Source organism: Eulemur rufifrons, chromosome 6, assembly GCF_041146395.1.
Source record: "Eulemur rufifrons isolate Redbay chromosome 6, OSU_ERuf_1, whole genome shotgun sequence".
NCBI lineage: Eukaryota > Metazoa > Chordata > Mammalia > Primates > Lemuridae > Eulemur > Eulemur rufifrons.
In genome coordinates, this window is record NC_090988.1 from 91,695,451 (window position 1) to 91,752,118 (window position 56,668).

The following is a 56,668-nucleotide window of genomic DNA, read 5'->3' on the forward strand; positions in this document are numbered from 1 at the left end:
AAAAAGACATTCTATGATAAAGACATCTGTACTCAAATATTTACAGCAGCACAATTCACAATTGCAAAGATGTGAAAACAACCCAAGTGCCATCAATACATGAGCGGATTAATAAAATGTGGTATATGTATACCATGGAGTACTACTCAATTACCAAAAACAATGGTGATCTAGCACCTCTTATATTATCCTGGATAGAGATTGAGCCCATCCTTCAAAGTGAGGTATCACAAGGAGGAAAAAACATGTACTTGCCATCAAACTGGTACTAACTGACCAACACTAAGGTGCTCACATGGTAGTAATACTCACTGGGTGCTGGTCAGGTGGGGGTATGGGGGAGTAAACCCACAGATAATGGAAGTGGAATGCACTGTATGGGGGAGGGACACATTTGCAGCCCTGGCTGGGGTGGGGCAAAAGCATTACATGTAACCAAAATATTTATAGCCCCATAATATCCTGGATAAAAAAAGAAAAAAGAAAAAAAGAACTGCTTTTACATATCTTTTGGTATTGAAAAAAAGACAAATGCCCAATGTTTAAGTTTACCACTTACATGATTTTCAATAATCATGTACATTCATTTTTATCTTTTTTATTTGTTAAAGACTGAAAAATTCTATTTGTCAGTATATGTATAAAATTTTGTTTTGCTTATTATTTATTTATTTATTTATTTTTATTTTTTTTTTTTTGAGACAGAGTCTCACTCTGTTGCCCAGGCTAGAGTGAGTGCCGTGGCGTCAGCCTAGCTCACAGCAACCTCAAACTCCTGAGCTCAAGCAATCCTACTGCCTCAGCCTCCCGAGTAGCTGGGACTACAGGCATGCGCCACCATGCCCGGCTAATTTTTTCTATATATATTTTTAGCTGTCCATATAATTTCTTTCTATTTTTGGTAGAGGTGGGGTCTCGCTCTTGCTCAGGCTGGTCTCGAACTCCTGAGCTCAAACGATCCGCCCACCTCGGCCTCCCAGAGTGCTAGGATTACAGGCGTGAGCCACCGCGCCCGGCCACTTATTATTTATTTGATTTGCTAAGTACTAAGCATCCTTTCATCAATTCAATACTTGTTCATATTTTTATCCTTCTTTTCTTTTTTATTTTCTGCATTGTTTCCTTTACCATTATTCTATGCTCACTGTTAGTCATGTAGTTTTAACTATGTCCCCTCCTATTACCTTAACTTTATCTCTGTTCTATTGGTATGTGCCTTTTTGTCATTTTTCCAAAGAATGACCCTAAATGTTATATTTTCTGATTCCTTTTATCTCATGAATCTATTTTTTTCTCTCAAAAATCAAGCATCATTTGGCTGATATAGAAATCTACCTACTTGATGCTAAATATTCTTTAAGACATTTAGTAGCAATAAGAAAGGGAGAAACAAAAATAGCTTCTTTGCTATGTAGTTTTATATTTTCTAAATAAATATATTATTTCTTGTGATCTACCTAGTACATTCTCAATGTAGTAAATATAAACTATAAATAAAAATATGATGAAATAAAACAGAAATCTTGTGAAATCCTACCACTATAAGGAAGCAAATGTTTTCTTCTAATTCACATCTGCCTGGGCACCATTAATATACAAACCACCTACTACTGACATGCACATGCAAAATGTTATATAAAACTCTCAAGTACTACTCTTCTTGGTTTTATAAAAATAGTGTTATGTTTTACAAATAGATTTACATTTACATTCTTTCTTACATGTTAGGAAAATAGGAATTACATCAGTGCAGCTGCTCTAAAACATTTTGTGAACTAGCCATGCAGTATTATCTGGTGTAGATGTACTTCAGTGTTTTTCATATATTCTGAGAGTGCCTTCCCTTTTGCTTCCAATTTTGTTTTGCATTATTAAAGAAACACTTTATAAATATTTTTGAAAAAACATATGCCTTTAATAATTATTGGGGAAATATTATTGCTACAAAATGCTGAATTGCTTGTAAAGTAATATATATGTAATTATTTTATTTATTTTTTTTAAAAAGGAAAAAAAAGTCAAATACTGCCCAAAATGGATGCAATAATTTAAGGGAGGGCGGAATGATATACCAGCCTGGGCCTGGTGGAATACAGAATGCTTTGCAGATGACTCAAATGAAAGAACATTAATAAGAGGACTATTTAAACAGTGTATTATTTTCCGAGGTCTATCTTAACAAATTACCCCAAATTGGGTGGCTTAATACAACAGAAAATTACTCTCTCACCAGTTCTATTGCCCGGTGTCCAAAATCACCGTGTTGGCAGGACCTCACTCCCTCCAAAGGCTCTAAGGAAGAATCATTCTTTGCTTGTTTTTGCTTTTGGTGACTCTTGACCTACCTCAGCTTGTGGATGAATCACTTCAGTTCCTGTGTTCACCTTCACATGACATTCTTCTCTATTTCTGTCTGTTTTCTAAATTTTTTCTGACTCTTTGTGTCTTATAAGAGACAAATACTTGTCATTGGATTTAGTAGGTATACTAAAACATGGTGATCTCATTTCAAAATACTTAACTTAACTATAGCTACAAAGACCTGTTTTTCTACATTAGGTTACATTTGCAGTTTCTGGATGGAGATATACTTTGAGAAGCCAATATTCAAACCACTGCACATGGGTAAGGACACTTTATGGTGAAAATTCAGAAGCTTCCAATACTAAATAGATATGACTAAAGCTACAAATGGGAGGAAATGATGTGAACAGTGAGATCAGGGACAATAGAGTAAACACGCTCAGGATTGTTAGTTTTAAAAGGACATAGACAGAGACAACAGAAAGAAGTGGGCAGAAATACAAAAAAAACTCCCAATCCTAGTTTCCACCATTTTAGCTATTTCTCTTTTTTCTCATTGGTTAAATCTAACCATAGAGTCAGAGAAAGGCATGAAATATATCAGAGGGAATGAGATGGTTAAAGAAAATTTATCTCAAAATATGTAATCCCTGGTTACATGACACAGTCAGTTATCTTTCATTGCATTACTCAGGTAGTCCCTTGAATCAATAGCTACCCATTGATTCTCAAAATGAGATCTTTGCAATTGAGTTAATTTGCACTCTGATCCACAGAAGCCTTTAACTTTATGAAATAAAGTTACTCTATGAAACAAAGGCGCCTTTGACAAAAATGTGAGGTTGTTATCATAATTTTAATTATATTATTTAAGAACAAGGAACAAAACTGACAATGTTTTTCTGTTGTAGCTACATGATAAACCTATAAACAAATTATTTCTGTAATTTCAAGTCTTTGCCTCATGTTAATAACTTACCTAGTAGTTTTCTCAGTGCCACCATGATATCTTTGTTCCTGAGAATGTATAATGGGATTAAAACAGTATAGAAAAGAGAAATAAGTTTCACAATTCTTTCAATATGATTTGTTTTGGGTTGTAAATAAGTGATAACAGAATAACATGGTTTAAAAAATAGTAGAGGCTATTAAATAACATGTTAGCACGTTAAAAGCTCTTCAAATAGCATATTGTAAATCTGTTTAAATTTGACTTCATCATTATACAGTTCAGATATGAGCTGTGGCCTCTTTCTATGTGCTTTCTCATTGCCCAGGAGTGTAACCTGGGCTTTTTGACATAGTGGTAGAAAGTTTTCCATTGTTAGACAAGATAGTCCTAATGCCCAAGGACTATTCATGCTTGTTAATGTCCTACTGTAAAGCTAATCACATGGTGAAACCAAAGGTCAATAAGGGAGAGAACAACAAAAAAAGATGTGAACACAAGAAACAATGATTGAGGTTATTACCACATAGGTGTAGCATGGTCTTTTTAATTAGTGCGTACTTGTCTATTGAACGTATGTACCATATTTATTAAAATAATTTTCAGTATGAACATTAATTTATGCCTTTTTCTTAGACAAATAGTGCTGCAATAAACACATTACACAATTATTTGTATTAGTCATCTTCATACATACTCTCATGCATTTAGGTTTTTATTTCTACTAGATAATTATTTAGCAATGACTATGGAGTATCTAAGAAGGCTTGTTTCTTCAGAAAGACTTCAACAAAGGAATGGAAAATGGCATGATTTCAACGATGAGATATATCTTTTTTAGTTACATGTCTCAATTTACAGTTTATAGTGAGAGGGAAGATTGATTTTTAAAATATAGCATTGCTAAATAAATTAATATAGCTGTCATAACTCTAAGGACACAAAGGTCCATTAAAAGAAAATTAAATCAAATAAATCTTCATAAAAATTAAATAGGACAAACAATAAATTCTGTTAACTTCAATTGCCACACAAAGCTAACAGTCTGGGAAGAACTTTCCTCAGGGCCTCTGTTACATCTTTGTTCCGCAGACTGTATATTAAAGGGTTACACATTGGAGTCAAAATGGTGTAGAAAAGAGAGAGCAGTTTGTCCGTTCCCTCATACTGATTGGATTTGGGTTTCAAATAGGTGATAGTGGCTGATCCATAGAATAAAACTACAACTATGAGGTGGGATGAACAAGTGGAAAAGGCTTTGGTCCGCCCTGTTTTTGATGGCAACTTCAGGATGGTTGAGATAATTCTGCTATAGGACCCAAGGATCAACACAAAGGGAACAGGGACAAATAGTATACCAAATATATAGACCAACATCTCATTCACAAAGGTGTCTCCACAGGCCAGCTTGAGCACTGGGGGAATGTCACAGAAGAAGTGGTTGACTTGGTTCGATCCACAAAAAGGCAGAGAGAAAATTTGGTATGTCTGCCCTATGGCCACTGGAATTCCACTGATCCAGCAACCAGCTACCAACTGGATACAAACTTTGTGGTTCATGATTAAAGGATAATGCAGAGGGTTACAAATGGCCACATAGCGATCATATGCCATCACGGCCAGAAGGTAACACTCTATGGCTCCCAGCGTGAGGAAAAGAAACATCTGTGCAGCACAGGCAAAAAAAGAAATAGTTCCTTTCAGGGTCCAAAGATCCATGAGCATTCTAGGAAGAGTGACAGTCACATAACAGATTTCTAGAAAAGAAAAATTGCTGAGAAAAAAATACATGGAGGTCTGAAGAGTAGAATCGACTCTTATTATTAGAATTATGATGCCATTCCCCAGTAGAATAATGACATAGATGAGTAAGAATAGACCAAAAAGAAACCGGTGAAATTTGGGAATATCAGAAAAACCCAGGAGAATAAATTCTATTATTGTAGTGAGATTTGTTTCTGTAATTTTCAGTTTGCTTTCTGTCTGTGGATTTAGATTTCTTGGCTGCATTTTTGTCTTCAATAATTGGATTGAGACATGGGTTTAGATCTTTAAAATTTCTCTGTTTCTTTCTGACATTTGTGTTCTGTGATTCTGGGAGATTTGATGTAAAACCAAAAACAATGAACTCATCTGCAGAAAAAAAAAATCGATTCAATTAAATGCTTGAACAATTGATTTATAATGTTAGATTTTCATTCTAAATTGTACAAATAAGATCCATATAGCTACACATTTTTATTCAAGTTACAGTATCAGAAGGGATACTGCAGGTGAGCTTTTTCTTTCAATCTAATTTGTTTAACCCAAGGATTTGCTCAAACAACCTCTCTTTTTAGAAAGACTCTCCACTCTTTCCAAATATTGTTCTTTCTTTAAATCTCACATATTTCCTTGAGATCTTGCTTATTTCATTTTTCTTCCTCTTTGTGCAAAGTATTTGAATCCCTCACACCATTATACTCAAATAGGAATTGGTTTTCCTATTCATTTGTCATTGAGGGAATAAGGTTTTGTATTTTTATTTTCTATTCTCATGTGATTGTCTTATTTGTTTAAGTGAATGTGTAAGCAATTGAGGCTAGGACCCTGTTTTTACAAATTTCCCTATCATCTCTTATATGGTAATAATTACATTTAATAATTATTAATTCAAACCTCAAGATACATAATCAATTTAGTTCAACAAATTTTTATTATCTATTCCGAATTGTATTCATATTCATCTCTTTGCTAGAATCCAAGCTTCCTTGCTTATTTAAAAACTCCCTAAACCACATATAAGCCTCTTTTCCTATGTTTCTTCCATGATAAAAGCTGGGCTTTCATTAAAACCAACATTTTATTTTTCTGACCACAGTCTGAGGCATCTGAGAAATATACGCTCAAGAAAAATACATATGTCTTTGGTCTCATTTAAAATAGAGAACACAGGTTGGGTGTGGTGGCTCAGGCTTGTAATACTAGCACCTGGGAGGCCGAGGCAGGAGGATTGCTTGAGCTCAGGAGTTCTAGACCAGCCTGAGCAAGAGGGAAACCCCATATCTACTAAAAAAAAAAAAAAAAAAAAATAGAAAAAGTAGCCAGGCATTGTGGTGCAAGTCTGTAGTCTCAGCTACTCAGGAGGCTGAGGCAGGAGGATCGCTTGAGCCCAGGAGTTGGAGGTTGCAGTGAGCTATGATGATGCCACTGCACTCTATCTGGGGTGACAGAGTGATAATCTGTTTAAAAAAAAAAAAGTAGTGAACACAAAAAGAAAACAAGCAATTAATTTTGCTTAAAGATACTGTCAGTCTTCCTTAGTATGCATGTCCTTTTTGTTCTACCACATTTTACCACATTAGATTAGCATTACCTCTTCTCAAAGATCTACCTTAACCATTCCACACCATCTGCCATCCCTATTAACTGATTACATCATCTTACTTTTAATTAAGGAGTCAGAAAAAGTCCACACAAATTTCAATATCTTCTCATTAACTAATTTTCTGTCTACATTTACCTAAATAAGCTTTATTTTGTTTGTCTTCCTGGTTCATCTGGATGAAGGCCACTGATGCTTCTTCCAAAGGAGTCTAACCTAGTCATTCTACAACAATCCATCCCTTTCCAGCAAAACATGCAGAGTGATTTATCCCTTCCTCTCACAGCTGCGTGAATTCTATCAGCCTGTCCTGACTTCTGATGTACTTGCAAAAATGCTTTGTGGAGGGGAAATGGAGCCACGTTAAGAAAGGGATTAATTTATAGCATTTACCTACTTCTGAGACCAGATTTCAAGTTCTCCAGACCTTGCTAAACCCAACTGGCTGAAGCACACCACTCACTGTTCCCAAACCTTGAAAATATGTTTAGTCTTCTTATCTACACTCCTAACCCCTTGGTTAAATTTGCCTTCTTATTTCCAGGATTGTTCTACTAGCCTAGCCCATCTACAATTCATTCTGTGCACACATATACCCCAAAAAACTAAGTTGAACTTTTAAAAGATATAAATCTTATCATTTTAATTCTCCCAAGTTTATTTTAATGACCATGTTAGTACCATTGAATTATATTACTGCCAGTGGATGAATTGTTTCTTAATTTTTTTTATTTTTTTTAAATAAATAGTTTTATCCCTATTTTTTATTACAAGCAAAGAAATTGAAACTCAAGATGTTCACAAAATTTCCTCAAGTTTTCACATATTCTGGATTTCAACTCTATACCATTGCTCTTTCCATATCCCTTGGTTTAACAAGAAAACAATTAACTTTCAAACTTAAAACACTTGTGTTTTAAGATAGGCAATACTGTTATGTATCCTACTAGTTCTTTGGACGAAATAGATATTACAATTCTGTAAGATCTCAACTACCATCTATTAAGTTGACTACATGCCATGTACTATGCTCTTACTATATTTTATATTAAGATCTTTTCCTTTAACTCTAAAAATAGAACATTATCTAATTAAACAGTTTATTATTTTAAAGTCGTATATTAATATTTGAGCATTTTCTATTGTTTTTAAGCTTGGAGTATTTTCTTCTTCCTGTTTCATGTTCACATTGTCTCTTTTAAAAAGCCATGCTTTATCTATTGTAAATTTTATCAAGCACTTTTTCCTACTTAGTAAGTAAAGGTCTCAAATAGAGTCATGCCATGAAAGAAATACCAAGCTGAGAAACAAGATCCTTGAACTACAAGTTGGTATATGTTATTTTACATGTCCAAGATAATTCAATTTACCTACATGTATCATACCTCAGCACCCTTGTCTTTAATTAGGAAAAAAATATATTGATACATAAGACTGTGAATGAAGTACAAATGCTTAATAATTTTTCTAATAGAAAGAGATTCTCTAATAAAAGGAGATTCTTTCCATGGAAATGCTTTTATTCAGAATGGGCAAAATTTCCTTTATAATCAGCATGGCAAATATATGTAATTAATTCATACATAATACATCATTCTTAGCTTTTAGTTTTATTAAGAGCATATGTCTTAAAATGAATGATATTAATGCTATCATAATTATAAACATTAGACAAATTTGTTAGGGATTTATATGTTTCAAATGCTTGAAACACATTAATTAATTTAACTTTTTAATCAGAAAGTCAAAAATCTATAGTGTTGCTTTAAATAGTGATTTCATTTTCAAAACTAGATATAACCATTATTTTAGAAGATTGATATTATTTATTGAATCTTGACAATTGTTCTACATTGAAATAGTATAGCAAATATTAATAATTTATATTTACCATTTTCAGTTCTGCTGAAGTCACTTCTTTCTCATTGATCAAGTTTGTGTGTATTTTAAATATTTAAATTGTGAAAGATCCATACCATTTTTCAACACAACCTCTATTTACTTTTGATACAGCAAGTGTTCTTATTGAGGAAATAGTCACTTCGTCCCAATGGGAATATGTCTTCTCCCTCCTCAGAACTAAATCACACGTTAAATGCTCCTCTTTGCAATTACTGCAATTATTTTGTTGTGTTTTTCCAAACAATTCTCCCTGACAGACCAGACTTTCCTGCAGTCTCTCTATGGAATATAATCTTATACCCTATTACTTTCCCAAATCTAGGAAATACACATGGATGTCCTAGAAAATACACTCTTAATTGTCCAATATTACTTGCAGGAAAATATTGAAATTCCTTATCTATTGATTTCTTACCTGTCTAATTTTATTTTCAATAATTCCTCTTCATAGAACTTTTCAGCAGGTTGTGCCTCTTGTTAACATCATCTGAATATAATTTGCATGTTTTCTCATCTTTAAGGCATACCAGTTTGTTTTGTAAAAGTAGGCATTTGTGGTTGTGGGGTAACTGCTATGAAGACAAAGATAATTCTATCTTACAGAAACTAAGCATATTTTATTCAAATTATTATGTTCTCTCTAACAAGATGTGAGGCCATGGTTACATAAATTGCTTTTGTACAGTTTGAGTCAAGTTGTAAGTGTACCCATCACCCAAATAGTGTACATTGTACCCCTTAGGTGTAAATTTACCCATCCTCTCCTGCCCCCTCCCACCTGCTTGATTTCCAATGAGTTTTATTTCCATATGTACACATAAGTGTTGTTTGATTAGTTTCAATTTAATGGTGAGTACATGTGGTGTTTGTTTTTCCATTCCTGTGATATTTCACTTAGAAGAATGATCTCCAGTTCCATCCAGGTTCACTGTTTTTTTATGGCTGAGTAGTACGCCATGGTATACATATAGCACATTTTATTAATCCATTCGCATATTGATGGACACTTGGGTTGTATCCACATCTTTACTATTGTGAATTGTTCTGCTAAAAACATTCGGGTGCAGATGTCTTTCAGCACACATAAATCCATAAATGTGATTCACCACATAAACACAAGCAAAAACAAAAACCATATGATTATCTCAATATGCACAAAAAAAGCATTAGACATAATTTAGCACCCTTTGAGTTTATGATAAGAACTCTTAACACAACAGGCATAGATGGAACATACTTAAAATTATAAAAGCCATATATGACAAATCTACAACCAACATCGTGCTAAATAGGAAAAATTGAAAGCATTCCAACTTAGGACTAGAACTAGACAAGGTTACCCACTGTTACCACTTTTATTCAACATAGTGCTGGAAGTTCTTGCCAGAGCAATCGGGAAAGAGAAGGAAATCAAGGGTATAGAAATGGGGAAAAAGGAGGTCAAACTATTGCTCTTTTCTGGCAATATGATCTTATATCTAGAAAACACCAAAGACTCTGCAGAGACTCCTTGAAGTGATAAATAAATTGAGCAACTCTCAGGTTACAAAATCAATGTACACAAATCAATAACACTTCCATACATCAACAGTCAAGCAGACAATCAAATCAAAGACTCAGTACTTTTCATAATATTTTGTTAAGTTTTTATTCGATGTGTGTAGCCTTAGAGTTTGAAATTTGAAAATTGGCCTAACTCCTCAGGAAATTAAGTCGCTAGCACTATCTGGATTGGTTATGGCTACATTTATATCCCTCATGTTTCTTACTTATATAAAGACCCAAGAGCCAATGCAATGAATTTATGTTCTTAAAGTTTGATTGTTAGTCTTGTTCCATGAGCACACACTGGTTATATTGATCCCAGCTATGATGGGAATTTTCAGTTGTCTTGGTCAAATGTGGCCTCTATACAAATTCCAATTCCTAGAATCATAGATATCTGAGGATCATATAGCCATTCCATCCAAACTCTAATCTGATAGAGAATGTACTGTCAAAATGTAATCTGAATCTAAATGATAACTTTTTCAACTTAAGCTAGACATACCTTTTTCATTAGAACTTACATCAGTCTTAGATATGTGTTATGAAGTCTTAGATTTCACATATTTCTATTCTTCATTCTTAGACTTCTCATATGGTCAGTTTTTTTCTAGAATACCCTCCTGAATCTAATATTTATAAAGTGCAAACTCGGAAAATTTATTTAATTAATCTGGGCCATCTGTAATATGAATCATATTAATGCAAATATTTAATTAAATAAAACTGTATAGTGATTAAATATAATAGTTGTGAAGTGCCTGGAAACACAGCAGGCACTTAATAAGTAGAAACCATTATAAATAGGATTCAGTTGACATTTGTTTGCCAGAAAAAGTTAAATACAACTGACTCCTTAACAACACAGATTTGAACTGTTCAGGTCCACTTGTACATGGACCTCTGCTTTTCCAGAGACAGGAACACCAAACCTTCTCTTCCTCCTCCTCCTCAGCCTACTCAGTGTGATGATGACTAGGGTGAAGACTTTTACAATGATCCACTTCCACTTAATGAATAGTGAATATATGTTCCTTATGATTATCTTAATATCACTGTATTTTTCTAGCTTACTTTACTGTGAGAATACAGTATATAATACATATAACATACAAAATATGTGTTAGTTGACTGTTTATGTTATAGCTAAGGCTTCCGGTCAATAGTAGGCTTTTAGTATTTAAGTTTTCAGGGAGTCCAAAGTTATACTTGAGTTTTCAACTATGCGGGAAGTCAGTACACCTAAGCCCTGTTTTTCAAGGGTCAACTGTATTATTTTTTAACAAAACTGATTATAATATTCCCTATGTATTAGTTTACACTATTGCTTAATTTTAATATCACCACAAATTTTTACCACTATGTTCTTATGACATGTGTTTATTGGTTTGATTGCATTTGACCTGTCAGTGACTTATTTGTTCTTATTTATCCTTTTTTTAAAAAACAAAAATAGCCCAGAATTTTACCTTGCATTTATCATCTTTTATATTTTCCATTCTATCCTCCAATTATCATTCTACTCAATATCCCTAAAAATTACTTTTATGTTCAGCTAATGTAATAACAAAAATGTTGAACCTAAAATTTATTCTAGTGTCCTAATCAGCTAAATTACCCTGAACATTAAAAAAAAAAACAATCCACTGTATGAAAATACACACATGTACATGTGTGCACAAATACACATACACCTAAATTCTATGTAGCAATTGCTTCTACATCTCTGGGTCGCATTGAAACGTGTATATATTTCATAACTGCTACCAACAGCAATGTATTTATAGAAGCATATAACCATCAACAAAAGGAATTTAGAGCTCTTTAAAAATAATATATAATACGTACATATAATTAAGTTATATAAATTATAATAATAAACACTACTGGAGTCTAAGGGAGTTAATTTGTAACAGTTTGGTTTTTCCTTATAGAGACTCACATAGGCAAGGACATCATGTAGACAAGAGCATCTGTGATGAGTTTTCTCTAAAACTGAGAAAAGACCAAACACATGAATTGTTACAGTTTGGAAAGATTGCTGGGGCCTTACTTTCCCCAGGCCTATCTTTAGCTGTTTTAATGAAACCTGGTGTTCACAAAATCACTGGGGATTCTATCCTCCAAAGGTCTTAAACCAAATATAAACACAACAGTCAGAGAATTAAGGGTAAAGCACCAAGGCTTTCTCTCAATACCAGGTACGTGTCATGTTTATGTGTTCTAACTAGGGAATCATAAATGCCTTTTCCAGTTTTCAAAAAGAGCAATTCTCAATACATGCTGTGAATGTAAGGTGGAGAAAAATCATCTGCCTCAAATCCATTCCAATTATTGAGATAAGTGAAATTGAATTAGGCCATTACCAAAGTCAGCTGGCTTTTTTGAAATTATTTGTGATTTGTTTCATATTGCGTTTGATACCTGTATTTAAAGCTTAGTGTCATTGATGTATATAAGTTACAAAAGAAAATTTATTTAAAGAAATTCTTTGAAATCTAAGACTGATTATTATAAACTGTTGAATTTTGTTAAATATGACAACAAATAGCAACAATTTTTTGTTCCTGTTACCAGAGCTAATATTTAAACTCAGACATTAATTTATTGTAGTATAACTGATTATACAGAAAGAGAAAAACATAATATGTTTATTAAATACAAATTAAAGAAACAAATATGAAATCAGTGAAATAAGAAGAAACTCATAGTCAAAGTAACAAATTTGTTTTTTTAAAAAAGAAAATCAATCAAGGCAAAGCTAACTAAACAGTATTAAACCAAAAAAGACAAACAACCAGAAAATTAATTTAGTCAAAAATTCATTTGTCAAGTGTGTGAACAGATGCTCTCTATTTTCTTTGTTTTACTTTGTATAGGAAACAAACATTTGAAGAATACCTATGGTATGCCAGGCAATTTTCACATATTTTCTTACTTAATTCTCACAATTACCACTTGAGGAAAGTTTATAGATTAAACTAATAGTTGGGCATGAGATCACATGCTACTCTGGTAAAAAGTGACTAGTCATTCCTTTTAACTTCTTGTAGTTTCAGTAAAATGGACATAATCAAAGCTATCTTACAGTGTTGTTTGCACTATGTGAATTGTTATTGAATGGCTTACTTTACATCACACTGGTAGCAAGGGGTAGAAATCTGAACCCATATCTTTGTCACTATTTATTCAATATTAGGGAAATATTATTCCCAAAAAATTTTAAATTCTTGATCATGGACTATCATATTCATTAATGTTCAGTGAAAATAGATTCATTTGTCAAATCAATATGAAAAAAGCTCTGTATTTCATTCTCTTATTCAAAACTCCCAAATCACGGTAGCATATTACGTAGTCCCAAAAGTTCTACAATAAAGAAAGTTATCTTTAAATATTATTTAACCAAGTGTTTCTTAGACATAGTAGATATCAGAACCTTAATTTTCATGTATGTGGGGTTAAACGATAAAGTGTCAAAGAAAATTAATTTAATCAGCTAACTTTTCCTGTATAAAAAGCCAGATTCGTATGTGATCTAATGTGCAGGAAGCATATGCATTGTCCCTGAAATTCAATTTGAGACTTTGACCGCAAAGATTAAAACATGTTGAAAAAGTTTTCTGATTCAACAATAATAAAAAAAGCCAAAACTTTATGAAAATACCTGATGCAGACAAGTCCAAGCCACTGGATAATGAATGCTATAGGAAATCAGAGAATGAAATGATGGATATTGTCTGGATTTGCAAAAAACGACAAGTGAGCTTTTAAAAATAAACAATTTTATTATGATAGAAAATTTTATTTTTTTCATTCTATATTCCAGACACCCATGATTCTCATTTTCTTTTTTTTTTTTAGATAATCTATAAGTTTTGTCAGATAATATTATATATATGCACATGTATACACACATACACAAAACACACATATTTTCTTTGTTTTATTATTTAATATATGTGTCATGTGTATTAGCTGTTTAAATATCACAGAGAATAATTTTGCTAGATGTCCCAAAAGTTTACCTGTTAAATACTGAGGGTTTGTTTGGTTGGTTGGTTTGTTCTTTGTTAATTTCTTCCTTAAAAGATGAGGTCTTTGCTTTGTATACTGGAGTCTGGAATACATTGTTACCCAAGGTCCATCTCCTGCACTCTCTCTGTTAAACAAACATTTCTTTTAAGGCTCTCCAAGAGCATTCTAATTTCTCCATGGGTTTGTATGTGGTACACAATGTCAATTTTTATCCTTTGATGAGATCCTACTAAAGTTCTGTATCAGGCTAACTTTTCATATTTGGGAAATTTGAGTTTACTGTGGATAATTATTATTTAAAATTAAAACCATACAGTTTTCCAAAGATGTTAGTAGATTGAATTTGTCTATTCAAGCCTGTATGTTCTGGTTATTTTCTTTTTCCTCTTGCTCCCTACAGATCCCTCGTAAGAGAGCCACATAAATGGCTGATGGAAATGTCAGTGTGATAACTGAATTCATCCTCCTGGGGCTGACTGGGAGCCCTGAACTGAACGTTGTCCTTTTTGCACTGTTTCTATTGATCTATATCATTACTGTGGTGGGCAACGTTTGGATTGTCATAGTAATTCTGGCCAGTACTCAGCTCCATTCTCCCATGTACTTTTTCCTTAGCCAGTTGGCCTTCTTGGATTTCTGCTATTCTTCAGTCTTGATTCCTAAAATGTTGGTGAACTACATAGCAGGACAGAAAGTCATTTCCTATCACGGGTGCCTCCTTCAGTATTCCTTTGTCAGCATGTTCCTGACGACTGAATGCTTCCTCCTGGCTGCAATGGCATGCGATCGGTATCTTGCCATTTGTTGCCCACTTCGCTACAAAGGTCTCATGACCCCCAGGTTCTGCATCTACCTGGTGACTGCTTCCTACTTGCTAGGTTGTACCAACTCCCTCACCCACCTGAGTAGCTTACTCAGTCTGTCTTTCTGCGGGCCCAATGTCATTAACCATTATTTCTGTGATATTCCATTGCTCTTCCAACTCTCCTGCTCTGACACCCAACACAGTGAGGTTTTATTTACTGTGCTCTCTGGAATGACATCAGTGACTACCTTTTTGATAGTAGTTACTTCCTACGTGGGAATCCTTCTCACTGTCCTGAAGATACACTCTACCAAGGGCAGACACAAGGCTTTATCTACATGTGCCTCCCACCTAACGGTAGTGACTCTCTTCTACGGAACAGTGATATTTACTTATCTAGGAACCAGTTCTAGCTACCCACAGAAAAGAGGCAAAATCCTTTCTGTGTTTTATACACTTTTGCTGCCCATACTAAATCTTCTGATATACAGCGCGAGAAACAGAGAAGCCAAAGAAGCCATGAAAAAAATTATTAAGAGAAAAATACTTGCTCAGTGAACATAAATTTTCAGACAGACACATTTAAGGAATATTTATTGATGCTGAAAGCAGGTACATTGTTAAATATAGGTGGGACCTTTGAGATGGGGTAGGAAGGTATTTTCAAAGCAGCATATGTGCAAAGATACATTCATTATTGGCTTCAGAAACACATGCAGCACACACACACACACAAACATGCACACAAGGAAGACTTTTCTTTTACTCTTTTAGATTTACTGGTTGAGAGAACATGACTTAAACTGATGAAAGATTTATTAACAGAAAAGACCACTCTCATAGCGAATGGAAGAAGCCACGTTTGCTCATTTTTCTTGCCAGCAGAATTTCACAAAACCCCAGACTCAGTGACTGAGCACAGCCCTTGGGAAGAATGCCCTGAAGACGATAGGAAGGAAAGAGCACAGGCTAAATTTTTAGAAAAGATAATTTCAATGATCCTAGTTCTTGCCTCTTCCTGTACATAACGCCCAACAGGATTAGTGATTATGCCTGAGTGATCTATTACCAGATAGACGCCCTGCACCCAAACCTTGATGATATTTTGCTCCAGTGTAACTTCTGAGCACATTTGATGTAACTCTGAGCACATGCAGAGCTGCCATCATCTGTATGTAAACGGTGAACTGAAATACGACTTTGGAGCAGTCTGACAGGTATCCCTCTGAAAGACTCTCCAGGGTTGCAATCCTCAGTAAGATGCTGAATAAAACGTACTTTAATTCTTTAAAAGCCTGATTTTTCTTTAGTTGGTTGACAAGACAAAATTTGTTCGCACACATGGGGGAACACAAAAGAACTGGCTCACTCAGTAGCTGGAAACAGGGGCTTGTATACCTAATTTGACAGGTGAAAGGGAGGGAAGAGAAAAGACACCTAAGGGAAAGAAAAAAATAAGATTTTAAGAGAACAAATAGGAGATAAGAAAGTTTGTGATAGTGTTTGTGTTATGCAGCTGCCAGTGCTCTCTTTCTTGTTCCTGGCAGGAAAACATCCCTCTGGAGGGGATTTATGACACTTTCATTCTCAGATCTTTCTGCCTTTAGTCAAATAAGTGAAGCTCTGAAAAGGCTTCCTTCTACATTTGTTGAATCTGAAATGTCTTCAATTAAAAGCAATTTTTATGCCACTTTGGTATAATTTGGATCCTTTTAATCCCCAAATTATGATTTTGGAATCTAACTTCCTATGTAAAAAAAATCAATATCCATTTTCTAAGGATTGGTAAGTTATAAAATGTGATCTTCAGTTATGGTAAAGAATATAGAAGAACCAGTAGGTATACAATCACACAGATGTACAACACGGACATACGCACAGAGACACACCTCAAGGAGCATTGGTTACAGAGAGTGAACTGAATCTTCCTTCCTCTTAGCAACTCCCCAAGTGCTGAGCCATTTTACAGATGAGGAACAAAGCATCCATGGAGTTAAAAGCTTACTAAAGATCAGACAACATTAAAGTTTGAGAGCTAGAATTCAAATACACACATATACTTGTACACAGGTCCCTTCCCCATTTCACATTAACAAAATACAAGTATTTTGTATGCCATCTTTGTATAGAACTGTGAAAATTTGAAAGTTATAATTATAATAAAAAAACTTGGAGATTTAAAAGTATTGAAAATATGTTTGATATATGCTTAAGGTAGAAATATAAGCACATACACAATAGTAACATAACGTTGTCCATATCCTGGTTTTTAAAGCCATCATCCCATAAAAGATAGCAAAAATCCTGGAGGAAGTAGTTAATTCTAGTGCTGAGTCCAGAAAAATGCAAGATGAACCTGGAGTATTTTGTACTGCCAGAGTGTAAAAAGTGGGGAAAAAAAAAAAAAAGACAGAGATACGTCCAAAGAACAAAAGACACAGGAGCCAATTTAATGATGGTCAATTAGCAAAGCTAGAAAAATTTGAGCAAGAAAATAAATGATGGTGATATGGAATAGTAACAGAAGAAATAAATTAATTATCAGAGTGCACATTAATATAAATAAATAACTGAATAAACAAATATATATAGGAGAAATAACTTCTCATTACAGAATTATCCCAATTAATCTATGTTGAAAGAATAAGGGAAATAGAAATTTTCCTCCAAACACCACAGTAATAATTGCTACGGGCAACAAACATATTGATGGATGGCAAAATGTAGTGATGAAATATTTACATGATCAAAATTATCTCCCCCATATAAATATTTATTAAGTGCATAGAAAAGAATCATCATCACTTTACAGTGAAGAAATCTGGTAGACACTACTTTAAGTGATCAAGTTTAATATTAGTAGTAATATCACTTATCAATATCATATGCCCTATAATAAAATGAAAAAGACATATATATCACCTCTCTGGAACTCTTTCCAATAATGCATAACCTCAATTTAATCAGTAAAAAACACTAGGCAAACCTCAATTGAGGGACATTCTATGAAATATTTGACATGTACTCTTGAAAAGTATCACAGTCATGAATGAAAAGGAAAACAATATAGAGCAACCACAGATCGCAGGAGCCTGAAGGGACATGACACAAACTGCAATGTGGTATTTTGGATTGGAACCTGGAACATAAAATAAGGACTTTAGTGGAAGAGCCAGGTAAATTTAATCAAGTCTGTAGTTTAGTTAATATTATTGTATCAATATATAGTTTTTAGTGTTGATAATTGGACTGTGATTATCCAAGATGTTAACATTAGTAAAGCTGGGTGAAGAATATAGAGAAAATATCTAAATAAAAAGTTAAAAGTTGTTGATTGTCAGAAATCAAATTGAGCATATAGGCAAATACGAATTCAATTGATCAAGCAGTTATTAAATGTGTTTTTGTTGGATAATATGGTCAACCATATCCCCTATATCAACTATATATGGATGACCACTATACCTATTAGCTTACCAAATGCCAGAACATTAAATAGCTGAGACAAAATTCTAGTCTTAAGAGAATCAATTAACCCTAAGTAGTGTGAAAGTGGAGGTGATATTGTTTTCATCTTTGTAGCACATCTCAAAGCACAGTGACTGTCATCTAATAGCTGTTTAATTAATATGTGGTGAATTAAGTAAAAGAATATATTAAAATGTGATATTTCAGCTCTACAACCCAATAATTTCAAAATTTTATTTTCTCAAGATGCACACTAAGGAGGAAAAAATATTATAGTAGTCTCCCTTATCCTCAGGGTATTATATTTCAAGACCTGCATTGAATGCCTAAAACCTCAGATAGTACTGAACCCTATATATATATTTTTCTATACATATACACCTATAACAAAGATTTATTTATAAATTAGATACAGCAAAAGATGAACTACAATAACTATTAATAATAAAATAGAACAATTATAACAATACTCAGAATGGCACACAATTTAAAACTTATGAATTGTTTATTTCTGGAATTCTTCATTTAATATTTTAAGATTCTGGTTGATGAAGGATAACAGAAACTTCAGAAAGTGAAACTACAGATAAGGGAGGGGCCACTGTGTGTCATTTCTTTAATCCTAATATTTGATAATGTTAATCATCAGTAAGTGATATGGCACATCTATAACAGATTTTATTCCATTTTAAAAACCTCTTGTGTCAGAGGTAGAATTAAATATGGTTTCTATTTCTAGAAAAAAATGTACTTTTTTTTCTTTTACTCATGTAGAATCTGTCTTGTTTCATCATTGTAATACTAGGGAGAGATTTGTTTAAGGATATGAAATTACAGCTAGATAGGTGGAATGAGTTCTAATGGTCTATACTGTTGTAGGGTGATTATAGGTAACGATAATATATTATATAGTTTCAAACAGCTAGAAGGAGGATAGTGAATGATCCCAACATAGAAAAATTATAAATTTTTGAGATGATGGATATGCTAGTTACCCTGATCTGATCACTATACATTATATGTATTGAAACATCACTATGTACCCATGAAAATGCACAATAATTGTCAATTAAAAATAAAGTTTAAAAGTCCCTTCTAAAAATAAGCAACAGAATGTAAAAATCACAGTAGAGAAGGAACTTAATTAGATAAGTCTGTGATAGCCTTCTAAGCTAGTATTTGTTAAAGTATAGTCTATAGAACATAGCACATTTTCAAAATTTACTTTTATGGACTGATAGACCAGAATCTGTAAAATGGTGTGGCTTATGAAACTGCTTTAAAACAAATAAACAAGCAAAGAAACAGAGAATAATAATGTGAATCAATTTTGAGAAATACTATATTGATCTATCAGCTGAACATTAAAGGAAGAGAATAAGCTTGATTTTTACTTCAGGTTTCGTGTTCATTTTCCTAGACGGCGCTCATATTCTCAGCCAATTGTTTTATGTATATACCGGCACAATTAAAAATCACTGAAAACCTGCAATAAAAATAAACATATCCATGATTTGTTGATATGGGTGGGAACATAACTATAGTTCAAAATACTTAGAATGCCACGGAGCCATACTTTAAGGTTTCGTGTTCTGAGGCTCAACATTTCCCCCATCTGAAACTTACTAGAAGCTTCAAAAATTAAGAATTGATCTAGTGGCTGTGGAGGGGAGAATTGAGTTAATAGATGAGTGGGAAGGGATTTGCAAAGGAAAAGAAAAATATAGGTTAGAATGATAATGAATAAACAGAAAAGAACAAATCTGAAGACATTGAATAAATTTAAGCAAAATGAACAATCTAAGCACATAATAACAAATGAAACTCTTTCATTGACTCACCATTTATTAATTTTTTTTAAGTAAATCATACATTTCAGATACTTTTTTATTCCCTGGAGATACAATTCTGCATTCAAACACACACAGTACTTGTATTTATGAAAATCGTAGTGTCAGCATACTGTTAGATCTAGATAGTAATCAAATATTCACAACAACAAAATAATAAATAAAAACTGCTAAGTGATGAGAAAGAGGCCCCACGGAGATAGAATAACACAAAAAATTCTTTTTGAGGGAAAGATAATTGAGGTGAGATATTTATAGTGAAGTTTTATTAAATTGAGAGTTAAAGATACCATTCTTCTATATTGACCTATACAAATAACAAATCCTGGAAGACTGCTCATTCCCACCATTTGGTTTCTGCTAGATGAGGATCAAAAGGGGGCACTGGGATTTTTATGCATGTCAACTGGATATCAATTATTGATAAATTTGTTGATATTTGTTGAATTTTTGATACATTTGTCAAATATATTATTAATCAGATATTTCTAGGCATAAATGAGATCTTCCTCATTTCTTGTGCTTGCTTCTTCCTCTCCCAAACCGTGATTATTTTTGTTAACTTGAAAAAGCAACAAAATTGATAAACCAGAGGACATTCTTGACCACAAGAGTTTCCTAACTATTTTCAAACACAAATTTGAATGGCTGAAGCCTAAAAAATGATCCTGAAATGCTGAAAAAAGTTTGATTTTTAAAAGAGGTGAATACTTAGAAACATTTAGATTATTCAGTTGGTCCAGAAAGTTCTCCTTAAAACATCACAAAACAAAAAGCATAGCTTAAAGTACTGTAGCTTTGAATAGCATGATTTTCTATAAAACAAAATTTTGTCTACCATGTAGTCAATGCTGTCTCTCTGAATAATCGTTTGCCTTTGTTAGAGAAATTTTAAACATAGATTCTGCTCTCCAGCATTTACTTGTTCCAATACAGATGGATGAGTTCTCTTTGCATACTTGATTAGAAGATATTACAATGTGAGGTACTGAAAAATATTGTTTTGGATATCAAACTCACACTTATGAATTAACTCTTAAAAGAAACATTGTTTTTGTTACTATATTTTCATGCAGTTGTTCTGGTGGAGTCACAGGACAATCACTCCTTTGGGAAAAGACTGAGTTTCATTGAAAGGAAAGTAAATAGCTACTTTTAATGACTCTTCATGTAAACAAATCTTAGAACAAAAATAAATAAAGCAGAATAAACAAAGCAGAAGGAGATATGAGTTTAAGTAAAGTGAGATTGCTTCTGTTTTCTGGGCCTTGTGCATTGGATGTAAACTTTGTGGAATGATAACAAATGCAAGTCTCTTCCTCATAAATAGAGGACAAAGATGGTACTAGGGAATGAGCAAAGATCTGGCGACACAGAAACAAGGATTGTAGCATCAAAGCAAGCTAGATTTTCAGAACTTTGAGTAGTTATATATAGTAGCCAGTTATAGGTTATTCTCTAATTTATATTTTTTATTTGCTTTCACTGATCCTTCGGTACATTCTCAATAATAAGTATTCTTACCATGGACATATGACACCCAACATTATTTTCAGGTTTAGTCAATTCTAAAACTCTATGTATGAAAGAAACAATTTCTCTCAAAATGTCTTTTCATGGCCTCTTTTACATCTTTGTTCCTCAAACTGTAGATGATAGGATTCAGCATGGGAATCACAATGGTGTAAAATATCGACACTATCATGTCATGCTCCAAAGTATAGCTGGAACTGGGTCGCACATACATGAAGAGGATTGTTCCATGGTAAATTACCACTCCAGTTAGGTGAGAGCCACATGTAGAGAACACTTTTTGTCTTCCTCCGGCAGAATGCATCTTCAGAATTGCCAATACAATGAAACCATAGGAGATCAGAACAATTAGGATAGTCACTATTTCAATGGAACCCACAAAGTAGAAGAGAAGAAGCTGGTTCGTGTGAGTGTCAGAACAGGAAATAGCGAGAAGAGGAGGGATATCACAAAAGACATGTCTAATTTCACTGGACCCACAGAAGGAGAGCCTAAAAGTAGCCACTGTATGTATAGTAGCATGTAAAATTCCACCACCATAGGAGGCAATGATGAGTGGTATATAGACTCTGGGTGACATGCTCACTGAATACAGGAGAGGGTTGTAGATGGCTACATAACGATCATAAGCCATTGCTGCCAACAGAAAGCATTCTGTGGTCCCTAAAGTAACAAAGAGAAACATCTGTGTTGCACACCCAAAAAATGAAATGGCTTTATCCTCTGCCAGGAAATTGACCAGCATTTTGGGGGTAACAACTGTAGAATAGCAGGCATCCAGGAATGATAAAACGCTCAGAAAGTAGTACATAGGGTTGTGAAGCTGGGAATCCCCAATGACCAATGTAACCAGTCCCAAATTTCCTATCACAGTAAAAAGATAGATTGCTAAAAACAATAAAAACAAAAAGACTTGCAGCTCAAAATTATCTGTGAAGCCCATCAATATAAACATAGTGACTTCAGTCACATTGTCTAATGAAATCTTCAGATATAAATTCGTATCTGAAGGCAATCCTGACATTTCAGTTATTGTTTATAGGCTCTAAAGGTAATAACCTGTATAAACAGTCTTCATCCAATTATATCTTCATATTTGTTTCTTTGAAGGGCAAAATGAAATCCTTGTCAGAGAAAGGATAGGCAGTGATGAAGAAGTTGGGTCCAAGTGGACGCAATATTCTGTTTAAAAAAATTGAAGAAATTATTTCACTCAATTGTTGGTTAAATTCATCTTGCTAAAAATTTTAATGGCTTAATTTCCAGTTCATTTTCTCTCAAATTTATTACCACCTATTTTGCTATTAAATCTTTTTAATATTCATGAAGATGCAGAAATCCTCAACAAAATACTAACAAGCAGAATTCAACAGCACATCAGAAAGATAATCCACCATGAACAAGTAGATTTAATCCCAGGGATGCAAGGGTGATTCAACATATACAAATCAATAAACATTATTCACCACATAAACAAAGGCAAAGGCAAAAAACAAAACAAAACATATAATCATCTCAATACATGTAGAAAAAGCATTTGATAAAATCCAGCAGAGTTTCATGATAAAAACCCTCAACAAACTAGACAAGGAAGGAATATACCTCAAAATAGAAAAGCCACATATGACAAACCCATTGCCAACATCATACTGAATGGAGAAAAGTGAAAGCATTCCCCCTAAGAAGTGGAACAACACAAGGGTGCCCATTGTCACCATATTCAACATATCAATAGTACTGGAAATTCTATCTGGAGCAATCAGGCAAAACAAGGAAATAAAGCATATCCAAATCAAGAAAGAGGAGGTTAAACTCTACCCTTTTGCTAACAATATGCTCTTGTATATCTAGAAAATCCTAAAGACTCCACCAAAAGACTCATAGAATTGATAAATAAATTCAGCAAATCTTAGGTTACAAAATCAATATGCACAAATCAGCAGCATTTCTATACACCAATAACAGTCATGCTGAGAGTCAAATCAAAGATTCAATACCATTCACATTAGCTACAAAGAAAATAAAACACCTAGGAATATACTTAACCGAGGAGGTAAAAAAGATCTCTACAAGGAGAACTGCAAAACACTAATGAACGAAATCACAGATAACACAAATAGAAAAACATCTCATGCTCATGCATTGGTAGAATCAATATTGTTAAAATTTCCATAACTACCCAAAGTGATTTACAGATTCAAGGCAACACCTATCAAAATACAAATATTATATTTCACAGATCTAGAAAAAAATTATTCTATACCAAACCAAAAATAGAACTTAAATAACCAAAGCAATCTTAAGTGAAAAGAACAAATCTTGAGGCATCACATTACCAGATTTCAAATTATACTTCAAGACTACAGTAACCAAAACAGCATGGTACTGGTATGAAAGGAGAGATATAGATCAATGGAATAGAGAACCTAGAATTAAATCACACTGATCTTCCACAAAGCAGACAACATACACTGTGGGAAAGGAAGCCTTATTCAATAAACAGCACTGCGAAAACTGGACAGCCACATGCAAAAGAATGAAACAGGTCCACTATCTCTCACCATATACAAAAATTCAGTCAAGATGGATAAAAGACTGAAATATAAGGCATGAAAACATAAAAATTCTAGAAGAAAATATAGGAAAAAACTCTTGTAGACATCAGCCCAGGCAAAGAATTTATGACTAAGACCCCAAAGGCTAATACAGCAACAACTAAAACAAATAAATGGGACTTAATTAAATAAAAACCCTTCTATACATCAAAGGAAACAATCAACAAAGCAAATAGACAACCTGCAAAAAGGGAGAAAATAGTTGCAAACTGTACATTCAATAAAGGGCTAATATTCAGAATCTACAAAGAACTCAAACAAATCAGAAACAAAAAACAAACCACCACATTAAAAACTGGGCAAAAGACATGAACAGAAATTATTCAAAAGAAAATAGACAAATGGCCAACAAACATATGGAAAAATGCTCAGCACCACTAATCACCAGGGAACTTCAATTAAAACCACAATGAGATGCCACCTTATCCCTGTCAGAATGGCCATGATTAAAAAGTCATAAGACAACACATGTCGGCATGAATGCGGAGAGAAACGAATGCTTATATACTGTTGATGGGACTGTAAATTAGTACAAATAGAAAACAATATGCATATTTCTCAAAGAAATAGATGTAGACTCACCATTACATCCAGTAGTCTTACTACTGGGTATCTACCCAAAGGAAAATAATTCATTTTATCAAAATGACACTTGTACTCAAATATTTATTGCAGCACAATTCACAATTGCAAATATGTGTAATCAACCCAAGTGCTCCCTAATTCATGAGTGGATTAAGAAAATATGATATATATGTACCATGGAGTGCTACTCAGCTATCAAAAGGAATGAAATAATGTCTTTTGCAGCAATTTGGACAAAACTGGAGACCATTATCCTAAGCAAAGTATCTCAGGAATGGAAAAAAGAAACACCACACGTGGTCACTAATAATTGGGAGCTAGTCAATGGGCACACACACAGGTGCAAAGCAATGTTTAGGTCATTGGAAATCAACTGGGGAGAGGGGTAAAGCTTACCTACTGGGTACAATGAACACTATTCAGGTGATGGACACATTAAATCCCTGAATGAAGCATTATAAAAGATATCCACATAACAAAAACATTTGTTCTCTCTTAATATTTTGAAATTAAAAAAAAAACATAACCATGACACAAGCCACAAATGTGCAACAACAGAAAAGTAAAAAAAAAAAAAAAAAAAAATCACCTGCATCTGGATAGAATGCCTCTGTTACTGAAACACAATTAAATGGTGGATCCACCATATTTAGAAGCAAGCTTTCAGCATAGTGACTTCTGTTTTTCCTCACCATGTCATATACCAAAACTTATTTAGAAGAGTGAAATATCTGCTCTGCATAAAGCTAAGCTGAATTCAGTGATCTACAAATGGTTTGTATTTGATATGAAACGCACTACATTTTTCTCAAATTCAAACATCTATTTATCAAAATGATAATGAGAAAATCACCTTGGATGAAGAAAGCCACGTCTTCATTTTCAAAGAAAAGTCCTAGATTCACATGGAAGATTTTTTTAGTATATAGTATAGTTTCATACTGTGGGATTACAAACAAAAAAAATGCTCAACTATTCCTCAGAGAATTCTACAGTAAAAAAAAAAAATTAAGCTAAATTCCAATTGTTTTGTAAATTGACAACTCACACATTACTCATGAACATATGCACACAAATATCTTAAAATAATTTCCTGTTTCATTTGAGTCATTATATTATTAATAGCAAAATAAATTTTAAAACCATCAATAATATATACATATATTAATTTTTTTGTGGAGGTATCTATATTTCACCTTCATTTTTGAAGGATAGTTGCACTTTGATAGAGAATTTTTTTTTAATTCTTATTTCAGCATATTGTGGGGGTACAAAAGTTTAGGTTACATATATTGCCCTTGCCCCTACACCCCCCCGAGTCAGAGCTTCAAACGTGTCCATCCCCTAGACAGTGCATCACAAAAAGATATTTCAGTTTTAAAAATTCCTTATTCTCTCTCTTTCTCCTCTCAATCCTTTCAGAATCAATTAGAATTGCACGCAAATATTTACTGAAGAGAGGAAAAAAAGGAGAATTAGGCAGATAAGATTAACATGGTGAAAATAAAAATGTATGAGCAATTTTTTAAAAAACACATACCAATAGGTAGTCTACTAAAGAAATTTTTTACAAAATATATGTGTACATGTTGACTGACATACATGGCAGAAATTTCAGCTACATCACAGTTCTAATCTTTAGTTTCCTGATACATCTGAGAGATGACAATTGTGGAAGGTGAAGAAAATTGTACTTGGACTCTAAAACCCTGTGTTAAAATCTCAGATTTAGCACCTAGTGACAGAGAAAGCTTGGAAATGTTACTTCTCCTTCTGAACCAAAGAATAACTAAGATTAACCAAAATTGTCAGCCATGCCTTATTCAACTACATAAACAAGATCTCATTGCAGAGTGCTTATTTATGAAATATATTAAAATGTTTTATTAAAGTTTTAAATATAATATTAGATACATATATATGAAATATGACTTTTAAATTGTCTTAAACTACAAGATAAATAGGGAATTATAAAATTAATTTTCATCAAAGCATTGAGCAATTAATGGGCCATAAACCATAAGCAAAGTATTTCTTCTTTTAATTATAAATATATTACATGACAAAATATATATTAAAATGCCTTTCCAATGAGATCATACCTGGTGAATTCCAATGTTACATGCTACATTTGATGTTAAAATGCATCTCTGTCACTGCACTGTGCTGTTGGCATGCCAGTAAAATAATAGTTTAATGTTTAAGTAAATTTCCCTGATACTTTTGCTGATAATAATTTTCTGGTAAACTTTGATGCCTCTGATCATACCTGTAGAGAAAGAAGGTGGTTGGCCAGGTGTGGTGGCTCATGCCTATAATCCTATCTCTCTGGGAGGCCTAGGCTGGAGGACCCCTTGAGGTCAGGAGTTTGAGACCAGCCTAAGCATGGCTAGCTCTACCAAAAATAGTAAAAAAATTAGCTGTGTGTGGTGTTGCACACCTGTAGTCCCAGTTACTCAGAAGGCTGAGGCAGAAGGATCATCACTTGAGCCCAGCAATTGAGGTTGCTGTGAGCTAGGCTGTCGCCTGGCACTCTTTCCCAGGCATGACAAAGTGAAATTTTGTATCAAGGAAAAAAAAAAAAAAAAAAAGGAGAAGCTAAAATAGCTTTTAGATCAATTTCCTATGATATTAATTTAAAATTTGTTATCCTCTCCGTAAAAAGAGACATTATCCCAAAATAGCACGTAACCAATGATAGGTGGAAAGTTAATTTTCTCTCCATTTACTAATTTTTCTAAGTTGTGTATATACAACCCCTTAATTTTACTGCCCCTATTCTGATTATTGTCTTTTATCAATAAATTAAAACAAATTCCTAATTTTCAGCTCTATTGACCTAAACCTGTAGGGAATCCTTCACATTTTCCCATCTATTTTCCCAGAAAGGCATGTGATTCAATTTGTAATACAATTTCAAATTAAGTAGACTTCTCTCTCTTAGATTTACATATTAAGGAATATATGTTAGTTTTACACTCAACGTTATAGCTTCTAAATAGGTCATAAGCGATTGCCTTTCCTCTTACCTTTGGAAATGAACTGCTCACTCAATTAAGGTACTCTATAAATATTATTCATTTGAATTCTTTTGCCAGGTCCTTGAGCTGTTCTTGAATCCACAGGGATGCCCAAGAAGAAAACACATGAATTCCCTTCTGGGACAGAAAACTATTAAGGCATTTTTTTTTTCTGCTTTAAACAAGCAAATGATCTGGAGCAATGATTAACGTGACACAAATTATTACATGAGTATGCATTGACCCCTGGTACAAAATAATCCCTCAATGAGAAAAGCATATGCATAGGACTGGAAAAGAAATCTAATGATACAGGACATAGTTTTTGCTCTGATTCTAATCAACTGTGTGCAATTTGGTTGATAAAGTCTCTGAAATCCCGTTTCCTCTTATTAGAAATATAACCTGAGAATTATCTGGACATCTTGTAAACTTGTACATAATGAGACAATATGAAAGTGTTAGCAATGACAGAAAGTATAATCATTTAATAAAGGTTATCATATAAATTTAAATTTTTAAAGTGCTCTAGTTCTAAAGGATATGAGAGATAGATTTAAGCTCATTGGAAGTCTAATGGAGGAGATAAGATATGAATACACATAACTTTACCTTAAACTCATGACTATGGACTATTAACAGGAGTGTTATGGAAATATATGGATAACTATAATATTCTATGCAATTGAACATTAGACCATAAGAGATCTGGTAGAGTTAAAGATTAACCTTTTATGTTCTATAAGGGAATCCAAAGGACAACAACAAAAAAATCTGCTGATCTGTAGACTTGTACCTGGCTACGTGCATAGGAAATTCTTCAAAATATTGTGAAAAATATGTGTAAGGTCTGAAGAATAAATAACAAGGCAGAGACTGAGAGAAAATATTTGTGAAAGATACATCTGATAAAAGACTGTTATCCAAAATTTACAAAGAACTGTTTAAAACTAAACAATAAGAAAAGAAACAACATGAATAAAAATGAGTTAAAGACTTCAACAGACACCTCCCAAAATGGCAGATAAGCATATGAAAAGATGCTCCACATCATAGGCCATCAGGGAAATGCAAATTAAAACAATAATGAGATACTGCTACAAACCTATTAGAATGACCGAAATCCAGAACACTGACAACAAATGCCGATGAGAATGTGTGGCAACAGGAACTCTCATTTGGTGCTGCTGGGAATGCAAAATAGTACAGTCACATCAGAAGGCAGTTTGGAGGTTTCTTCCAAAGCTAAACATACTTTTACTTATAATCCAGTAATCACGCTACTTGATATTTACCCAAAGGGGTTGAGCTCTATGCCCACACAAAATCCTGCACATGGATGTTTCTAGAAGCTTTGTTCATAATTGCCAAAACTTGGAAGCAACCAAGATCTCCTTCAGTAAGTGAATGGATTTATAACCTGTGATACAGACAATGGAATATTATTCAGCACTAAAAAAAAAAAAATGAGCAGCCAACTCATGAAAAGACACAGGAAACCTAAATGAATAATATTGAGTGAAATAAACCAATATCCAACAACTAGTAAATGGATAAAATAATTAGGTTACATTTAGAAATAAAATATTATAATCAAGTTTAGGGATGGATCTCAAATGAATCTTGCTAAATGGAAGAAGCCAAACTCAAAAAGTTACATACAGTGTGATTCCAGAATACATCACATTCCGGACAAGGCAAAATTGTAACAACAGAAAACACATCTGTGGTTGCCACAACTGGTGAGTAAAGGGAGATTATGGGCTACAAAGTGATAAGAGAGGACATTATTAGGGTGGTGAAAATATTCTGTAACTTAATTTGCCTACACAATTGTATATGTTTATAAAAATTCATATAACTGACAACTATAAATAATTTTTAAATCTGTATTTATGTTAAATCTCAAAACCCTGACTTAAAAAAACTAGCTATTAGATAAATTTATCATTGCTTCAGAATTGGGGATGTCTTTACAGGGATGATCCTGAATGTAAGACAGAAGAAATTAGGCTACTGGGGCTGCTAGCAATGTTCTGCTTCGTGTTCTTGGTCCTGTTTACAGGGTAGGTTCAGTTTGTAAAAATTCATCAAGTTGTACATTTATGACATATGTATATTTCTCTATATATTTTCTTCAATATGATTAAAAAAGAAACAAAACCTTATTGTTTTTTACCATTGTAGTAAGCTGTATAAACCACTGTTACTGAAATGCTCTTTTAATCTTATCATTTTTCCCATTATAGACACAATCAATGTTTGCTATGTGTTCATTTTATATTTGTGTGAGCCATGTATTTTTTACATTTTGAAAACTATACTGCTTTTAGATCTGCAAGTTTACCTCAAGTTCTTAATTTTCTTTCTTTATTTCAAATTGATTTTGCTTCAAGTCTCTTCTTTCTTTTTTTTTCTCTCCTTATGTTTTATGTAGTGACTACCCACTCTTGTATTTTACAAAATTACTCTTGATTTATGATTTTTTTGTTTCATTAATCATCTTTTTTATATACTCCTGATATCCAGTCATCTCATTTCTGATATATTTTATTTTCTTGAAAATTTAATCATTATTTTCCACTTCATTTTACAATATGTAAGAGATATTTCAAATAGGATATTTCATGTAGTATTCATTTAATTTTTTCTTTCTTTTTTTTTTTTTTTTTAAAAAGAGGATCTTTCTCTGTCACCCAGGCTGGAGTGCAGTGGCACAATCATAGCTCACTGTAACCTCGAACTCCTGGGCTCAAGTGATCCTCCCACCTCAGCCTACCAAGTAGCTGGGACTACAGGCTGCACCACCACATCCAGTTAATTTTTAAAAAAATATTTTGTAGAGATGGGGTCTTACTTTGTTGCCCAAGCTAGTCTTTAACTCCTAGCCTCAAGCGATCCTCCTACCTCAGCCTCCCAAAGTGCTGGGATTACAGGCGTGAGCTACCACACTTGGACTCATTTGAATTCTATGTGGCTTTATTTTATGCCGAGATTTTAGTAGCTTTTAAGACATTTTTGGATTATTTTCATTCTTTTGTAGTTTAAATACCACCATACGGAGTTTAACTGTGGTCCTCTTGCTCCCTTCGTGTTTAAATGTGCTGGGCAAGCATCTTGACTATCAGAAGAGGAGGCACATATGAGCCTGGTAATACATCAAGGTAGCTTTTCCAGTTTCACCCTGAAGGAATCACTCTCATGCATTTATTGCGGCCTTAAAATGTTATTTTATAGCTATTTTAACTCTCAGATGTAAGTTTAACTCATGAGTGCTTTCTTCTCACAGTTTCTTGAGCCTCATAGCTAGACAGGTCTTACCTTTCAAAGTGGTTCTCTTCTAAGCTTTTTTTCCTTAAGGTGAAGACCTGACCTCCTGAAAAAGAGTATGTGCTGCATGTTTCTGGGATCCTCAAGGATCTTGAGCACTGTTTCGGTCTTTCACTGTCCCTTCGTGACATCTGCATTGAGCCTGGGTAAAGGTGGGGGTTTTCATTCACCAGCAACTCGGAGTGTGTAAAAGCTTTTTTTCATTTTCCAGATTGATTCTGCTGAGATTCTCTCTCAGTTAATTGCCCTTTCTTTTTAGCAGTGGGTTTAAAAATTCATTTTCTATTTTATTCACTGAAAAAGTTGTAGCTTAGAATTTGAACAGAGTAAAAGTCTAATGTGTTTGAAGGGTGGTAAATCTGTCTGCTAGATTCTGCCAGGGATATATGATGATTTAACATTATTATATTTTACCAAATTCACTGACTCATGACAATATAAAGTGGCTTATATTGTCAGCATGAGGAAACTGGGCTTCAAGGAAATTAAGTTCCAACCTAGTGTCAACACTACATTGTAAGTTTATGTCTCGTATCTTAAGATGTTTTATTTAATTTTAAAACATGTTAAAACATTTTTATATGCCATCGTTTTAAACCAGAGGTCAAAGAACTCTATTCATTCAATAAATGTCAGCATGCAGGGTCTTTTTCCAGAGCCATTTACTTTTTTATTATTGAGTAAATCATCCTATTGCCATCCTATTGAAATGTATTCCCTTTGGAGTATGTCCTGTGGGTTTCATCAACAGTCAAGTAAGTGGATATAAACAATCTAAATGAACCATATTCATAATGTAATTAAGCCTACATTTGCTGTTTCACAGGTAAGAAAAAATTTTAGATCCTTTGCAGAATATTTTAGTAACTAAAACTTAAAAAATCAAGGTCAAAGATGTCTTTTGTACTAAATATTTTAGCTTACTGAATACACAATATGAAACACTTTAATTTTTGCCTACTGCTTAGGTGAATAAAATGTATTCATCAAAATGTGATTTCTGTAAAGTTCTCCCTAAGCATTGAAAACCAACACATCCTAGAAAACAATGAAGAAAATCTAAAAAAATCGAATTTATTTTCATAGACACAGATAAGAATGTTCCAAATAGAGCATATGCTTTTATTTTCTCAGTAGAAGTAGATAGAACAGCTTGATAGAGGTCAAAAACACATTCAACCTATTCAACTATTAAGTGGCTTTTATTTTCATATAATGAGAAAAACAATCAATAACTCTTGTAAGTTGTTTTGCTAGCTATGTAATCTAGATTTCATTTAAAATTACTACTTATTTCTAATGTTTCTGTAGTCACAATGCTTTAAAAAAATCAAAATACATCAAAAATCATGTTTTGGCTCATTTCACTGGGGATGGTGTGAGTTGGCATGTAACTTACAGAATGAAGCAATGGTCTAACAGGAGACAGTGTAAAAAGGTGAAGAGTGTATGAATTATGATGGGAAAATGCAATTGAATCTTGCCTCTGCTACTTATAAGCTGTGGGAGTTGCTACAAAGATAAAATAATATAATATACACAAAAGTCTATTCCCATAGCAAGTGCTCAATAAATGGCTATTTCTCTTCCCTTTAGCAATCTTAGTCTTTCAATGTCAAACCCAAGATGTTTGGAATTTTCTGTCTCTTATTAAATTTGTATTTATACATGTGGCTGTATATTAATAAAATTAATCTTGTATTATTAAATACATCAAGAATCATAGTCATTTCCTCTTTGTCACTCTGAGAACTTTCAGTATGTTCTAAAATTGACTAAATCACACACAGTATAACTCTTTTGGCATCTAGTAGAAATGCTGATTTCAAGAGGAATTTAGCTGAAGTGCTTAACCTCATAGTCTTACACTATTTCATTTACCCAAAGCAAAATTAAGTCCACTTTAATGTAGTAAATGGAATTGTGGTAAACTGTGTATGTACTTTTGGTATTAAAAGATCAAACTAATTACTAAATTTATTTATTTTATTATATAAAGAATAATCCAGGGACATAAAGAATGGGCAGAGGAAAAAAATCACAATTAAAATATTAAATTGAGAATTCAATGGATTTAATCCTGATAGGATAGTGTTTGAGGCTACATTAATAATCACAAAATAAATATATTAATTATATGTAGCTAAAAATAAAATATCTGGCTAAAGGTTTTGGTTATATTATGTACAAATTATTAAGTTATATTAATTTTGTAACCCAATATTTGCTAATCAAAAAACACATGTATCTGATGACAAAAATCAAATTATATGGCCATCTTAAATTTATAAGCAAAATTGGCATGTAAAAGAAAATCCTTTGTATATGTATTTTTTACACATTTATTTATTCTGTCTGGCTGTATATCATTGGGTCGCTTGATATGTCAAATATATGGATATTTTAAAGAGGAAAATCTTTGGGGAGAAATCCTAACATCACACATGTATTTTAATCATGAAGCTGAGTGATGAGCACATAATTTCAGATTCTAACTCCTGTGCTACTTTATTATGAACCAGATATAGCATTGAACTGATAGCAAGAATTGTTCTGGGGCTGACCTTTTTCTTATGACTCCTAATGACATTAAAAATAGATAGATTTAGTTGTGTCCATCAAAGTTGTATTTTATTTCTTTTGATTCTGCTTGTACCTCATCTACATAACTTACTTTGGTCCAGCAGTCAAAACTCTAAGGGTTGGACCATTACTGGATCATGAAACACACCCATATACACACAAACACACACAGAGAAATGCAGAAAATGACATTGTAGACACTCTATTTCCATCATCCACATTAAGCAACAGTTTTGTCAAATACGCTTCATTATTTTAAAGTAATATATTGTTACATATAAACTAAATTTCCATTGCTCCATCCTCTCCTATTCCCATTCCCTCTACCCCTTCTAGGGGCAGCCAACATTGATGATCACATTTTACATTTTTTCAAATCTTTTTTAAAAAGTGCCTTTACTGTTATGTTATTGGATAAATAAAATTTATATATACACACATACATTCACCTATATAAAATTTATTTTTATGTAACTTTAACATTTCCAAAGTAGATTTGTGATGTCTACATCATTTTTGACTGGCTTATTCTTCCCCTCGCTTAACCATAATATTTCAAGATTTAATTATACTACAGATTTGGTTCATGCATTTAAACTAGTGAGAATTTCAGTTGCTTTTGAATCTTCTCTCTTACAAAAATTAATGGAATTCATATATTTTTATTTTTCATTTTCCTCACATACAATAATGCATCTAGTCTAAATACTTGGATCATACATGGAAATTATCAAGTCGTATGGTATATTTTCAAGTCCACTAGATGCAGCAAAAATGTTTTACTATTGGAGGCACCAATCTATATTCCTAGGAAGAATGTGAAGGTATTTATTTAATCACATCTATTGCAGCTTTTAATATTGCCAGACAAGCCAAATTTTGCTAAATCAAAGGAAGCAATGAAATATCATTGTGGTTAGTTTGAATACTGATTAAAATGAATTCAGAGTACTGGAACAAGTGGATATCTGCAAGCAAAATAATAAAGTTGGGCCCCTATCTCACAATATAGATAAAAATTCACTCAAAATGGATCAATGACTTAAATATAAGAGCTAAAACTATTAATATAAAACTCTTAGAAGAAAACACAGGGGTAAATCTTCATGCCTTTGCATTTGTCAATGCATTCTTAAACATGGCATTTAGCAACAAAAACGCAAAAAGCACAAGTAACAGAAGAAAAAAGTAAATTTAACTTCAACAAAATTAAAAAAAATATTTTGTGTATCAAAGTACATTATCAAAAATGTGAAAAGATAACATATAGAATAAAATATATATCTGCAAATATATTTGATAAAGATTGAATATTCAGGATATATAAACAACTTCTACAAACACAACAGCATAAAGTCAAATAACCCAATTAAAAAACGGGTAACAGATTTGAAAAGACATTTCTATAAAAGATATAAAAATGGCCAAATAGCCTAGGAAAAGTTGGTCAACATCCTTAGTCGCTGGGCAAATGTAAATCAAAACCACAAAGTGATATCACTTCACAGATACTAAGAGGGGAATAAAAAGACTCATATATATATATATATATATATATAAAATAAGTGTTGGCAAAGACATAGAGCAATTGATACTTTTATTCATTGCTGGTGGAAATTTAAAATGTAAAAGGGTTCAGCTACTGTGGAATACAGTTTGGTTGTTCCTCAAAAAGTTAAACTTAGAATTACTATAGTACCTTACAATTCCACTTCTAAATATATAATCTAAAGATTTTCAAACAGGCAATCAAACAAGTCATATGTACCTGTAGTACTACTTAAAATAGCCAAAAAGTGGAATGAACTTAAATGTCCTTCAACAAATTAATGAATAAACAAATTTTGGTATATGCATACAACGGAATATTTTACTTATAAAAATAATGAAATACTCACATATGCTACAATAAGTATACATCTTGAAAACATTATCCTAAGTAAAAGAAGGAAGACACAATGGTCATATGTAGTATGATTTCATTTATATAAACTATCCAAGATAGTTAGGTACCTCAATAAATCATTTAAATGAAAATGATTTTAAATATAATTTCATTGCTTAATTATTTATGCTTCTTTTTTAGTGAAATGCCCAATTTTATATTTTGCCTTTATAATTTATATGTATTCTCAATCATATAACAATGTCTATTATATGCAATAACACAATTACCTTTTAACTTGATTATGATATTAATAGTTTTTGTTTTATAAAAGTTTCAAATTTGGTATAGTCACACTAGTTTGTATTTGCAAATTATTCAACTGTTAAAAAAATATACTTAACAAAGGAAATTCTACTAACCTTAAGAACTCTGATTAATAACATAAACTATGTATTTTCTAAAATATAATTATTTTTCATAATATTAATAAATATTATATAAGAATATAATTGACTTTGCTTATTCACAATATTCTCTCTTTGATTTACTTTTACCATAGAAATTCATATTATATAAAAGTGAAACTCTTTGCAAACCCTTTCCCCTTCCTATTAAACCTGGTCCTGATCTTACCGAGTTATCTTCTTTATTAATGGTAAGGCCTACCTACAGGTTGTCATTGGTTAACTACATATTTATGTACTCGTTAACAAAATGAACTATAACTTTGCAAATATTCTAAATTCACTTATATGGTATAATACTGAATGTCTTATTCTGAAAATTTATTATATATTATAATTTTAATTACTATACATTATAATCTATTTTAATTGTGACTCAGTTAATAGTTATCTAGCTGTTATTTCACTGAAGCTACAATCAACAGTGGCTAAACACATATAACATCTTTAAAGAAAAGTCATATCTTTTTTAGGATAATTTTATCAACCGCATCAGAGATTTGGGTAACTGAAAAACATATATATATATATATATATACACACACACAATCAAGAATTTATATTTCCAAAAGTAATAAAAATGGCCAACTATTTAACCACAAAAAGATAATATAAAAAAGCAAATATTTAAGAAAGAAATTTGAATGAAACATAAGCTACCATATAATTCCCATGGTCCATCTTCCCTCCCAAATCTTGATTATTTCTATTCAGATAATCCCAATAAAACCTAGGGGAGCTAAAAATGTTTAGAAATTAGCTTATAAAATGATACAATACAGAAAGCTACTGTTCTGTAAAAATAACCTAATTCAGCATATTCTATATTTGAAATTACATTAAGGATTCAATATTACATTTTTCTTTCAATGTATACTCCAGTGTTTTTAAAAACATCAATTTTCATATTCTACAAGTGAGTCAGTTATAGCAAGTCATTTTCCACAATTGCTGTAAAATCTAGATTTTTGACATTTTATTCCTGTCCTCTGTCCACTGATACATATTCTCATGTTTGGATATCAAAAACAATGTTTTCTTTGCCACTTATTTGGTGTTTTAATGTTATTTAATATTACAAATTAAAATTAAGTCAGATAATAGAATTCAGCGGTAAATTGACCAGTTGACCTGGTGGTTTTAGAAATGACCTGAGTTCAACCTCTGAGTGAACACATATATCTTCCGTTTGATTCCACAGTGAGTGAAATCAACCCTTGACCCACCATCTTCTCACTGCCTTCTGATCCACTGCTTGGAAATTATACTTTGCCAAGAAACAAATATAAAGACACACTTCACATTCCCTTGAGTTACAATATTGTTAATTATTTTCACAGTAATATGAATTGTAATCTTATAAATATCTTCAAGTTTGTCTTATGAAATTTCAGCATGAAGAATGTCACTGAAGTTAACATATTTTTGCTAAAGGGTTTCACAGATAAGCTTGAACTTCAGATCATCTTCTTCTTCCTGTTTCTAGCAATCTACCTCTTTACTCTCATGGGAAATTTAGGACTGATTGTATTGGTCATTGGGGATTCCCGGCTCCACAACCCCATGTACTATTTTCTGAGTGTTTTGTCTTCCGTGGATGCCTGTGTTTCCTCAGTTATTACCCCAAATATGTTAGTAGATTTCATGTCAAAGAACAAAGTCATTTCATTCCGTGGATGTGCAGCACAGATGTTTCTTGCTGTTACTTTAGGGACCACAGAATGTTTTCTCTTGGCGGCAATGGCTTATGATCGCTATGTAGCCATCTATAACCCTCTCCTGTATGCACTGAACATGTCACCCAGAGTCTACGTGCCACTCATCATTGCTTCCTATGTTGGTGGAATTCTACATTCTACGTTACACACGGTAGCCACTTTTAGCCTTTCCTTCTGTGGGTCCAATGAAATTCGACATTTCTTTTGTGATATCCCTCCTCTCCTTGCTATTTCTAGTTCTGATACTTATGTAAACCAGCTTCTTCTCTTCTACTTTGTGGGCTCCATTGAAATAGTCACCATCCTCATTGTGTTGATCTCCTATGGCTGCATTCTGTTGGCTATTCTCAAGATGCATTCTGCTGAAGGGAGACGAAAAGTCTTCTCTACCTGTGGCTCTCACCTAACTGGAGTGGCAATTTACCATGGGACAATCCTCTTCATGTACGTGCGACCCAGTTCCAGCTATGCTTTGGAATATGACATGATAGTGTCGATATTTTACACCATTGTGATTCCCATGCTGAATCCCATCATCTACAGTTTGAGGAACAAAGATGTAAAAGAGGCCATCAAAAGGGTGTTTGGGAAAAATTGGTATATAATGTATTTTTCACACTAAACATTAAGTGGAAAAAATTAAGACTGATATTCAGTGACTCGATATCATTTTTTTGTTTTAGTTTATTTAGTGCTTTTCCATTTTTATTGAACATTTTCAAGTAAAGATCATAGTCAACTTTCTATCTATGCTCTTTTTACACATGTAGAAAAACTGCACCATCCATATGCTTCTTACTAAGTTTATACACACCACACACATATACATGTATACACATATATACATATATGCTGATATCGATTATATTAGTTTTCTAGGGCTACAATAACAAAATACCAGATACAGCATGACTTAAACAAGAGAAATTTATTTTCTCACAAATCTGGAGAGGATAGAATTCCCAGATCAAGGTGTTGGTAACGTTGATTTCTTCTGAGGCCTCTCTCCTTGGTTTGCAGAGGCCCATCTTCTCCTCTGTCTTCATATTGTATTTCCTCTGTATATTTTTGTGTCCTGATCTCTTCTTCTTATAAGAACACCAGTCATATTGTATTAAGGCCAATTTTAAAAGTCCTCATTTTAACTACATACCTCATTAAATACCCTAACTCCAAATAAAATCCCATTCTGAGGTATTAGAGTTCAGATTTCAACATACAAATTTATGTTATTATATATGTATGTATATACACACACAGCAACACATATTCATGTAAATGACAAATTGTGTAGTATTACCTATCATCTTCATGTAACTTAAATTGTGTAGGCTCTCATAACTGCAAATAGGTATGACTTTATATCACATCAGTGTGATCAAATATTATCTGATGAATAACAAAAATGCAGATCACATAAAGTCACATAAACCTAGACCACTTCTATGGATTCATTGGTATCTAACACCAGTTCTAAACAATCTACTCCATCCTTATTTCTGTGCATTTGCAGTACCCTAATCATAAGCCTGTGGTATACATACCATAGATAATGTGTTCAAATTCCTAGGTGTGTGTCATTTCTAGGCTGATTTGAACATGTATTTCTCTCCCTTACCCTATGTCATCCAAAGCATGGGCATAAAACCTATTCTTTAATTCCTCACTGAATAGAGACTAGACATTAGCATTTCTTAAGAGTATACTTAAACTGAAAAATAACAAAAGAAACACACTGGCTGGCAGATTTGGCTCTTCTCCAAAGTAAGTACCCACCCATCTTTATGGGATCCCTATAGACCTGGCACCTACTCAGCTTTTGACTCTGTTTTCTTTTAACCCTGATCACTCTGTGATGCCCTTACAGGTCCCACCATTTCTCATTGTCCAGGCCCAAGACAAAAGTGCAGCAAAGGGTCCCTACTATGCTTATACTTAACCCTGCTTCCACCAGACCTCATTTCTTTACGTCATCCTCAAAGATAATTTTAAGTGGTTGTGTCTTTCATTTCTTCTTTTCTCCCTCCCTTCTTCTGTACCTCCTTTCTTTCTTTCCTTTTATTGTTATTATTTATTATTGATGTTATTGTTTATTTCTTGAAGCCATTCTCTTACTCAATGGTTGTCATTATCCTTTAATTCCAATAAGACAATCACCTTAGAAATAGAGTACAAACTAAAGATATTTCCCTAAAGTGGATTATTAAATTGAAAAAAAAACAAAACACCTGTATAGTGCAAATCATAGCATCTTTTAACATAATATTTTTCCTCCATAATTTTTCTACATTTGTTTTCTGCTCTTTGAAAGGCACTCTTCTATTATTCACATGGTTTCTTCCATAATTGTCTCTTCTTAATGAAGACCCCGTTGATTACATTATGAAAATTGCAATTTACTTCTTTTACAACTTTTCATCTTCCTTCTTTGTGAAACGCATCCATTTCATTTATCACTATTTTACATACTATACATTTTAATTATGTTTGATTTATTGTCTGTTTTCCAGAGTGCAGAACAATGTCTCACATACTGTTGCTCAATAAATATTTCCTTAATGAATAAATATTTTAGATAAAATACTTTCAATAACAATATATATATTGCCATTAAGATACATAAATGAAACCAATAGCATTTTTAAATTTAAATATTATTTTAAGATTTGTTTTTCATTATTTTCTCACTTAAATTTTTTCTCTTCCTCCTTTTATTTTGCAATTATTTTCCAGCTTTCAAAACTATATATTTTCCAATAAATAGTGTCAGTAGCATTCCATTTATTTTAGTGAGTCATATTTTCACTAATATTTTTGAATTATTTATTTCTTTTTCATTTAAAAATAGTTTAATAATTTATTTTGACATACCAAATGAAAGATTTTAAGTTTTGTTTCAATTTTATTATTCATTTCCAAACAGAATGAAGCTTGTATGATTTTTCATATTCAGATCTGTTTTTTAGCTAATATATGGTAATTTTTTATAATTACTTCTTATGTTCTTGAATAGAAAGAGAATTTTTTCTTTTGGGGATCAAAGTTTAATTTAAACATATATGAAACAATGTTTTGATTATGTAGTTTGTGTCTTCTTGCTTTTTAATGTCTTTTTGCTTGAAAACATTTATTAGAGGTATACTAGATTTTCCTAATGTTAAAATGCTTCTGTGTATTTGTATCTTTACATTTCCTCTATGAGAAATTCCCTGGTGTAGAATATTTGTTGTTACACTACTGTTTGTGGAGGTAACACTCACTCCTACATCTTCGTTGTGAATTAAATTCTATCCTTATAAAATGTCCTTGTTTGCTTATTTCAATGCTCTTGCCAGCATTCTATATTTTGTATTTTAAAATTATAATCAATGCTTTCTTTTCAGGTATATGGCCTAAATACATTTTTGCCCATACTTTTATTTTTTTCTTTCTGAAATATTCTTAAACATATTTGACTTTAAAAAATCTACACTGAGGATATTGATGGGGGAAGATGGCAGAGAACTTTTCAGCAATTGTCCCCCCACAGAAACATCAACTTGAACAACTATCCATGAAAAAAAATATCTTCTCAGAAGCAAGGTGAGAGTTCAAAGTAGCTAGTGGCAGCACAATACTAAGGAAAGACACACTGAAGAGGGGAGGAAGGACTATTTTACATTACCCACATTACTGCACATCACATTTCTCCCAACTCCAGGCAGCACAATGCAGAGAGAGTTACTGACTGCTTGGGGGAATGGGAGAGAAATTACACAGGACTTTGCCTTGGACTCAAATCTAGGGCCTGTCACAAAAAACTCCAGCACCAGAAAGAATCCCATAGCCACATATTCTAGTCCTCTATTGTGGACTGTGCCTCTAGACTCACCCTAGCACAAGGTGAGACACACAGCTTCAGCCTTCAGGCTTGTGTGACATCTGATCTCTGGCCCTCAACCCTGCCACGTCAATGTCAGCATTTTGAATTTTGTAAGAGATGACTATTTAGACTCTTTGGGGAAATACATATTTTATTTTCCTTCCAGAAAACTCTCTTCAAAAGGTCACGAACATAAAACTAAATTTTAAGACGCTGGTTCAAATAGCTTAGTTTTTATAAGAGAAAATTTTGGCCAGGTGCTTTGGTTGCACACATCTAAGTCCCAGCTACTTGGGAGGTTGAAGTAGGAGAATCACTTGAGGCCAGGAGTTAGAGACCAGCCTGGGCAACAGAGCCAGACCCCGCTTCTAGAAAATAAAAATGAAAAATAAATCAGTTAGGCACTTTGGCATGTGCCTGTGGTCTCAGCTACTGGGAGGATCAGCAACACCCAGGAGCAGCCCCAGAGTTTGAGGCTGCAGTGAGCGATGCACTGTGCCACTGAACTCCAGCCTGGGTGACGGACAGAAACCACTCTGTCTTACAACAACAACAACAGAAAAAAAAAAAAAAGAGCAAGGAGAAGGAGAAGGAGAAGAAGGAAAAGAAGGAAGAAGAAGAAAAGGAGCAGGGGCGGGGGGGGGCGGGAAGAAGAAGGAGGAGGAGGAGGAGGAGGACAAGGAGGAAGAAATAATCCTGTCTACAATGTAGTCAGTGTTTTATCTCTGAAAATGTTTTTTAAAAGAAATTTTGAGTATAGATTTGCCTGCAATCATTTGCTTGTTCCGATAGAGTTGGTTGAGTTCTCTTTGCATAATGCATTATAAAACATTAGGAACTGATGTCTTAAATTTTCAGTTTGGTACTATGTTTGATGGGATCATTTTTCTGGTGAGTTCACAGAAAAACATATGCTTGGAGGGAAGACAGGGTGTTTCATGGAAAGAAAAGTTCATTTCTACTCCTAGTGATCCTTCAAATAAACAAATATTGGAACAAAAGTAAGTAAAGCAGAACAAAGTACAACCAAATGTGAGTATAGGTAAAGTAAAGTTGTTTCCATTCTGTGTGCTTGCTAATTAGGTGTCAATGTTGAGGAACAATGACAAAGCAAGGTCATTTCTTATATTATAGATAAGGAAGATAGAGAACAAAGGCAGGGCTAGAACTGAGCAGAGAGATCTAGCATCAGAAGAATCCCCAAAGATTTGTTAGTTTTTCAAATCTTAGAGAAGTCATAATTTTTATATGTGTGTATATGGACAAAAGTGTGTGTGTGTGTGTGTGTGTGTGTGTATACATGCACACATGCATTAATTTCTTTTCTAGGCTGTAGTTTTGTTTCCCGAGCCCTAAGAACATTCTCAGTAAATGTTAACATCTAGTATCAATATATTGTTGGTACTTTCAGAACAGATGAAATCAATTTTTGTGGTTGAAAAGTAGCAAGTAAAGAATTTAATAGTGGAAGAAAAATTTGTGATGTGGAAATAAACACAATAAAAGGCATATCAGAAGCTTGGATGGATCTCAGCATATAAGGGCACATTTAGGGAGAATAAGGTAGTATTTGGAATTTTTTTCTTAGGGATTCTAAAATGGAGAAGTAACTCCATAATGAATGATGAAGACATTCTATGAGCAATATGTACATATATCAACAAGAGGATCCTGAGGACATAGTCTCTAGTTATGAGGTTCTAACCTTCTAGAAAGTAAAAATCAGTTACACAACTACTAGCACGAGCAATACACTTATGTCAAAGAATATTTGATATGGATCTCTATGAACGAGATAATCAGCATATAGGTGATACAATTTTTCTAAATTTGAAAAGTGCTAGATTGGTGGACTAATTAATGCTTTATTTGGAAATGTTCTAGAATATATAAGCACTACTAACTAAAATGAAGATATTTTCTTCTCTAGTTCATCAGCATAGAGATATGAACTGACACTCAACATTTTTTTCAATTTTACTCAATTCTAAAAATACACTTTAATTATGAACCAATTTCTCTCAAAAGTCTTTTCATGGCCTCTTTTACATCTTTGTTCCTCAAACTGTAGATGATAGGATTCAGCATGGGAATCACAATGGTGTAAAATATCGACACTATCATGTCATGGTCCGAAGCATAGCTGGAACTTGGTCTCATATAACTGAAGAGGATTGTCCCATGATAAATTGTCACTCCAGTTAGGTGAGAGCCACATGTAGAGAACACTTTTTGCCTCCCTTCAGCAGAATGCATTTTCAGAATTGCCAATACAATGAAACCATAGGAGATCAGAACAATTAGGATAGTCACTATTTCAATGAAACCCACAAAGTAGAAGAGAAGAAGCTGGTTCGTGTGAGTGTCAGAACAGGAAATAGCGAGAAGAGGAGGGATATCACAAAAGACATGTCTAATTTCATTGGATCCACAGAAGGAGAGGCTAAAAGTAGCCACTGTATGTATAGCAGCATGTGAAATTCCACCAACATAGGAGGCAATGATGAGTGGTATATAGACTCTGGGTGACATGTTCACTGCATACAAGAGAGGGTTGTAGATGGCTACAAAGCGATCATAAGCCATTGCTGCCAACAGAAAGCATTCTGTGGTCCCTAAAGTAACAAACAGGAGCATCTGTGTTGCACATCCAAGAAATGAAATGGCTTTATTCTCTGCCAGGAAATTGACCAGCATTTTGGGGGTGACAACTGTAGAATAGCAGGCATCCAAGACTGATAAAACGCTCAGAAAGTAGTACATGGGGTTATGAAGCCGGGAATCTCCAATGACCAATACAACTAGTCCCAAATTTCCTATTAGAGTAAAAAGATAGATTGCTAAAAACAATAAAAATAAGAAGACCTGTAGCTCAAAATCGTCTGTGAAGCCCATCAATATAAACATGGTAACTTCAGTCTTGTTCTTCAAATAAAGTGTGTATGTAACCAAATCTGATGACGACCCCTCCATTTCAGTTTTTATTGATTGATTATAAAAGAAATATTCTGTGAAAATAGAGTCCATCCAATTATATACTTGTTCGTTTCTTAAGGCATAACGATTCCCTTGTTAGTAATAGGATAGGCAGGGTTAAAGAAGTTGGACTCAAGTGGATGAATTTTACTGGATAAGGAAAAGGAAGAAATCCTTTCATTCATTTCTTGGCTACATTTATCACGTTAAAAAATCCTTCCAGTTAAAGTGGTTTTGTTTTCCAATTAACTTTCAATTGAATTTTCTACCACTTGTTCTCATATGACATCATCTTAAAATTCAAAAAGATGAATGAATAGAGGAATATTTAAATTTGAAGATGTTATAGTGGAAGGCACACAGCTGAGTACTAGTCCTATATTTGCTACAAAGTACATGAATTGTCTTTCCTTAATGTTCACAATTTTTAAAATTGAAGTAACCACACTTACATCATAGTTAAATTTAAATGTGGAAAGCAATTTTAAAATTATTTAATTTAAATTTTTTCAGATGACTAAAAAATGGTATGTTAGACTTGCATTTCAACTTTTTGCTTGGAACAGCCTTTCCAAACAAAATCATTTTATCTCCTTTCTTCTAGTAATTATCCTGTTTCATTTTGGGGGTTTATTTTTTTTCTCTGAAATACATATCACCTGATTGTCAAGTTTTGGGATTCTGTAACTTATTTACCATAACTATTTTTCAAATTTTAACTTAATAACAATATGAGTTGTATCTCAATTCTTACACTTATTATATTTACAAAGTCCATCAGATATATCTTAAGACATATTTCTGTTAAAAATAAATCATGGCCATTCTTTTAGTATATTATATTTGTTTTTGGAGCTTCTAAAATAACTATGAAATAAATCGCACCAACAATAACCACTAAACTTCCTTATAAAATTTTTTGCTAAAAGAATAAAATCATGATATTTGTCACAAGGCAGTATTTGATTTCTGGACTTTTTTCCCTAATGTTGTCATTCTGTTTCTCATTAGCAAATATAAAGAAAAAATACTGCATGACCAAAAATAAATAAATAATAAAAACAAAATAAAGTTAAAGAGGCACTTGTATCCATATTAAAAGCCTTATTTATGAAAACACAATTCAGTACTGAATGCGCTAAATTTTGGGGGCAGATTTCAGCATGGAGACTTTTTTTTTCTTTCAGCATGTCATATACCAAATGGTTTTAAAAGGAATAAAAACTCTGGGGTATGTAGGTCCAGGCTGAATTCAGTGATTTACAAATGATTTATATTCATGATGTAACACAGGATAAAGTTTTGCCCTATTGAGATGACCATACATCAGGAAGAGAATAAACAAATAAGATTAAAACTTTTAGAAAGAGAAGAGAGCTATGTGTCTATTTTCTCTCACAAATGTTCTCACAGATCCAAGAGGAAGATTTTTTTCTAATACATAGAATGTATAGGTTCATAACTGTTGGGCTACAAAATGGAACAAAAATCCTCATCTTATTCTCAGAAAATTCCTAATGCAAAGAAATACAATCCACTTAAGTTTCAACATGTGTGCAAACCCAGACAACTTACATATTACTTATTAGAACATAACACACAAATACACACACACTCACATACACCTTATATTAATGAGTGATTTTGCTTTAATTGTAATATTAATAAAATAGCTTATAAAGTCATCCATAAGTAGTGTAAATATGTATTTATATATTTTGGATTATCACAAAAAATACATTTCTGTTTTAAAAATTACCAGTCTCTCTCATTTTCTCATACTTTGCTTTTTGCACAGTAACACACACACTCTCTCTCTCTCTGTCATAAAATAATCAAAGGAATATATACAAAATATTTACTGAAGAAAGTCAAGGACAAATAGGAATTAGGCAGATAGAAAGAAGTATGATTAAAGGAAATAAATATGCAAATGAAATTTTTAATGTGCTAATAGTCTACTAAAGGAATCCATTAGAAACTATATGCTGCCTGCCATATACATGAGAAATGTCAGCTACATTACAATTCTAACCTTTGCTTCCATAAGTTATCTGAAGCAAGGCAATTGTAAAAGATTAAGAATTTTATTTGGACTCTAAAACCCTATATTAAAATTTCACATTTGGCTCCCAGTGACAGTGTGAGCTTCTCCTTTCAAACCGAACAATTACTAAGATTGACCAAAATTTTCACACATAACTTGTTCAACTACATAAACGTGATGATTGCAAAGTGACTTTTTATGAGATGCATTAAAATACATTTTAGTAAATTACATTTTTATTAGATGTGAAGAATGAATACACATGAAATGTGACTTCTAACTTTTATTTTTATAACAAAATTAATAAACCCCAAACCAGAAGGTATTTTTTTTAAGTTTTAATATATTTGTTACATGACACTATATTTATACACACACACACACACACACACACACACCTATCTATGTATGAGGGCTATCCAGAAACTATGGTTATGTGGTTACATGCCTGGATACTTTCTGGACAGCCTCATGTGAGTGTGTGTGTATGTATGTGTGTGTGCACCAAAATACTCTTTTATTAAAATCAAACCCAGTGACTCTCAATATTCTCTTGTATAAGAAATTTAGAAGTTCTGACACTGTATTTTGCCTGTGGGCTTGTCAATAAAATGATAGTATGTTTATTTAAATTTCCCTGATGCTCTTATCAAGATAACTTTCTAGTAAACCTTGATGTCTCTGATCTTGACTGTAAAACAAGAAAGTGGTTTATCAATGAAGTATATTTTGTTCCAAATCATGTCCCATTAGAGCATTTTCGGCTCCACTATGGAAAGTGCAGACATGATAGAGAAAAAGTATAAGGTTTAGCCACTTCATCCAAGCTGTGCTTCATTTCTGTTAACGAATATTTAAGGACATTAGAAATGGTGACATTTACATATAGCTGATCTCACATAAGAGATACAGGCAAAAAATACAAAAGCATACATACTGAAATTTTAACTAGAGCATGATCAATCTATAAGACTAAAATAAAAATCAGTTCCTCAACTCTCATGGCTAAAATCATACAGTATCAGATGTCCGTGACAACAATATTACAAATACTAAGGTCATGAAGAGGGAAAGTTGTAATAGCAGCTATCACATGTTATTAAGCCACTACAGTGGCTTAGAAATTTTATGTACATTACTTTATTTAACCTACATAATCACCTGCAAAAAAGATGCAACATCCGTTTATTCTTAAGAAAACGGAGACCCAGTTAGATATATAACTTCACCAAGGTCGCATAGTTACTGGAAAAGTCAGGAATCAAGGCTAGTTTTCTGTTACTCGACACTCTATGCTATTCCTATTTGACCCTATTACAACCTCATTATGATATGCCATAATTCTGGAAAAGTTATCCCCTAGAAACTGTATAAGATAGCATCTTTGTGTAGCTGAATTATTTAAAGATATTAAGCTTAGCATATGAAATTTAAAAAACCCAACAACTGAAGTTGCTTATAAAAAATTACCTAGCTCATAAAATAAATTTAAAATTTGTAAACCTACAACAGAAAACAAAACGAAAAAAAATGAACCCAAAGTGAAATATATCTAATGACTGGTTGAAAGTCAATTTTCTCTCCATCTAATAGTTTTTCCAATTTTTAAGCATAGTCTCTTAATTCTACTGGTCCTCTTCTGATTATTACCCTTCATCAAGAAAAGAACATATTTTTAACTTACAGCTCTATTGATCAAAATATATAGAGAATCTGTCCTATTTTCCCTGTTATGTTTTCTGGAAAGCATGTGATTCTATTTGCAATACAACTTTTGAGTTTAATAAAATCCTCTCTTATATTTAAATATCAAGGCATATATTTTCAAATTTAATATAGCTTCCATAATATTTTGGAAGTGATAGAAAGTCTTTCCTCTTACCTGTGCAAATAAACTGCTCACTCAGTTAGGTACATAATAAATATTATGCATTTGGATTCTTATACTGGCTTTTCAAGCTCTTCAAATCCACAGGGATGCCCCAAAGAGGAAACACACTAAATTTTTTCTGGGACAAAATCAAGTTTTTTTTTTAATAGTAAACAAGTGAATGTTCTGGAGTAATGAACTACATGATGAAAATGATTACACGAAGGAAATTTGCCCTCTGGTTAAAAAAATATATCCCTCAATGCAAAAGAAATCTAATGATGCAGGACACGGCCCTAACTCTGAAGCTAAGTAGCTATGTAACATTAGGATGATAAATTCTCTAAAATCAAGTTTTTCTCTTCCTGGGAATGTAACTTATGAATTCTCTAGAAATTCTATAAACATGTACTTAATATAATAATATAAAAGTATAACTTATGACAAAATTTATAATCTTCAATAAAATTTGCTTATTTAACTTTAAAGTGCTACACTTTTAAGTGGTATGAAAACTAGATTTAAGTTGATTGAGAGTTTAATAGAGGAGATAAGATATAAATATATGAATAGGAGGGAGAGATGGAGCAGTATACAGAAAATAATATTTTATATAGTCAAAAATTAGAATATTAGAGCTCTGGCAGTGATAAAGTTCACACTTTTTGGGTTGTATAGGGCTTTGCCTTGGAGATTTCATACACATATAGACTATTACCCGGCTATGTACATAAGACAGTCTTAGAAAAATTATGGAAAATACATAGACACCTTGGCTCCACACCCACAGAATGTAAGTTAGTAGATAGGGAATACTGGTTATGGAATATGAATGCAAAAAAAAAAAAAAAGAAAGAAAAAAAAAGTTTACTATCAATCTATTAATTAACTGAAATACTAAACCAATCTATAGATTTGATTCAATTCCAATTAAAATTAAACAAATATTTTTTGCATAAATTGAGAAGTTGATTCTATGATTTGTATGAAAAAGCAAAGAAACTAAGAGAAACAAACAATTTTGAAAAAGAAGAATGAATTTGGTATATTCACATCATCTGATTTCAGGATTTACCTCAAAGTTAAAATAATCAGGAGAGTGAGGTATTGGTAAAAGACCCCTCAAGCAATGGAACGGAGTGAAACTTTCAGCAACAGATTCACACTTACACAGTCAATTGATTTCTGAGATAGCAGAGGGGAATCTTTGTTGTCTGCTCATCTTTAAAAGTGAGTTGCTGAAAGAATTCTCAGTGTCACTTTACATCACTTCATTCACATAGTGGTTCTAATGCCCCCTCATAGAGCTACAGGCTATACCCTCTTTAAAATATGTCTAAGCCCAGCAATATCATATTTGATCCTTTTCTTTGGCTTTGCCTCTCTTCATGGGATTTATTTTGTTTTGTTTTTTTGAGACAGAGTCTCATTCTGTTGCCCGGGCTAGAGTGCCGTGGCGTCAGCCTAGCTCACAGCAACCTCAAACTCCTGGGCTCAAGCAATCCTACTGCCTCAGCCTTCTGAGTAGCTGGGACTACAGGCATGTGCCACCATGCCCGGCTAATTTGTTTTGTATATATTTTTAGTTGTCCAGCTAATTTCTTTGTATTTTTAGTAGAGACGTGGTCTCACCCTTGCTCAGTCTGGTCTCAAACTCCTGAGCTCAAACCATCCATCCGCCTCGGCCTCCCAGAATGCTAGGATTACAGGCGTGAGCCACCGTGCCTGGCCGCCTTCATGTGGTTTATAAGCACTGAAATAAGTTTCTGTTTCTGCCCAATATATATGCCCTCAAAATTAATTTTAAATATATATATGTGTACATGAATTACTATGAAAATCATCTTGTGACACCACACTCAATATGCTTACTGCAAAATGAGAAATTGTTTGCTACATCTATTGTTTTCAACTCATCTGCCCTTCTGGAGTATCTGGAGAATTAAAGCAGAGCAAAAATTCTGTTGGGCCTCCTTAGTCTACAAATGTAAATTTCTCTATTTAGATTCTATGCACACACACATATATATACACACATAATACAGAAATTCCCCCTGATCCACGGAGGATACTTTCCAAGACCCCCAGTGGGTATTCAAAACTGCAAATAGTACTGCTCAACTGACCTGGAGGCATATCTGCAGGGGATGGCTTATGGGGGTGTTTCATAGGCACAGGATGTGGACACGGGGCTACTCAGTTGGTCTGGGGAAATGCCTACAACATGTGGTCAATCATTATCTTACAAGATGATTGGCCTGTTTCTATTGACCTATCTTGGCTGGGCTTAATCACAAGCATCCTCATCATTTCATCCAGTTGATTGCAATAGACATCCGTGGTAATCGACTGACCAGGTTTCATGAAACTGTAGTGGATAATACCAGTACTAGACCACCAAACAGACACCATTTGCCCTTTTTGATGGATATTCAGTTTTGGACTGTGTTTTGGCATTTCATTTTTATCCAACCATTGTGCTGAATGCTTGTGATTGTCAAAAAGAATCCATTTTCATCACATGTAACAATACAGTGTAGAAATGGTTCACCTTTATGTCGTGACAAAAAAGCAAGGCAAGCTTCCAGATGATTTCTCTTCTGATGCTCATTTGATTCATGTGGAACCCATCTATCCAGCTTCTTTACCTTGCCCATTTGTTTCAAATGGTCCAGTATTGTTGGAATAGTAACATCAAACCTTGCTGCTAATTCATGCATAGATTAAGATGGATTTGCTTCCACTACAGCTCATTATCAACCTTGGTCTCAGGTCACCCACGTAGCTCATTTTCAAGATTAAAATCACCAGAATGGAAATTCTCAAACCATCCATGTATTGTGCATTCATTAGCCACAACCTTCCCAGACACTCCGTTGATATTTTGAGCTGTCTGTGCTGCATTGGTTCCCCTACAGAACTCATGATCGAAAATAACATGAATTTTTGATTTACTCATGGTTTCACAAAAATTGCTCTAAATAAAGTTTGAAAGATAATCACAAGCCAAAATGTGCATTTGAAAGAATGAGGATGTACCTTCATAATAAAAATAAAACAAAAAGTGTCAAAATGAAATGTCTGCAATATCAGCCATCAAACATAATACTTAAGGAAATTGGACATTTCATATTTAGTAACCTAATACAATAAAGGTTACTTGAACATGAGCACTGTGATGCCACAGCAGTGGATCAGTAACCAAGATGGCGACTAAGTGAGGAATGGGTGGGTAATGTCTACAGTGTGGATAAATAGGACAAAGGGATGATTTACATCTGGGAGGGACAGAAATTTCACCATGCTGCTCAGAACAGCACACAATCTAAAACTTATGAATATTTTTTCTGGAATTTTCCATTTAATTTTTTAAATGTAGTTGACCAGGGATAAATAAAAGCTCAGAGAGGAAAACTATGGATAAGGGCAGAGTACTGTATTATATATATATATATATACACACACACACACATATATACACACACACATATTACTTGTCTTCATGATATGTAGATATATAGATATGATATAGAGATATATGTATATTACCACTTCATCTGAGTAAGATATAGAGTAGAATTCTGAAATCATAAAATCTCTTCACTTATGAAGTCCTACAGAATTTTAAACTTTTTATGTGTCCTCCACATGTTTATGGCATTTTTGTAGTTTTCTTATCACTTTGGGCATTAATCTTCTCAATAAGGTTGATACTTTTCCATTTTTCACTTCTAACACAGTGCTTTGTAATTTGAACAGAATATAAATATAGTGAATTTGGATCACTGTAAGTAAATCCATTTGCTACATTCTGAAATAAATATATTGTGATTTTACATTATTATAGTTTACCCTTTTTGCTGACCGATTATAATATAAAATAGCTTATATTGCCAGTATGAGAAAACTGGGCCTCAGAGATATTAATTTCTAACCCAATGTCAGAGCTATGACATAAGTTTATGTCTCATATCTTTATTTTTTTTATATTCTTTTTTTTTTATTTCAGCTTATTATGGGGGGTACAAAAGTTCAGGTTACATATGTTGCCCATGTACCGCCTATCCCCCCACGTCAGAGCTCCAGGCGTGTCCATTGTTATCTAGTGTTAAATCATATATCTTTTCTAAGGCATCATTTTTTGTGTTTTTTTATTATTATAAGAAATTTAACATAAGAACTACCTTCTCAACAAAATTTTATATGTAAACTATAGTATTAAACATACACACAATGTTGTTCAGCAGATCTTTGGAGCTCTTTACCTTGCATAACTACGAATTTGTACCTACTGAATATAAACTCCCAGTACCTCTCTCTCAAGACCGTGGCAGCCACCATTCTATTTTCTAAGCATTTAGAGCACTATAGGTACCTCAAATAAGTGGAATCATGTAGCACTTGTCATTCTGTGTTTATTCCACTTCACATAAAGTCTTCCAGTTTTGACCATATTAACACATATGCCAGAGTCTTTTCTCTTTTTAAAATTGAATAAGCTTTCATTTGTATATACTACATTTTCTTTTTCCGTTAATCTATCAGTGCACATTTAGATTGTTTCCACACTAGTTCATTGTGAATAATGCTGCAATGAACATGGGACTACATACACCTCTTTGAAATCCTGATTTCAATTACTTTGAATAAATTCTCAGACACGGAATTGCTGGATTGTACGGTAGTTCTATTGCCAACATTTTGATGAACATCCATTCTATTTTCTATTATGACAGCACTGTTTAACATTCCCAACAACAGTGTACAATGGCTACAATTTCTCCATAATCTTGCCAACACTTATTTTTTGTTTTTTTGATAATGACCATCCCAACAGGTGTCTGATAATATCTCAATGTGGTTTTGATTTGCAGTTATTGAAATCTCCCAACGTAATCTTCAGATTCAATGCAATTCCTGAAAAATCCCAATGTCAGATTTTTCAGAAATAGAAAAATAATCCTAAAAATTATATATAAACACAAAAGACTCAAAATATCCAAAGGAACAAAGAGAGAAAGACCAAAGCTGGAGTCATCACACTTTTTAAAAAAAAAAAATTTTTTAATTCTTATTTCAGCATATTGTGGGGGTACAAAAGTTTAGGTTACGTATATTGCCCTTGCCCCCCAACCCCCCCAAGTTAGAGCTTCAAACGTGTCCATGCCCTAGACAGTGGGCATCGCACTCATTATGTATGTATGCATCCATCCCCTCCCCCACCCACATCTGCCCAACACCCAATCAATGTTATTCCTAGATGTGCTCTTAGGTAATGATCAGTGAAACCAATTTGATGGTGAGTGCATGTGATGCTTATTTTTCCATTCTTGGGATACTTCACTCAGTAGAATGGGTTCCAACTCTATATAGCACCTCTTGTATTTTCATGGAAAGAGTTGGAACCCATCACACTTTTTGATTTCAAATACATTACAAAGCTACAGTAATTAAAAGGTAAGATAATGGCATAAAGACAGACATACAGAGCAACAGATCAGAATAGACAGATCAGAAACAATCCCAAGTATATGGTCAACTGATCTTCCACACAATGTTGCCAAGAATACATAATGGAGAAAAGATAGTTCTTTCAACAAATAGTGCTGGAAAAACAGAATATGCCTATGAAAATTAAGTAAATTGGACCCTTGCTTTATACCATATGGAAAAACCAAATCAAAATGCATTAAAGGTTTACACATGAAACCCAAACTACAATTCCTAGAAGAAAACATGAGGGAAAAGCTTCAGGACCTGGACTTGGTGTGACTTCTTGGATACAACACCAAAAGCCAAGCAACAAAAACAAAATTAGACAAGTGGGACTATATCAAACTAAAGAAGCTTCTGCATAGTAAAGAAAATGATCAGCAAAGTGAAAAGACAACCTAAAGAATAGGAGAAAATATTTGCAAATTATATATCTAATAAGGGATTAATGCCAAATATATATGAGAAACTCCTAAACTAGATAGCAATAATTATCACCATCATCATCATCTGATTTAAAAATGGACAAATAACTTGAATAGATTTTTCTCCAAAGAAAACATACAAATGGCCAACAGGTGTATGAAAACATGTTCAACACCACTAATCATCAGAGAAATATAAATCTAAAGCATTTAAAAATCACAGTCCAAAGAACTCTATTCATTCAGGAAATAGCAGCATGTAGTTATTTCCGGGAATCATTTACTTTTTTATTGTTAAGTAAATCATTATGTCGCTATTTCAAACCAGAAAATAATTGGGGCACATTCCCTTTGGGACATCTCCTGTGGATTTCATCAAATCAACACTTGATTAAGGAGATATAAATAATCTAAATTAGCCATAGTCATTGTGTACTTAACCTGCATTTGCTGTTCCATAGGTAAGAGAAAATTTCGGATGATTGTAGAATATTTTAGGAGCTAAAAACTAAATTGTTAAGGAACTACTATGTTATTTTGTACTAAACATTTTAGCTACTAGCCACCAAGAACTAAATACTTCAGTTCTGGCCTATTACACGTGTGAATCAAATGTATTCATCAAAATCTGATTTTTTCAGAGCTCTTCCTAAAAATTTAAAACCAAAACTTACTAGAAAACAAGAAAAAATAGAAAATATTGAACTTCTATTTGTAGAGGTAAATAAGAATGTTCCTAATAGAGTGTATGCTTTTATTTTTCTGATGGATGAAGACAGTTCAAAGTAAGAATAATCATGAATATATCAATTGAGGACATGAAAAGAGTGGCATATTCAACCACCTAGGTCTTATATTTTGAAAAAATAAAAAAAAACAATAATTCTTTTAAATACATATCTAGCTATATAATCTAGTAATCACTTCAAATTATTACTTAATTTATAATGCATCTCTCATTTTCATGGTTTAAAAATATTCAAATATATCCAGGGTTATGTTTTACTATATTTTTATTTTCCTGGGTTTGGAGGTGGGTGTAGTTTTTCAGTTACAGATTGAAATGATGCTATAATACGAGGCGATGAAAAAAAGGTTAAAAGTGCATGCACAATGAGAGAGACCTGGGACTGAATCTTGGCTCTGGAAATTATGAGGTATGAAAGTTTCTATGAAGGTGAAATAATGTGCACAAAAAAGTCGATTCCTGCAGCAAATGCTCAATAAATGGCTATCATTTCTCTCCTTTTTTGGCAAACTTAGTGTTTCATAAGTAAACCCATCATATTTAGAGTTTTATGCTTTCTATTAAAATTGTATTTACAGAAATAGATATACATTAATTTTAAAACTCAATCCTATAGTATTAAATCATCACGAATCATAGTTTTCTTTATAATTCTGAAACTTTTGAATATGTGCTAATAATATTGACTTACTTTTTGCCCAGTATAATTTTGCTTCAGCATCTAGTAGAATATCTGTCTCAAGAGAAATTTAGCTGAAGCATCTTGTTTGCCCCAAACAAAATCAAGCCAACTGTGATGTGGAAAAGGAATTGCGGTGATTTTTATGTGTATTTTTGGTATCAAATAATAACATAATTCACAAATCTTCTGTATTCTCCGAAGGATAATTCAGAGACATAAAGAGTAGGCAGAGGAAAAAAAATCATAATCAAAATATGTTTCATTGGATTGAATCTTGATAGAATACTCTGTAGCAACAACCTACTTCAGAACATTCTATAATTAAAGTTAAATATTTAATTTTATTAACATAATTTTTTACTACAATATTTACTCCAGTCTTGTAAAATAACTATTAATGCCCTCATTCTGGAGGTAAGAAGATAAGTGTATACAGCAAATTATTTTGCACAATTGCCAAAAGATCTATAATTCTGACATCGTATTCGAATGTTCTTTCCCCTGATATAGTGTCTCATGTGTTTGGATGCCAGAACAAATTTTTCTTATAAACACTTACTTTGTGTTTTAATGTTATTTAATATGAAAATAGCTAATAGAAATA

The 56,668-nt window shown here is 33.0% G+C and overlaps 4 protein-coding genes across 4 annotated transcripts; 1 reads left to right on the forward strand and 3 right to left on the reverse strand.

Moving 5' to 3' along the window:
* Nucleotides 1-4,273: 4,273 nt before the first annotated feature.
* Nucleotides 4,274-5,263, reverse strand: LOC138384956 (olfactory receptor 10AG1-like). The gene has a single exon (XM_069470596.1). The coding sequence runs from the start codon at nt 5,261-5,263 to the stop codon at nt 4,274-4,276; it is 990 nt and encodes a 329-aa protein (XP_069326697.1).
* A 16,538-nt stretch (nt 5,264-21,801) lies between these two features.
* LOC138384957 (olfactory receptor 5T1-like) lies at nt 21,802-22,836 on the reverse strand. Its single transcript, XM_069470597.1, is given in 1 exon segment — nt 21,802-22,836. A coding segment is annotated over 1 exon segment (1,035 nt).
* A 14,682-nt stretch (nt 22,837-37,518) lies between these two features.
* Nucleotides 37,519-38,583, forward strand: LOC138384958 (olfactory receptor 5T2-like). Its single transcript, XM_069470599.1, has one exon. It carries the CDS (start codon nt 37,639-37,641, stop codon nt 38,581-38,583), a length of 945 nt encoding a protein of 314 aa, XP_069326700.1. The 5' UTR covers nt 37,519-37,638.
* A 5,244-nt stretch (nt 38,584-43,827) lies between these two features.
* Nucleotides 43,828-44,850, reverse strand: LOC138384468 (olfactory receptor 5T3-like). Its single transcript, XM_069469973.1, has one exon. The coding sequence runs from the start codon at nt 44,848-44,850 to the stop codon at nt 43,828-43,830; it is 1,023 nt and encodes a 340-aa protein (XP_069326074.1).
* Nucleotides 44,851-56,668: the final 11,818 nt, after the last annotated feature.

Excerpts from the sequence above, each read along its gene's own strand:
- LOC138384956 (XM_069470596.1), bottom strand. The coding sequence starts at position 5,263 with ATGCAGCCAAGAAATCTAAATCCACAGACAGAAAGCAAACTGAAAATT.
- LOC138384958 (XM_069470599.1), top strand. The coding sequence starts at position 37,639 with ATGAAGAATGTCACTGAAGTTAACATATTTTTGCTAAAGGGTTTCACA.
- LOC138384468 (XM_069469973.1), bottom strand. The coding sequence starts at position 44,850 with ATGGACTCTATTTTCACAGAATATTTCTTTTATAATCAATCAATAAAA.